The sequence below is a fragment of the Hordeum vulgare genome, chromosome 1H (genome assembly GCF_904849725.1).
Source record: "Hordeum vulgare subsp. vulgare chromosome 1H, MorexV3_pseudomolecules_assembly, whole genome shotgun sequence".
In the NCBI taxonomy this organism is placed as follows: Eukaryota; Viridiplantae; Streptophyta; class Magnoliopsida; order Poales; family Poaceae; genus Hordeum; species Hordeum vulgare.
In genome coordinates, this window is record NC_058518.1 from 67,975,294 (window position 1) to 68,047,382 (window position 72,089).

Here is a 72,089-nt window from a genome sequence, read left to right on the forward strand (position 1 = left end):
GATGCTAAAGGTCTGTTAGAATTATGTTAGTTGTTGATGCATTATTTATGAAATATTGCACGTAGGATGTCAAAACATTGTTTCCTCGACGGTTTCCTTGAGCAAACATTGTATGTGATACAACCAGAAGGTTTTGTCGATCCTAAAGATACTAGCAAGTATGCAAGCTCCAGTGATCCTTCAATGGACTGGTGCAAGCATCTCGGAGTTGGAATATACACTTTGATGAGATGATCAAAGATTTTGGGTTTGTACAAGGTTTATGAGAAACTTGTATTTCCAAAGAAGTGAGTGGGAGCACTATAGAATTTCTGATAGGTATATGTGGTTGACATATTGTGGATCAGAAGTAATGTAGAATTTCTGTAAAGCATACAAGGTTGTTTGAAAGAAGTTTTCAAAGGAGTACCTGGATTATGCTACTTGAACGTTGAGCATCAAAGATCTATGGAGATAGATCGAAAGCGCTTAATAGAAGTTTCAACAAGATGCATGCCTTGACAAGTTTTTGAAAAAGTTCAAAATAGATCAGCAAAGCAGGAGTTCTTGGTTGCGTTGTGAGGTGTGAATTTGAGTAAGACTCAAAACCCGACCACGGCAGAATAAAGAGAATAGACGAAGGTCGTCTTCTATGCCTTAGCCGTAGAATCTATAGTATGCCATGCTGTGTACCGCACCTGAAGTGTGCCTTGACTCAAAGTATGTTGAGAGGTACAGAGAGTGATCCATGATTGAATCACTAGCAGCGGTCGAAATTTATCCTTAGTAACTAATGGACTAAGGAATTTTTCTTGATTATGGAGGTGGTTAAAGAGTTTGTCGTAAAGGGTTACCTCAATGCAAGCTTTGACACTAATCCGGATAACTATGAGTAGTGAAACGGATTCGTATAGTAGAGTAGATATTTGGAGCATTTCCGAATAGCACGTAGTAGCAGCATCTATAAGATGACATAAAGATTTGTAAAGAACGCACGAATCTGAAAGTTTCAGAACCGTTGACTAAAACCTCTCTCACGAGCAAGACGTGATCAGACCCCATAACTATATGGGTGTTGGATTCGTTGGAATCACATGGTGATGTGAACTAGATTATTGACTCTAGTGCAAGTGGGAGACTGTTGGAAATATGCCCTAGAGGCAATAATAAATTAGTTATTATTATATTTCTTTGTTCATGATAATAGTTTATTATCCATGCTATAATTGTATTGATTGGAAACACAATACTTGTGTGGATACATAGACAAAACACTGTCCCTAGTAAGCCTCTAGTTGACTAGCTCGTTGATCAAAGATGGTCAAGGTTTCCAGGCCATAGGCAAGTGTTGTCACTTGATAACGGGATCACATCATTAGGAGAATCATGTGATGGACTAGACCCAAACTAATAGACGTAGCATGTTGATCGTGTCATTTTGTTGCTACTGTTTTCTGCGTGTCAAGTATTTGTTCCTATGACCATGAGATCATATAACTCACGGACACCGGAGGAATGCTTTGTGTGTATCAAACGTCGCAACGTAACTGGGTGACTATAAAGATGCTCTACAGGTATCTCCGAAGGTGTTCGTTGAGTTAGTATGGATCGAGACTGGGATTTGTCACTCCGTATGACGGAGAGGTATCTCGGGGCCCACTCGGTAATACAACATCACACACAAGCCTTGCAAGCAATGTGACTTAGTGTAAGTTACGAGATCTTGTATTACGGAACGAGTAAAGAGACTTGCCGGTAAACGAGATTGAAATAGGTATACGGATACTGACGATCGAATCTCGGGCAAGTAACATACCGAAGGACAAAGGGAATGACATACGGGATTATATGAATCCTTGGCACTGAGGTTCAAACGATAAGATCTTCGTAGAATATGTGGGATCCAATATGGGCATCCAGGTCCCGCTATTGGATATTGACCGAGGAGTCACTCGGGTCATGTCTACATAGTTCTCGAACCCGCAGGGTCTGCACACTTAAGGTTCGACGTTGTTTTATGCGTATTTGAGTTATATGGTTGGTTACCGAATGTTGTTCGGAGTCCCGGATGAGATCCAGGACGTCACGAGGAGCTCCAGAATGGTCCGGAGGTAAAGATTGATATATAGGAAGTCCTGTTTTGGTCACCGGAAAAGTTTCGGGCTCATCGGTAGTGTACCGGGAGTGCCGGGAGGGGTGCCGGGGACCATCGGGAGGGGTGTCACGCCCCAAGGGGTCTCATGGGCTATGGGAAGAGATAAACCAGCCCCTAGTGGTCTGGAATAAGTTCCCACTAAGGCCCATAAGGTTTGAGAAGGAAAAAACACAAGGTGGAAAGAGTTTCCAAGTGGGAAGGTGGAATCCTACTCCAAGTAGGATTGGAGTAGGACTCCTCCACCTCCAATTTCGGCCAAACCTTTAGGTTTTGAGGCTGCCTCCTCCCCTCCCTCCCACCTATATATATGGAGGTTTTAGGGCTTATTTGAGACAACTTTTCCACGGCAGCCCGACCACATACCTCCACGGTTTTTCCTCTAGATCGCGTTTCTGCGGAGCTCGGGCGGAGCCCTGCTGAGACAAGGTCATCACCAACCTCCGGAGCGCCGTCACGCTGCCGGAGAACTCTTCTACCTCTCCGTCTCTCTTGCTGGATCAAGAAGGCCGAGATCATCGTCGAGTTGTACGTTTGCTGAACGCGGAGGTGCCGTCCGTTCGGTACTAGATCGTGGGACTGATCGCGGGATTGTTCGCGGGGCGGATCGAGGGACGTGAGGACGTTCCACTACATCAACCGCGTTCACTAACGCTTCTGTTGTATGGTCTAGAAGGGTACATAGATCACTCATCCCCTCTCGTAGATGGACATCACCATGATAGGTCTTCGTGCGCGTAGGAAAATTTTTGTTTCCCATGCGACGTTCCCCAACAAGAACAATAATGACTCTATATGAAATGCCTCCGGCAGTGTACCGAGATGTGCAATGATCTAGCTTAGCGTATGACATTGAAACATCTCGCTAGCTATCTTACGATCATGCAATGGCAATATGAAAATGACGGCACATGTCATGAGATGGAACGGTGGAAGTTGCATGGCAATATATCTCGGAATGGCTATGAAAATTCCATAATAGGCAGGTATGGTGGCTGTTTTGAGGAAGGTATATGGTGGGTTTGTGCACCAGCGAAAGTTGCGCGACACTAGAGAGACTAGCAATGGTGGAAGGTGAGAGTGCATCTATACCATGGACTCACATTAGTCATGAAGAACTCATATACTTATTGCGAAAGTTTTATTAGTAATGGAAACAAAGTGCTAAATGCATACTCCTAGGGTAAGGGTTGGTAGGTGTTAACCATCTTGCGATCCCGACCGCCACACAAAGGATGACAATCAATAAATCAATTATGCTCCGACTTCCTAACATAGCGGTTCACCATACGTGCATGCTACGGGAATCATTAACCTCAACACAAGTATTTGTAGATTCACAACACCCTACTAACATAACTCTAATATTACCATATCCATATCTCAAAACTAATTGTGAGGAATCAAACTTCTCTTACTAATCAATGCACTTGAATATGAAAGTTTTTATTATATCCACTTTGGATGCCTATCATATTTTGGACTAATTTCATAGCACACGCCAATTACCAAGTTACTTAGAGAGAGCACTCTCAAAATGATATAAATGAAGATCGAGAGTTTTTATTTCTACAAAATATGACACCGCCGTGCTATAAAAAGATTTAAGTGAAGCACTAGAGAAAAATTATCTATCTCAAAAGATATAAGTGAAGCTCATGGGAGCTAAATTGCCTAGCTCAAAAGATATAAGTGAAGCTCATTGAGTATTCTAACAAATTCACGATGAGTGCATGTCCCTCTCAAAAAGGTGTGCAGCAAAGATGATTGTGAAAAAACAAAAAGCAAAGACTCCTATAATACACGACGCTCCAAGCAAAACACATTCCATGTGGTGAATAAAAATATAGCTCCAAGTAACGTTACCAATGGATTGAAGACGAAAGAGGGGAGGCCTTCCCGGGGCATCCCCAAGCTTAGGCTTTTTGGTGTCCTTGAATTTGGCTTGGGATGACATGGGAATCCCCAAGCTTAAGCTCTTTCCACTCTTTGTTCCATTGTCCATAAAACATCACCCAAAACTTGAAAACTTCACAACACAAAACTTAAACAGAAACTCGTGATATCATTAGCATAAGAAAACAAACTACCAACTTTTTAGGTACTATAGTAAACTTGATTTCCATTTAGATTGATGTTATATTACTGTATTATCATTTTTCCATGGCTCGTACCCGCCGATACTAACCATAGTTTCATCAAAATAAGCAATCAACACAACAAAAACATAATCTGTCAAAAACAGAACAATCTGTAGTAATCTGTATATTCCTTATACCTCTGGTATCCAAACAATTCTAAAAAATTATGACAATTAGAGCAATTTGCATATCAATCAGCAGAAAAAAGAATCAACTCAAAATCTCTTTCTGGATAGGACCTAAAAATAATTTCGTGAGCACAAAGTTTCTGTCTTTCTCAGCATGATTAAACAGCTATCACCAAAACTAATCATAAAAGGTTATACTCGGCACAAACACTAATTAAGACATAAAAACACAATCATAACAGAATTATGACGGCGTGGACTAAAAAAACAGAAAGTGAAAAGCAAAAATAAATTTATTCATTGGGTTGCCTCCCAACAAGCGCTATTGTTTAACGCCCTTAGCTAGGCATAAGGCAATAGAATCAAGTATCGTCATCTTTAGTGCTCAAACCATAAGTAGCTCTCATCATGGATTCATAAGGAATCTTATTTTCTTTCTAGTAAAGTGTTCCATGCCCTTCTTTGATGGAAATTGAAATCTAATATTTCCTTCCTTCATATCAATAACAACACCAATAGTCCTAAGGAAAGGTCTACCAAGAATAATGGGACATGTAGGATTGCAATCAATATCAAGCACAATGAAATCTACGGGCACATAGTTCCTATTTGTAATAATAAGAACATCATTGATCCTTCCCATATGTTTCCTAATAGTAGAATCCGCAAGATGCAAATTAAGAGAGCACTCATCAATCTCATTGAAGCCTAGAACATCACATAAAGATTTTGGAATTGCGGAAACACTAGCACCCAAATCACACAAAGCATGGCATTCATAATTTTTAATCTTGATTTTTATAGTAGGTTCCCACTCATCATGAAGTTTTCTAGGAATAGATATTTCCAACTCAAGTTTCTCTTCAAGAGACTTCATCATAGCATCAATGATATGATTGGTAAAAGCCTTATTTTGGCTATAAGCATATGGAGAGTTTAGCATGGATTGCATCATGGAAATACATTCAATCAAAGAGCAACTATCATAATTAAATTCCTTGAAATCCAAAGTAGTAATTTCATCACTACTCAAAGTTTTGATATCCTCTACTACACTTATAGTATTTTTAGCATCAAGATAAATAGACTCCGAATCATTGAGGCATTTCTCAACCAAAGTGGATTCACATCCAGCCCAATCATCATTAGGATTGATATTAGAAAACAAGTATTCAATAGGAGTCACACCAAGCACTTTAATATCTTCGTGATTCTCGTCACGAGAACACGCCCTTTTAAGTCATTCATGTCTAGCACGAATTTGGGCGGTTTTTTCTTTACTCTCATTCATGGAAACACACATAGCTTTCAAAGTTTCATACATATTAATCTTGGGAGGAACACATCTCAATTTCAAAGCATCAATAACAAGAGACATTCTATCAACAGTCCTAGCCAAGTCATCAATTTTAAGCAGTTTTTCTTCTATGGAAGCATTGAAAGTCTTCTGCGAAGTAATAAACTCCTTAATATTACTCTAAAGATCAGAGGGTAATTTATCATAATTTCCACGAGCATTGTTGTAGGAATTGCCAAAATTATTAGAGGGATTACTAGGAAAAGGCCTAGGATTAAAGTTACCTCTATAAGCATTGTTGTTACCAAAATTATTCCTACCAACAAAATTAACATCCAAACTTTCATTGCAATTCTCAATCAAGGAAGACAAAGGCTTATCATTTGGATCTAAAGGAGCACTTTTACTAGCAAACAACTTCATTAACTCATCCATCTTAGCACTCAAAGAGTTAATTTCTTCTATAGCATGAACTTTTTTACTAGTAGGTGACCTTTCAGTGTGCCACTGAGAATAGTTTGTCATCATATTATCTAGGAGTTTTGTAGCTTCTCCTAGTGTGATTTCCATAAAAGTTCCACCAGAGGCGGAATCCAAGATAATTCTAGAAGCAAAATTCAAACCAACATAAAAATTTTCTATAATCATCCAAAGACTCAGGCCATGAGCGGGACAATGTCAAATCATCAATTTCATTCTCTCCCAAGATTGTGCAACATGTTCATGATCTAGTTGCTTAAAATTCATGATATCATTACGGAGAGAGATAATCTTAGCCGGTGGAAAATACTTGGAAATAAAGACATCTTTACACTTGTTCCATGAATCAATACTATTTTTGGGTAAAGATGAAAACCAAGTTTTTGCTCGATCTTGCAATGAGAACGTAAATAGTTTCAATTTAATCATATCATTATCCACATCTTTCTTCTTTTGCATATCGCATAACTCAAAAAGGTATTAAGATGGGATGCGGCATCTTCACTGGGAAGGCCGTAAAATTGCTCTTTCATAACAAGATTCAACAAGGCAACATTAATTTCATATGATTCCGCACTAGTGGTGGGAGCAATTGGAGTACTAATAAAATCATTGTTATTAGTATTCGAGAAGTCACACAATTTGGTGTTTTCAGACATGGTGACTTAGCAAGCAGACAAGCACACAAGCCAACAGAAAGGAAGCAAAAGAAAAGGTGAATGAAAAAGGCAAATATTTTTGTAAATTTTGTTTTTCAGAAGTGGCGGAGAGGAAAACGAGAGGCAAAAGGAAAATAATGTAAATGCAAGACATGAGTTTGCGATAGATACTTGGTAGATATGCTTCACTTGAATACTCCCCGGCAACGGCGCCAGAAATTCTTCTTGCTACTTCTTGAGCTTGCGTTGGTTTTTCCCTTGAATAGGAAAGGGTGATGCACAAAGTAGAAATAAGTATTTCCCCCAGTTTGAGAACCAAGGTATCAATCCAGTAGGAGTATCAAGATGAGGCACCAATGAACCTCCGCAAAAACAAACAAACTTGCACCCAACACGATAAAGGGGTTGTCAATCCCTTCACGATTATTTGCAAGGTGAGATCTGAAGGTGATGAAAGGTAAAAATAAAAGAAAGTGCAGCAAGGTATTTTTGTAGATCTGAATATATGATGTGTACAATAGACCCGGGGGACATAGTGTTCACTAGAGGCTTCTCTCATGATAGGAAGTATTACAGTGGGTGAACGAATTACTATCGAGCAATTGATAGAATTGCGCAAAGTCATGACGATATCTAAGGCAATGTTCATACATATAGGCATCACGTCCGAGACAAGTAGACCGATACTTTCTGCATCTACTACTATTACTCCACACATAGACCGCTATCCAGCATGCATCTAGTGTATTAAGTTCATAACAAACGGAGTAACGCCTTAAGCAAGATGACATGATGTAGAGGGATAAATTCATGCAATATGATATAAACCCCATCTTTTTACCCTTGATGGCAACAACACGATGCGTGCCTCGCTACCCCTTCTGTCACTAGGCGAGGACACCGCACGGTATGAACCCAAAACCAAGCACTTCTCCCATTGCAAGAATTATAGATCAAGTTGGCCAAACAAAACCCATAACTCGAAGAGAATTACAAGGATACGAAATCATGCATATAAGAAATCAGAGGAGACTCAAATAATATTCATAGATAATCTGATCATAAATCCGCAATTCGTCGGATCTCGACAAAAACACCGCAAAAGGAAGTTAATCGGATATATCTCCATGAAGATCATGGAGAACTTTGTATTGAAGATCCAAGAGAGAGAAGAAGCCATCTAGCTACTAGCTCTAGACCCGAAGGTCTGTGGTGAACTACTCACGCATCATCGGAGAGGCAATGGTTTTGATGAAGAAGCCTTCCGTGTCCGAATCCCCCTCCGACAGGGCACCAGAATGGTCCCTAGATTGGATCTTGCGAAGACAGAACCTTGCGGCGGCGAAAATTATATTCGTGGCTCTCTTCTTTGGTTTCGGGATTTTAGAGAATTTATAGGCGAAAGAGGTAGGGCAGAGGAGGTACAGGGGGCCCACGAGCCTGCTAGGCGCCCCCCCTAGGGGGCTCGTGACCTCCCCCGAGACCTCCTGCCTTGGTTCTCAAGTCCCGTGCGTATCTTATGTTATGGAAAAAATCACCCCGCAAGTTTTATTCCGTTGGGACTCCGTTTAATATTCTTTTCTGAAAAAGGTCAAAAACACGGAAAAAACAGAAACTGGCACTAGGCACTGAGTTAATAGGTTAGTCCCAAAAATGATATAAAATGGCATATAAATGCATATAAGACATCCCAAGTTGATAATATAATAGGATGGAACGATCAAAAATTATAGATACGTTGGACACATATCACGTAACTGGGTGACTATAAAGGTGCTCTATAGGTATCTCCGAAGGTATCCGTTGAGTTAGTATGGATCAAGACTGGGATTTGTCACGCCGTGTGACGGAGAGGTATCTCGGGACCCACTCGGTAATACAACATAACACACAAGCCTTGCAAGCAACGTGACTAAGTGTAAGTCATGTGATCTTGTATTACGAAACGAGTAAAGAGACTTGCCAGTAACGAGATTGAAATAGGTATGCGGATACAGACGATCAAATCTCGGGCAAGTAACATACTGAAGGACAAAGGGAATAACATACGGGACTATATGAATCCTTGACACTGAGGTTCAACCGATAAGATCTTTGGAGAATATGTTGGATTCAATATGGGCATCCAGGTCCCGCTATTGGATATTGACCGAGGAGTGCCTCGGGGCATGTCTACATAGTTCTTGAACCCGTATGGTCTGCACACTTAAGGTTTGATGATGTTTTAGTATAGTTGAGTTATATGTGTGCTTACCGAATGTTGTTCGGAGTCCCGTATGAGATCACAGATGTCACGAGGGTTTCCGGAATGGTCCAGAAATGAAGATTGATATATAGGATGGTTTCATTTGGTCACCGAAAAGTTTCGGGCAATTCCGGCAGTGTACCGAGAGTGACGAATGGGTTCTGGGAGTTCACCGAGAGGGGCACACCCACCCGGGATTGAGCCCAAGGCACTAGGGTGGCGCCACAAGTCCTTAGTGGGCTGGTGGAGTCAGCCCAAGGGGCCCATGGCGCCACATAAGAAAATACCAAAAGAAAATAAAAGAAAAAGGGAAAGAGGGAGGTGGGAAGGAAGAGGAGGACTCCTCCTTCCCAAACCGAATTGGAGGAGTTCTCCTCCTCCCCTTGGCCGGTGCACCCTTGAGGCCCTTGAGCCCCAAGGCTAGCCCCTCCCCTCCTCCTATATATATTGGTGATTTAGGGCTTTTTGAGACACAACTTTTGCCACATTCAACCCAACCCTAGACCACATAGTTCTACCTCTAGATCGGATTTCTATGGAGCTCGGGCGGAGCCCTGTAGGAGTAGATCATCACCACCACCGGAGTGCTATCACGCTGCCTGAGAACTCATCTACTTCTCTGTCTTGCTTGGTGGATCAAGAAGGCCGAGATCATCGTCGAGCTGTACGTGTGCTGAACGTGGAGGTGTCGTCCGTTCGACACTAGATCGGAACGGATCGTGGGACAGACCGCGGGACGGTTCGTGGGACGGATCGCGGGACGGTTCGTGGTATGATTCGAGGGACACGAAGATGTTCCACTACATCAACCGCGTTTGTTAATGCTTCCTGGTGTGAGATCTACAAGGGTACGTAGATCCAAATCTACACTCGTAGATGAACATCACCATGACAGGTCGTCGTGTGCGTAGGAAATTTTTTGTTTCCCATGCAATGTTCCCCAACAATGTTGTGTTACCGAGTGGGCCCCGAGATACCTCTCCGTTACACAGAGTGACAAATCCCAATCTTGATCCATGCTAACTCAGCGGACACCGTCGGAGATACGTGTAGAGCACCTTTATAGTCACCCAGTTACGTTTTTACGTTTAATACACACAAGGTATTTGCTACTGCGACAACAGACCTTCCCTGACAACGGCGCCAAGAATCCTGCTGCTACGGCTACGCCTATAGGGACTTCCTTAGCAAATATGCAAAGGATTTCCCCGCGGCCTTGGAGCCTTGCGATGGTGTTCCCTTGAAGAGGAAAGGGTGATGTAGCACAACGGCGGTAAGTATTTCCCTCAGTTTTGAGAACCAAGGTATCGATCCAGTGGGAGGATCGCGTCAAGTCACAAGCACCTGCACAAACACAAAGAGCTTGCACCCAACGCTATGAAGGGGTTGTCAATCCCTTATAGATTGTTTGCAAAGTGAGAACTGAAAGCAAAAAGTAAACAAAGCAAAGTAAAAGTGAAAGTGGAAACGATAGTTGTGAATAGACCCGGGGGCCGTAGTGTTCACTAGTGGCTTCTCTCATGAAAGCAAGTAGACGGTGGGTGAACGAATTACTGTCGAGCAATTGATAGAACCGCGCAAAGTCGTGACGTTATCGATGGCAATGATTATATCTATAGGCATCACGTCCAAAACAATTAGACCGATACTTTCTGCATCTACTACTATTACTCCACACGTCGACCGCTATCCAGCATGCATCTAGTGTATTAAGTCCAAAAGAACAGAGTAACGCCTTAAGCAAGATGACATGATGTAGATGAACAATCTCAAATTTATGATGAAAGCCCATCTTGTTACCCTTGATGGCAACAACACGATGCATGCCTTGCTGCTCCTTCTATCACTAGGAAAGGTCACCACACGGTATGAACCCAAAACCAAGCACTTCTCCCATTGCAAGAATCATAGATCTAGTTGGCCAAACAAACCCCAAGACTCGGAGAGACTTACAAGGATATCAAATCATGCATATAAGAAATCAGCAAAGACTCAAATATAAATCATAGATAATCTGATCACAAGTCCACAATTCATCGAATCTCAACAAACACACCGCCAAAGAAGATTACATCGGATAGATCTCCATAAAGATCATGGAGAACTTTGTATTGAAGATCCAAGAGAGAGAAGAAGCCATCTAGCTACTAACTACGGACCCGTAGGTCTGAGGTGAACTACTCACGAGTCATTGGAGGGGCGATGATGATGATGAAGAAGCCCTCCAGCTCCAAAGTCCCCTCCGGCAGGGTGCCGGGAAGGGTCTCGAGATGAGATCTCGCGGAAACGGAAGCTTGCAGCGGCGGAAAAGTGTTTTCGTGGATGCCCTGATTTTTTGCGGAATATTTGGGAATTTATAGGACAAAGATCTAGGTCAGGGGGCTGCCAGGGAGGCCACAAGCCTGGTTGCCGCGAGCCCCCTCGCCGCGGCAACAGGGCTTGTGGGCTCCCTGTGGCCCCCCTGCCTTGGCCCTCAAGCCTCCCGATCTTCTTCTGTTCTGGAAAAATTTATTTCGGGGATTTTATTCCGTTTGGACTCCGTTCCAAAATCAGATCGGAAAAGAGTCAAAAACATAGAAAAACAGGAACTGGCAATTGGCACTGAATTAATAAGTTAGTCCCAAAAAAGATATAAAAGGTAAACAAAACATCCAAAGTTGAAAAGATAACAGCGTGAAACCATCAATAATTATAGATACGTTTGAGACGTATCAGTATTCCTCCGGTGTCAGTGAGTTACATGATCTCATGGTCATAGGAATGAATACTTGAAACGTAGAAACCAATAGCAATAAATTGACACGATCACATGGTACATTCATAGTTTGGGTCTAGTCCATCACATGATTCTCCTAATGATGTGATCCAGTTGTCAAGTGACAACACTTGCATATGGTCAGAAAACCTTAACCATGCTTGATCAACTGGCTAGCCAACTAGAGGCTTGCTAGGGACATTGTTTTGTCTATGTATCCACACATGTATCTATTTTTTCATTCAATACAATTATAGCATGGATAATAAACGATTATCCTGAAACATGAAATATAATAATAACTATTTTATCGTTGCCTCTAGGGCATATTTCCAACATCTCGGGGCCCACTCGGCAATAGAACATCACAATAAGCCTTGCAAGCAATGTGACTAAGGAGTTAGCCACGAGATCTTGTATTACGGAATGAGTAAAGAGACCTGCCGATAACGAGATTGAACTAGCTATAGAGATACCGACGATCAAATCTCGGTAAACTAACATACCGAAGGACAAAGGGAACAACATACAAGATTAATTGAATCCTTGACATAGTGGTTCAACTGATAAAGATCTTCATAGAATATGTAGGAGCCAACATGGGCATACAGGTCCCGCTATTGGTTATTGACCGTAGAGGTGTCTCGGTCATGTCTGCAGAGTTCTCGAAGCCGCAGGGTCTGCACACTTAAGGTTCGGTGACGTTTCGGTATAGTTGAGTTATAGGTGTTGGTAACCGAAAGTTGTTCGGATTCCCTGATGAGACCCGGGACATCACGAGGATCTCCAGAATGGTCCGGAGGTAAAGATTTATATATAGGAAGTCCTGTTTTGGTCACCGGAAAAGTATCGGGCTCATCGGTCACTGGGAGGATACAAACCAGCCCCTAGTGGGCTAACATAAGCTCCCACTAAGGCCCATGAGGTTTGAGAGACAAAAAACCCAAAGGTGGAAAAGGTGGAAAGGGTTGCTGTTTAGAGTAAAAGGAGAGAAAGAGCAAATGATGAAATCGCTGTCTCATTGATTTAATATATGGGTATATATACCCCAATACAAAGGCGGTTACAAGGAACAATTGCTAAACTAAAGCAACCGACATAGCAGGGATTATCCCTTAATTAATGTATTTAATTAATTCCTAACACTCCCCCTAATCAATGCTTGTCTTTATAATATATATCATGTTGATAAAGACTCCTCCTTGTATGTGATTGCCTTAGAGAATGTTCATTATCTTCATTTTGAGAAATCGTTGTATAATCTTTAAAGTCTCCTCCAAAAACCCTGTGGGAAACATATGAGGAAAATAATGTAGATATGTTGCTAAAACTCCTTTAAACCCAGTGGGAAAAATAAGGAGAAAATGATACAACATATAATGATTATTGTCTCGTGATAACTCATGTGAGAAAACCTTTGTAGAAGGAGAAAACTCATCTTTGAGTTAAGAGAACAATAAATATGTCTTGAGTGCTTCCTTTAAAAAACCCGATAGGGAAAATAGAAAGTATAACATATGATCTTTGAGAAGATATTGCCTCATTAAAAACCATCATGAGAAGCTTTGAGAGAAAACTCATAAAGGAAAAGAGAGCATCTCACATGCCATTGAAAAACTCCTTTGAAACCCAGTGGGAAAAATATAAGGAGAAAATGATATGGCATATATAGACACTTGTGTTTATATTTTCTCATTAAAAACCTTTTATGAGAAACCATTAGGGAAAACTCATCAAGGTAAAACGAGTACAATATATGAAATATGATGATTGTTAATAGGTTATAGTTTGGGAGATTACCCCCTCTGAACTTTGCAAATATGGAGGATGTCTCATACCAATTCCTTTGATATGAACATGAGATTGTGTATAATCTGTCAGATTATCACAGTATTTTGTTTGCAAATTATTTTCTCACTTTTCTATAATCCGTGAGGATAAGTAATTTCTGAGCAATGTGCTTTATGATACTCCTCTTCATATAACCTATACATATCATGTAAAACAAGTGCTAGAACCTTGATAAAATCAAGTTATGTGATTCTGATGAATCTCAACCACATGATTTTGAGTGTGGTTAATCATTCTGCCAAATCATGCATATTTTGTAATGCTTTTAGATAAAGCTAAAAGCAATTATGTGAGAATGATAAGTGGAAATAACCATTAAAGTCCATTTAGATGACTTCCATATGAAGGCTATTCTAGCAAATTCAGTCATTGATATGGCGTCATTGGGATGAAATAAAGAGGCAATATCATTGCATCATATCATGGTCATATCTTCTATTTCCTGATGGAAATATTCAAGATTTACTACAATCTTCAGATATAAGATGATAGTACTTATATCAACCATATACCTGTTGTCTGGGGTTGCACTCCGAATAAAGATAGAAAATATAGTGTGAGGCCTGACGTAGTTTGCAAGTATATGAGTGCTTTGACATTAGTGAGATATAGAACTTCAGGTCCTGATATCACTTCATTATCATCCCTAGGTATGGATGGATTTGTACCCTATTAGGGCTGTATGCCCATAGATATCATTTATTGATATGATATATCCAAATAGAACTTCTCGTATATGTTTTGGATATATGTAAACTGATATGTATTCTTGAGAGAATGCTCAAGTTGTAAACTTAAGCTAATTTTGGTTGAAACCAAATTTTCCGTATTGAGATGATTTTGTGTATGTTTAGGTCTTGTAGAGACATTGATGATGAAATCATCGATATACACTGAGCTGATGTAAGGAAATAAAATTTTGGGATTCCTTTGTTAACACATAAACAAGAAAATCATTTAGTCGATAGTCCATATGATTTCTGACTATTTCGAGTCATGGAGTGACTTCTGAAATTTTACACAAATATGTTGCGATTTATTTTGGATTCAGAAATGTAAGCCCTTCAGGGACTTTAATATAGATTTCCGAAATGAGTGACTCATATGAGTATGTAGTGACTACATCCATTAACTGCATGGATAATATTTATTTGTACTGCCAATGGTATTTATTATCGAAACATAGTTCCACTCATACCAAGAATGTATGTTACATCGTAATCGATGTCGGGTCTCTACGTGAACCCTTTTGCTACAAGCCTCGCTTTTTCACCACCACATTGACTTTGTCTATGAATGAGAAGTTTTTTGTACTCCATATGGAAGATACTTATGATGAGTAGATATTACTGTGGTAAATACCACTCTTTGATGAGCAAGTGCTATTCTTCATTAATTGCTTCCTTTTATGTGAACCAATATGAGTACAAGAGGCACTCTACCATGGATTTTGGTTCAGGGCCCAAAAGGTTTTAGCAATTTTCAGAAGTAATATATGTCGACAAATGTAGTCTTTATTTTTAATGATTCTCGTGGAATTGATGAAATTTGTGGAAATGTATTTATTCCTTTTAACTCCTTGTGATTTCCTACAACAATGGAGTCAAGGCGTTTCGATGTCCCGACACCAAGACATTTGTGCACATTTATGTCGGGATTTGGATGATGAGCATCCAGTGAGATGTCTTTCAACTTGATGTCAAATTACATTTAGTTGTTGTGGATCTGATTTCCTCTGTTTCCGCAGAAGCATATGTGGGATTATGTCTCATGTGGTCAGATTTCTCCCCCTATTGCTCTCATTTAGGAACAAGAGTGGTTTATCAGGTACCTTCACTCTTTCTCACACTTTAGTGCAGGAATATAAAATTGAGTGACACCTTTGTCATCAGTAAACGTATGTGGCAGATTTGCAATGAGTTGCAAATATGTGATTCCAAACTTCTAGTTGAAATTCTTTGAGTACGTGGATATAAGAACTTAATGTCAATAACATTTCTAATTTATTTGTCGGCATTTTTTTGTGGTACTAATCTCCCCCTAATGCCAGAAATGTCCTTATTGCTGATGCAATCACCATACGGGCTATGAATAACTTTTGTTGTCGGATAAATTGTTATTCCTCACATGATCCCTATTTTTCTGTGAGAGCCCATTGATGTATGCTGGAGTGGTGATATTGGAATGTAACCAGATTATTGCAGATAGGAAATATTTTGTTGATTTCCACGTAATTACTACAAGGGGAAAGTAGTATGCTATGCAGTTGGTATGATTTATATCATACTTACGGTGTGTAATGCCGTATTTATCTAGCAAAAGGATAGTAAATTACAATTCTATAAGTTTGGTCATATTATTAATTTCACAATCTTTGATAAGATATTGAAATAAACCATTCTGGGTATGTACATCAAGTATTATATATAATTAGATATTTCTTTTGAAATGAGCTCAACGAAGTTGTCCATTCGAATGAATTTATCCCTTGTTTAGGATAATTTGCTCTTACTTTGAGAAGTTGAGAAATTGATTTATTAAGATCATTCATGGTTGTGTGTGACAAGAGAGACACTTGAAATAATTTTATAAATGTTTCGGTGAGTACCATGAAGTATCTAAATAATCCCACATAATGGTTAATTAAGTAATCCACATATATCTTCTGAATGTGTTCAAGAAAGAATGAGTGGCTTATTTATATTAGAATCTTAAGGTGAGAGGGCCTTAAAACTTATTTCCCCTATGGCACATGTGGTGCAAATAAAATCTGATGATTTGGGAAATATTATAACTTAAAAAGTTGTGACCAATAGAATTGCCAATAATTTTTCTAATCAACCTCAAACCAGGATTGCAAGGCTTTAAACCAAATATTTTCTAATATTTAGAAAAATTATTGTGTATGCAACAAACTGAGTATGAATTGATTCATACATTCAAAATTTATCAAATATAATGTCCAAGCAATAGGATATTGAACATCGCACTACATGTAGTAGCACAAGTATAGGCTAATGTTATTTTCAGAATAATTAGGATATTACATGAGGTTACCCATATTATTAAAAAATTAATTCTGCAAACATATCATAGGCATAAAGGAATTGATCATTCTTTTATTACACTATATTTTGGGTTCTCCTTCTCATGAAGATTTGAGAATAATAATTTACGAGGATATTTCTTGGTTGTATGTTTGCAAATTTTCAACTATGCCAATGAACTTATTTGCCTTCTTAATAAATTCATGGTGTGGTTTGACTATATTTGAGGGTTTGGTAACCATATGTATGATATTTATGTAACCACACATTTGACAAACTTGAGAGTTGTCTTTGTGATCATTTGAAAATGATCAATTACCAATTAAAAGGTAATTATGTCATAGGTTGTCTTTAGCCTCCACTTTACTTTGAATTCCTCATGGTTCTGTTTGTGAGCACTGACTTGCATAGTATTCTCAATGCTAGCAAATATTTGAAGCAATGTTATAGCACTTGTTGGGTGAATATGATGATTTTACGAATTGATATGTTTCTTTACCATGAAAATGGCAGCACCATCATAAGAGGACGCAAAGTGTATTATGGGCTTTTCAATTGGATTCAAATATAAAAATGTCACATCCCTGGATCCCTAACTAGGGTTTAGTATTTGTGCTCATGTCTTCTTCCATTGCATTCAAGAAGTTGAAACAAAATCAAAGGAAGTGGTGAAACTCAAACCAAAAACCCTAGCCACTTCTTATGCAAAGGAAATTCAAATCTTGCCAAAATCAATGAACCCAAAATGGCCTTCTTAAAAGTTCAATATTTCTGATAAATATTGAAAACAAATTATCAGGGGAGAAAACTATTTTCAAAACACCCTTGGCATTTATTTTAATTCAGAAAGCTCCTGAATTCAAACTTAAATTTGAATTCAAAAACTTTCAAGTTTTCAAAAATGTTGCAAACTTTAGGAGTAGTTGGGAATATTCCAACTAACACTCAGGGCTATTCAAACTAATTTTTGAATTGCTTTTTCAAGCCAAAATAAATAGCTAATAATATCAGCAAATAAAATAGAAAACAGAAATAGAAGAAAAAGGAAAAAACTATCCTACGCTTACCTACGAGGCCTAGCCCACAAGGGCAGGGTCGTCTTCTTCCTCTGCCTTCTGGCAGAGGAGAGATCGACCACGCGACCCCCTCCACCTCCTGCTTCGCCGTGGTGCTCCCCGATGCCCCGAGGACAGTGCAACAACGGGAATGACTCCCCCGAGCGCGTCCCTATCCTCCCCTGCTCTCCATTCTTCCCCCTCCTCTCGGTTTTCTTTCCCTCTCCTCCTGCCGCCATTAGCAGAAGCTTGAGCTCGAGGAGCATGAGCTCTCTGGCCACAGGGAACCCTCTTCGAGTGCTCCATCCTCTCCGCCTCATCGATCTCGACGCACACGCCAACGAAATCGTCCTACCCGAGCTCTGCAACGCCCTATTGCCATCGTTTTCAACCTCCGGCCGCCCGCAAATCGACGTTGGATCGCCGGCTACAGCCCCTCCCCGAGCAGTCTGAGCCCAACTTCGTCTCCACCGTGAGCTCGCGAGCATTTCCCCCTGTTTCCCCTTGTTCTCCTGCTCTCTAGCCCCGAGACCGACGAGCTCGACCTCCGGCAGCCGCCTCGACTCGTTGCCGGCATGCTCCGGCCACCCTCAACCCCCTCCTCATGTCGTAGTGGATGAGGCCGAGCCTGGGGATCATCCGAGTGCTTTCGGCACTCGATTCCGAGCCCCACAGCAAGCCTGGTGCATCTCCGCCGAAGATCCGCCACGGATATGGTCACCGCTGGTCAGTCTCCGGCAGGGGACGACATGGCCGGCCTAATCCCTGTTAGTTTAGCCTAATTAGTCACTCACAGTGGGCCCTAGCAGTGGGTCAAACCCACTTAGGGGCTGGTGAGCGCGGGATTACCTCCTGTGTCGCTGACCAGTGGCCCCCACCTGTCAGGTTTGACCTGACCTGGTCGGTTGACCTTCTCATGTAGTGCTAACGTGGTTATGATGCAATAAAGAGATTTTCTAATTTAAATTTTTTCCAGAAAATGCCCAAACCTTCTAAAAATCATAGAAAATAATCTGTAACTCCAATGAAAATAATTTATATATGAAAAAGGATCAGAAAAATCAAAGGAATCTGATTTAGATATTTTCAAACATGTTTGAAAATGTTAACATCACCAAACAGATAAAATGATGAATATGATAACCTTATTAAATAATTTGGAGTTGGAATTTGAAATCCATTCGAATTCCACTTCAAATATGATGACCAAACCATGATCAAGCACAACCAGCAGCCCAACATACCATGATCGTGCATGCTAAAACAAGATTACCTGAGCATCAGGTCAAATCAATTAAAAGGTTATTTGAAAATACCTTGTTTCAAGTGATATTGAATCTTGATTCAAATCAACTTCAACTTAAGAAATGGTAGCCACATTAGCCTACCACCTTTCATTTTCATGCCATGCTCATGCATCATCTTGTTGCATATGATTGTTATTGATTGATATTGTTTTTACCGGTAGGCCCCGCTCTGATGGATTCCACCGAATATCCGACTGACGGATATTGTCCCTCTGCTGAGCAACAAGGCAAGCAACCATTTTGATCATCCCGATAAATCCCATGTTCTCGCTCCTGCTCTTACTTATTGCATTAGGATCAAATGCTTCAAATGCTTTTGCCACGTTAGTTGAACCCACTTCCTTTGCATTACTTGTCCTTGTCACAGTAAATAGCTGAACCTTGCAACCTAGCATACCTGGTAGATGCTTGAGCCATGATGTGCCTTATCGTGCTATGCATGCTATGCTTATAGTTGTGTATGGTCTGTCATCTGGGTGATGAACAAAATTGTGAGAATGTGTTCAGAAAGTAAAGGTGGTGTGGTTGAACCTGATTTGGTAAAGGTACCAGTGAAAGGCTATGTAGGAGTACATGGCGGGTTGTTTCATTGGAACCGTCCTTAGGAACTGAGTTTCGTGTATGTAATCCAAGACTAGATACTACCACACGTTGGGATACTTAATTGACCCTCTCGACTTATTAACCGCTTAGTACTCGGTCCAGGAGTTGCAAGTAGTTTCTAGTGTTTATAGTCATGCTGGAGGCCGTGCGTAGCGCTGACCTTAGAGGTGGTAGGCAGTGGCACGGTGTACCAAGCGACACCCGGATGGTGGGGTTGGGAACCCTCCGCACATCGTTTGGGGCCGTGGCGGAAACCTCGGCCGGACATCCGTGCGGGTTACCCTCAGATAGGCGATAGACCTGGACTAAGTATTAGCGTGATTACGGGCCGTGGCAGACTCCCTCGCTGGGCTTCCGCTTGAAGGTTGCCGAGGTGCATGACGTGCACATGGCGATAAGTGGCGAGAGCGTGTGTGAAGAAGTACACCCCTGCAGGATTATGATCTATTCGAATAGCTGCGTCCGCGGATATGGACTACTTGGAAACATATGTTGTTCATAGATAACTATAATGGCTACTCATCAAATTGTCAAGATAAGTGTGAGTGTCATGGACGACATTTCCGTATGGAGATGGAATGATTCCAGGATGGAGTATTGTTGTGGTGTTAGTGGACTCGTGTGCGAGAAATCGAAGCTGTCAAAACTATTTAAAAATGCAAGTTGTCTAGCCATGAGTCAAATGCTGGCTTTCCGCATGAAACCCCAAAATTCCTTATTGTTACATTGCATGAGTAGATAGTTTATCCTAAATTCTTGGTGAGTACTTTTGTACTCACGTTTTCTTAATAATTATTGCAGAGGTTGTTAATGACCCTAATGGAGGGTTCTACCTAGGCATCGACGACGACGAGTAGTTGGTATCCCAGCTACGATGTGGCCCTAGAATGGGTCTGTAGATAGTCAGGCCACGTGCCTTTATCTTTCCCTCTGTCTGTACTCAGACAGTTTTAAATCTTCCGCTGGCTTGTAAGAATTGTGTGTATGACTTGTGATGATGGGTCGTGAGACCCCTACCTTGTAATGTTATGTGTGTGGCTCTTCCGAGCCTTCTAAATAAAGTTGTATGTTTATGGTTATGTTGTGATGCCATCGATGTATCTATACATATCGGTATGCCATGCGTACGTGTGTTGTACTTGATATGTATGGGGTTTGAATACCTAGCCGTAGGCTTTAGTAGCACTCCTTACAGGGAAATGCCCCTTTGTGATTCCAACGAGCCATGGTAGTTCGCTACTACTCCGGACACATTGGTTGACCGACATGTGTCCTTCTTAGCTGTTGTGTCTGTCCCCTTTGGGGAAATGTCACGCGATGTAATGGAGTCCTTGTAGCTTGCTACGACTCATCTACATTCGCTGGTGATCGACACCTGCTTTGCTGGGTCATGTATGCGTGTCCCTGTGCGGAACTGCCGCTTTGGTTTATGACTAGACATGTCGATCCAGGTTCTTTGTCATTGGATTGCTAGCGACACAATTGCATACGTGAGTCAAAAGGCGCAAACGGTCCCGGCTAAGGTAAGGCTGCAGCCGTGGGGATAACCGTGCGTGAGACCGCAAAGAGATGCGATGTGTTACAGGCTGGATTCCTATGGCTTAGGATCGGGGTCCCGACAAAAAATATCTGACCACAAAATATCAACTTAAAGTTGATTTTATAACTACCAAAATTGTAAGTTGCGATCGAGTTGAGGCCTTGCGAAAAAATATTGAGTGATCATTCCAAATGTGCTCATGACATCATGTTTCTCTTAAGGGAAATATTCAAGGTGAATAAATATTCATCCATTATGTACTTAGTTTGAGAACTAAGTGAAGTTGGTGACACATGAAATACATATGAACATACTTAGCTATTAAGAGAATAACCATGACACACATTTCGAAGGTGGAGTTATAGTGGCCACAGATGCTGCATGTGGATATAATGACTGATGTCATGAATCATCTTATGATAAATACTCCCACCTAACATGAATTTAAAGCATTTGGAAATGTTAGCCATGTGTTACATGAAAATGCTATTGGATTCATTTTAATTTACTTCTAGGAGTAAGTGGCATCTATGAATAAATGATTTGTTTGAGAACAATCATGGACAAGGTGATCCTTGGTGAACCTGGGTGTATCCTTCAGTACAACACATGTGATGAATTATTGCTAATGTTTTGGACTTCATTGTTGAGGAAGTGTGTGACTTTAGAGTCACTACCAAAATGCATAGACTTGCATGCTTATCATTGGTTAGTCACTATGAAAGTACAACCACGATGTGATGTGGACCTTGCAAAAGTATTGAGACACTCAATAATTTCCATAAATTATGGGATCCATCTTGACGGATGGACGACATTGTAATTAGAAATAGTGACATAGGCTCCATTGCCATGTATTTTACCAATGTAATAGAAGGTAATCATACGTATACGCAAATATCTCTGTAGTTTCCTATTACATATTCAAGCAAAGTGTGCAAGAACAATATTTACTATGAGAGTAAAATATTTTAAAGAACAACAACAACAAATGCTTCGGAGGAGCAAATTCTAGTATGGCTGATGGCTTATAGCCATATGTGTAGACCTCAATTTATATAGGATAACACTTTGAAGATAATCACCAATATGGTGTAGATCTCATAGTAATAGAAAACATAGTTTGACTTTGTCAGTAGATGTTCATATTTCTATTACCTTATGTTATGCTATATTTAAGAAAATTACTTTGAAGGTAGTCATCCGTCGGAATGACATGATGTAGACCTTGTAGTAATAGTGGATAGTCTGCAAAATTATACAGTAGATGCGAGTATTACCTTAATTATGATATCTTGAGGTAGTCACATCTAATATTAATATTTGGAAGATCACATTGAAGGTAGTCATCTTATCAAAGTGACAAGACGTAGACCTCACAATATTGGTGGATAATCTGCAAATTATGCAGTAGATGCCATCAGTACCTTGCGATTGACAAATAAATACGGATGGTCATATTGAGTATGACACTTCATAATCCATGTTTGAATTACCTTAAGATTTGCAAGGAAAAAAATCAATTGCAAAAATATAGTTGTTGTATTAAAATGGCATGGTATAGAGAATGTTGATGCAAATATATAAAGTTTGCAATAAATTTCAGTGTAACTCTGTCTAAAATGTAAGCAAAACATTCATTTTGGCATAATACTTCTGCGGAAATACATGCAAATGAAAATACACATTCTATTGCAATATGTGAAGCCGTTGGGTTTCCCTGCATAATTAAGTAAGCCTGGGGCTTGGGCACGTGATTAGGGAGTACTTTGCATATTGTAAAAAACTTGAGCATCAAATCACAAAAAAACCGAAAGGATAAGGTTCTCAATTGCCTCTTTCCTATGCGTTCATGGAGAGGAATGGATTGATTCTCCCCGTGAGTTCCATTATGCACTGATACGGCCGCCGTTCAGGAGGATGATTCCGACGCCGTTGTGGAGCATCTCCAAGCCGTGGGACAGATGTTGGCCTTCGCCACCAGCGTGCTGCAACGAGAGAAGCCGTGTCGGAGCCGAAGGCTGCCGCGCTCGAGGAAGAAGCGACGGGGCCGAGGGCGACCGCACGCTCTGTGATGGGGCCCGCCGTCCCTGGGTTGGATACACCTACGTATTGGGGCCGAAGGCCGTGGCGACACCATGAGCGTTGCATGTGTCAGCGGCCCGTGGGCCGCGTTGGAGGGAGGTTTGCGCGCCGAGGGAGGAGCGCTGCGTCGGATGCGGCATCCGAGAGGTGGAGGACGTCATCATCGCCAAACGCCGAGGTACTCTCGTTGGGGCTTCTTCCATTCTTTGTCTCTGGATGTTCTATCGATGGTAGTTACGAAGAACAAGTTTGTTTGAGTTTGTTCCTCATCTCTAGTCTTATTCTTGATGCCGATTCTTATTTTCTTGATTGAGAAATTTCTCTCTCTTTGTGTTTGAGTAGTGATCAATCCATCTCACCACGAACATAGGCCGAATGAAGTGATTTACACAAACAGAACAATTATTAGATCTTTGATTGATTGCAAGAAGACAAAAAATGAAGAATCTTCTAATTCAGTTTTCCTCTTTTTACAAAGGCATCTCCATTGATCCCTGCCATGGAAGAGAGACTAATCGAGTCGGCAGCGCCGCAGCGGGAGATATGCTCCTTTTCTCGTGTGTTTTTTTCTCAACGGGGAGCAAAAATGCTGATAACTTGTTTAGAGTAAAAGGAGAGAAAGAGCAAATGATGAAATCGCTGTCTCATTGATTGAAGATGTGGATATATATACCCCAATACAAAGGCGGTTACAAGGAGCAGTTGGTAAACTTAAGCAACCGACATAGCAGGGATTATCCCTTAATGAATGTATTTAATTAATTCCAACCGTTTCCAAGTGGAAAGGATGAATCCTACTCCTAGTAGGATTGGAGTAGGACTCCTCCACCTTCAATTTCGGCCAAACCTTGAGGGTTTGAGGCTGCCTCCTCCCCTCCCTCCCTCCTATATATACTAGAGGTATTGAGGGTTTCTGAGACACAGAAAAATAGCCACGTGCTGCCCTCTCTCTCTAAATCTGTTTCTCCTCTAGTCTAGTTTCAGCGGTGCTTAGGTGAAGCCCTGCTGGATTAGCTCCACCACCACCACCACCATGCCGCCGTGCTAGAGAACTCATCTACCTCTTCGTCCCTCTTGCTGGATCAAGAAGGCGGATATCGTCATCGAGCTGTACGTTTGCTGACTGTGGAGGTGCCGTCCGTTCGACACTAGATCGGGATGGATCGTGATGGGATCGCAGGACGGATCGTGATGAGATCGCGGGACGGGCTACGATTTGGAGTGCGAAGATGTTCCACTACATCAACCGCGTTATATACATTTCCGCTTAGCGATCTACAAGGGTATGTAGATTCACTCTCCCCTCTCATAGATGATCATCACCATGGATAGGTATTGCGTGTGCGTAGGATTTTTTTTGTTTCCCATGGTACGTTTCCCAATAATTAGGCATCAAGATCTATAGAGATAGATTGAGACGCCTCATAGGTCTTTCACAAAGTACATACCTTGACAAGATATTGAAGAAGTTCAATATGGATAAGTCAAAGAAGGGGTTCTTGCGTGTATTGCAAGGTATGAGATTGAGTAAGACTCAATGCCCGACTACGACAGAAGATAGATAGAAGATGAGTACCACCCCCTACGCTTCAGCCGTAGGATCTATTATGTATGCCATGCTGTGTACCAGACTTGATGTGAACCTTGCCATAAGTTTGATAGGAAGGTACCAAAGTGATCCCGGTATGGAACACTGGACAGCGGTCTAGGATATCCTTAAGTACCTGAAAAGGACTAAGGAAATGTTTCTCGTTTATCGAGGTGACGAAGAGATCATCGTAAAGGGTTACACTGATGCTAGCTTCAACACAGATCCGGATGACTCAAAGTCACAAAGCGGATACATGTATGTTTTGAATGGTGGGACAACCAGCTGGTGTAGATGCAAGCAAGGCGTCGTGACGACATCTACATGTGAAGCGGAGTACATAGCTGCTTTGGAAGTAGCATAGGAAGGCATCTCGATGAAGGAGTTCATCACCGACCTAGGAGTGATTCCCACTGTGTTGGGCCCGATGACACTTTTCTGTGACAACACTGGAGCTATTGCCATAGCCAAGGAGCCCAGGTTTCACAGGAAGACCAAGCACATCAAGCACCACTTCAACTCCATCCGAGATTACATACATGAAGGAGATATTGATATTTGTAAAGTACATACGGATCTGAATGTAGCAGACCCGCTTGACTAAACCTCTTCCACGAGCAAAACATGATCAACACCAGAATGCTATGAGTGTTTGCTTCATCACAATGTAACTAGATTGTTGACTCTAGTGCAAGTGGGAGACTGTTGGAAATATGCCCTAGAGGCAATAATAAAGTGGTTATTATTATATTTCCTTGTTCATGATAATTGTCTATTATTCATGCTATAATTGTATTAACCGGAAACAGTAATACATGTGTGAATATATAGATCACAGTGTGTCCCTAGTGAGCCTCTAGTTGGCTAGCTCGTTGATCAATAGATGATCATGGTTTCCTGATCATGGACATAGGATGCCATTGATAACAGGATCACACCATTAGGAGAATGATGTGATGGACAAGACCCAATCCTGAGCATAGCACTAGATCGTGTTGTTCGTCTGCTAAGGCTTTTCTAATGTCAAGTATCTTTTCCATAGACTGTGTGATTGTGCAACTCCCGGATACCGTAGGAATGCTTTAGGTGCATCAAATGTCACAATGTAACTGGGTGGCTAAAAAGGTGTACTATGGGTATCTCCGAAAGTGTCTGTTGGGTTGGTATTAACCGAGACCGGGATTTGTCACTCCGTGTGACAGAGAGGTATCTCTGGGCCCACTCGGTAGAACATCATCATAATGAGCTCAATGTGACTAAGGAGTTAGTCACGGGATGATGTGCTACGAAACGAGTACAAGAGACTTGCCGATAACGAGATTGAACAAGGTATGGGGATACCGACGATCGAATCTCGGGCAAGTTATATACCGGTGGACAAAGGGAATTGTATACTGGATTGATTGAATCCTTGACATCGTAGTTCATCCGATGAGATCATCGAGGAACATGTGGGAGCCAACTTGGATATCCAGACCCCGCTATTGGTTATTGATCGGAGAGGTGTCTCGGTCATGTCTGCATGCTTCCCGAACCCGTAGGGTCTACACACTTAAGGTTCGATGACGCTAGGGTTATAGGGAAATATAGTACGTGGTTAACGAATGTTGTTCGTAGTCCCGGATGAGATCCCAGACGTAACGAGGAGCTCCGGAATGGTTCGGAGGTAAAGATTGATATATAGGAAGTCCTGTTTTGGTCACCGGGAAGTTTTCGGGCTCATCGGTAATGTACCGGGAGTGCCGAAAGGGTGCTGGAGGACCTCCAGGAGGGGGTGACGACCAAAGAGGTCCATGCGCTGTTAGAGAAGGTGGATCAGACCTTTTTGGGCTGGTCAAGGCCTTCCCTAAAGGCCCATGCGGCTGGGATAAAAGGGAGAAGGCAAAAGGGATTTAAAGGAAAGGGTTCCACCTCCCTTGTGGGAGGTGGACTCCTCTTTTAACTTAGACGCCGACCCTCTTTGCCCTATCTAGGGCGCCCGCCACCCCTAGGGAGGGAACCCTAGGGTGGTCGGCCCCCTCTCCCTCCCTCCTATATATATTGGGGCGACGGGAAGGGCTCCAACACACAAGTTCTTCCTCTCTCGGCGCAGCCCTACGCCTCTCCCTCCTCGTTCTCTGCATAATTTAGCGAACCGATCCGATCTCCCCTCTCGTAGATGATCATTACCACGGATAGGTCTTGCGTGTGCGTAGTAATTTTTTTCTTTCCCATGCACCCCAACACGATTAACCTCACATGATATTGGTTCTGAAGGGGAACGAGGCAACATAAAAATATGTCGCAAATTTTTGTCCCGCGATTGATGCGCATCCCAGTGTCATTGCATCGTGATGCGAGATGGAGCAAAAGACAATAACGGCAAAAATTGCACGAATTGAAGACACACACTACTAGGCAGTGCTGTACTCAGGGCCGGGCCTACAGTGGTGCCAGATGTGCGGCCCGCAGAGGGCCCAAAATTCTGGGGGTCGCCAAAATTTTTAGGTGGATCTTATCGAGTTCTATTTTTTCCATTATTAGAAACATAAAAAATATGCGTTATTTGGGAATCGAATCCCCAACAGCTTGTTACGAGCAATCTGCTCCAACCATCACAACATAACCTCCTAATTGTATAAGTACTTGTTTTATTATTTTTATATAGTTTGTACTTCAGTTCTTCTTACTATTTATCTTTTTTCCTTTTTCTCATTATTTTTTGTTTTCTTTAATGTGTGATTTATTTAAAATTCGTGAACCGTTTTTAAAGGCATGAACATTTTTAATTGGATCAATGTTTTTTCAAAATTGATGAACTTTTTTCAATTTTAATGTTTTTTTTCAAATTTGGTTATTTTGTTTCTTCTGAAATTAATGATTTTTTTAAATATTTTTGGTGAACTTTAAAAAAAAATCAATGCACTTTTTTAAATTGAAGCTATTGAAGTCCTATATGCATACTACTATGAGACAACAAAGTCTCAATGATTTTGCCACAATAGCATTTGAGAGTGAAATGTTGGAGAAGATTGATTATGAGGATATCATTGAAGATTTTACTTAAAAAAATACTAAAAGAACGAGGTGTTCAAATAAATAACAACCGGGAGTTGGATATGTATGTTTTTTATATGTCCAATTGTTACCTAGCATATTATATTATATACATTATAATTTTTCTTTGATATATATGTACATTATAATTGCTCCTTAGTTTTTTTTTGTGAGAGAGGGTCCTATTTTTTAGTTTCGCATAGGGCCCAGATTTTATTGGCCGGGCCCTGGCTGTACTGAGAGCACCTTCATCACTACTGAGCATGAGAGCTGCAGTGGAAGTATCCTTATGCAATTCCCAAGGAGATTGGAGCACCGTTCCCCTCCATTGTTAGTGTGAAAGTTGATTGAAGCACGGTCACTTTCTTTAAATTCTTCTTGACTCAAAAAAATCCAGTGCACTGACATATGCATAACATGAATTATTTCCTGCAATATATCGGAAATGGGAATGCAACCCAGAATATTTGTTCGATCCAGATAAATATGAAAATATTCACTTTGCTGCAGTACATAGCATGGATGAGACTGCAAGTCCCTGTAGTCGAACTGCATCTATTTAACATTGGTTGTTGCCTGGTCGTGTGGATGCTTGAAACAGAAAAATAACTCATATATCTCAATAGTATTACGCTTAAACATGTAAACAACAGCAACACAAACTTCATGCAGTTTTAGATATGCTCGAGCAGAGCCTCCTTCAAGGTAACACGTTGGCTGGACACATGGAATTCCTTCATTCATGTAACTTGGTAGCTTCAGGCGAACAATTTTTGCCACTGAACTTGGACACTGATGGTGTATCTTGAGTACAGAATTTATAAGAGGACCGCACAGAAAAGAAAACTGGACACCCGTGTACTTGCTCATAATTGGGTAGTTCCAACCCTACTGTAGTCGCTGATTCGAGCGAGCGAGCGAGAGAGAGTTTGCGAGAGAGACGAACGTAGGAGAAGAGTCGTTTTTGGTGCTGCCGCAAGCCCGCAACTGCGCAGCGTTTTTTGCTTTATTCTTGATCTTTTATTTGCTACAAACAAGGAACCTATCAACTACCCCGGCCAGCTTGCTGTGATCCAGATTTGTCGCGCCATCGCACGACCTCCAAATGCACAAGCGCGCCATGCTGACCGGGTTAAGAGTAACAGAAAGAAAACAGAAGAGAGATCGTGCATGCAACACGTCTCCAGCTACTACATGCATGCTGCATGGGAGTGTCACATCTGCAGCCATGCAATGTTTATTGTAAGCAGAAAACTAATCTAATGACCTGAGCTTAGCATGTCTAACATTTCTCCTCCTAAGCTCAGCGTCCTTTGCTGACATCCTTCACTCCAAGCATCTGTCGTAGCTCGACAAACTTCACCCGACCCAGTGCCTTCGTCAACACATCAACAACCTGATCATTTGTGCCAACATGATCGATCTCCACCTCCTTCTTTTCAACACAATCTCGGATAAAGTGGAACTTGACATCAATATGTTTGCTGCGGTCGTGATGAACGGGATTCTTCACTAATGCAATAGCAGACTTGTTGTCCATCAAATGCTTGAAAGTGTTGGCTTCTTTCCCTTTCCTTTCCGCGAGAAGACGACTCAGCCAAAGACCTTGGCATGTTGCCGCCACCGCTGCTACGTACTCTGCCTCACAAGAACTGATAGCCATAATCTTTTGCTTATGAGAGGTCCATGACACAGGGTTCTCACCAAGAAAGAAGATCTGACCTGAGGTGCTCTTACGATCTCCGACGTCTCCGACGTGATCACTCTCACTGAATCCGACAAGTTGAGCCTTGCCTGATCCCCGCCGGTAACAACAACCATAGCTCAATGTACTTCTTACATACAAAGAATTTGCTTCACGGCTGCACAGTGAGTGGCAGTGGGCTTCTTCATAAACCTGCTCACTATCCCAACCGCATGTGTGATGTCCGGCCTTAAGTGCACCAAGTACCTCAAGCTACCAATTATCTTGCGGTACAGAGAAGGATCAACATGTTTTGCATCATCATCCTTCTTCAGTTTGAGCCGGCACTCCATGGGTGTCTGACATCCATGGCACCCTTCCATTCCAACAGCTTCAGGAATTTTCTCTGCATAGCTCCTCTGACACAAGGTTATAGAATCATTGGATTGAATTACCTCGATGTCCAGATAGTAGCTCAAGAGACCGAGATCGCTCATTTTGAATAGCTCTTGCATTTGGTTCTTGAACTCGTCGATGGAGGTTTTGCTGGTGCCGGTGATGATGAGGTCATCGACATACACACCCACTAGCAGAAATGAGTGTGTATCACCGCGACGATACACGACATGCTCCAGTGGGCTGCGCGTGAACCCAAGCTTGCCCATGGTCTCGTCCAGCTTCGCGTACCAGGCCCTCGGAGGTTGCCGCAGCCCGTAGAGTGCCTTTCTAAGACGAAGAACCTGCTGCTCCTTGCGGGAGGTGACGTAACCCGGTGGCTGTGCCACGTACACTTCCTCAGCGAGTTCACCGTTGAGAAAGGCAGACTTTACATCCATATGGTGCACCTCCCAGCCGGAGTGCGCGGCAAGCGCGAGGAGTAGCCGCAGGGTCTCCATCCGTGCCACTCGTGCAAAGACCTCCTCGAAGTCCATGCCTTCACGCTGCACATACCCTTTTGCCACGAGACACGCCTTGTACTTGACGATGTTGCCGTCGGGGTCGCGCTTGACGCGATACACGCTTGACGCGATACACCCAGTTCAGACCGATGGCTTTGTGGCCGGTCGACAAGTGAGCATGTTCCAAGGTGTTGTTCTCACCAATGGATGCCCTCTCAGTGTCCATTGCCGCCTTCCATGCTCCGTCATTGAGAGCCTCCGTGATGTCACGCGGCTCCTCCGCCGTGAGCAGGCAGAGCTCGAGTTCTTCTCGGACGGCCTCATCTTCAGTCTCGTCGAAGACGCACGACAGGCGCCGGTACCATATAGGTCCGGAGTCTACATCGCGCCCATCGTCATGTGTGGGCGGCGTGGCCCAGCGTATCTCCCTCGCTGCGACCGACGTGTGTGGCTTGGTCTATAGCGTGCCACGCATCGACGCGATCGGCGTGTCGACCGAGCTCAGCAGCGACCCCGTTGGTGGTGTAGAGGGTGGTGGCGCCGTGCTCCTCTGCGTAGACGTGGACAAACCACCAGTGTCCAGTTCTTGCACACCCTGGACATCAACATAGACCACAGAGAACGTCGACGGCGTGGGCGCGGTGACCGGGCCCTGGGTGCTCCAGCTCCATAGCCTGATTTCCTCAAACACAACATCACGTGTGACTTGTACCTTTTGCGTAGCCCGATTGTACACGCGGTAGCCCTTGGTTCCTTCCTCATAGCCGACGAAGATCATTGGGATTGATCGATCCAAGAGCTTCGTCACTCCAGGGCCAAGCTTCTTTACGTGTGCCACACACCCAAACACACGTAGGTGCAACACGCTTGGCTTGTGTTCGTGCGAAGCCTCATACGGCAACACCCCATCCAAGCTGCGCGTGGGAGCTCTATTGAGCAGGTACACCGCAGTCTTCACTCCTTCAGCCCAGAAATACGACGACACGACCATGCTTTTGAGCAAGCAACGCGCCATCTCGACGAAGTCTGATTCCGGCGTTCAACCACTCCGTTCTGTTGAGGGGAGTACGGGGTGGTCGTGTAGTGCTTGATGCCGAGCTACTTGCAGTATTCTCTGAATTCAATGGAGTTGAACTCACCGCCCCGGTCAGACTAGAATGCGCGAAGCCTGCACTTTCCCTCGTTCTCAGCCATTGCATGTACTTTCCTTAACTTCTGATGAGTTTCATCCTTGGATTTCAGCAGCTCCAACCACATGTATCGACTGTAATCGTCAACTATCAACAAGAAGTACTTGCCCCCCCCCCCCCGTGTGGTTGGTGTGATCGGCCCACACAAGTCTGTATGAACAAGCTCAAAGCCTTTCTCTGCTGTGTATCCGACCACTTGAGGAAAAGGCGCACGATGTTGTTTACCAAATGCACAACCATCATAATACTCCTCGACGCGGTCAATGACCGGCCTCCCGCGTACCATTTCCTTCAAAGACATGGCTCCCAGTGCTCTGAAGTGTAGGTGTCATCTTCAGTCTTGGTGAGGAGATAGGCCGGGGCATCAATGGTTAGTACGCCCGTGTATAGTCTGCTCGCCGTCCGTTTCACTCGAGCCAGGGTGTGCCAACCCAGATCTTGGATGGTCATGATCCCATCTTCAATCCCTACCCTGCATCCACCCTCATCCAACTACCCTACTGATATGATTGCTTCGTCAGCTTGGGATGAAATGGACTTCAGAGAGAGCACGTTGATCACCATTCTGGCAGCGAAACACAACTGCGCCCCTGTCCTTGACAGCCACTAGGGAGCCATCCCCGAATTTCACCGTGCCATGCACACCTTCATCAAGTGTGGAAAACATGTTCCTCTCCCCAGTCATATGGCTGGATGCCCCTGTATCATAGTACCAGAGGCGGTTGGGTGAACGGACGGGAATCACCTTTTCCTTGTTCAGAAACACAGCTTGGGGCGCCACCAGCTCAGGTGTGGAGACGTTGGTAACCACGACCATGAGCAGACCCTGATCATATTCGTCGCGATCTTCGCGGACGAGGTTAGCATGTTCCTTCTTCCCTTGTTCCTTCTGCTTCTCCAACCATGACTAGCAGTCCTTCTTCTAGTGTCCGACCTTACCGCAATAATGGCATTTGCCCTTCTTCTTGCCACCGGAGCCGCCGGATCCACCGGCGCTGCTGTTGCCGGACGGCATCTTCCCGCCTCTGCCGCCGCCCTTGGCCGGCGTTTTGCCCGTTGATTTTTCCTTTCCGTTGCTGCCGTCGGATGACGATCCGCCACCGTACATGTGGTCACGAGCGGCCCACTCTTCGGCGGTGAGTATGAGCTGCCCCCGGAGTGCGCGACATCGTCGAGGCTGTAGTGGTCCTCACACGCCGATAGCCGTCCAGTCAATTCCTCGACCGTCATCATCTTGAGATCAATCAGCGATTCGATCGCCATGGCCATCTGCCTATACTTGCGCGGCACGACTCTGAGGAATTTTTGAACCGCCTTGTGCTCCATCACCGGATCGCCGTACAACTCCAGACCGGCGACGACGCTGGTGAGCCGTAGGGCAAAATCCTTGACGGTCTCGCCGACCTTGAAGCGGAGGTCCTCGAACTCCCGTCGGCGTACCTGCGACTTGGCCTCCCGCACGCGCTCGCTCCCCATGCGGAGCGTCTTGATGGTTTCCCAGGCCGTCTTGGCCGCGAGAACATGAAGCATCTCCGGTGGCACGCCCGTAAGGATGACGGAGAGGGCGCGCATGTCGTCGCGCTCGTCGTCAGTGCCATCGGGGACCACTGTCCAGAGACTCGCGGCCCGCAGCTTAACCTGCACCACCAGGGTGTTGGCTTTTGAACCGTAGATCAAATATCCCTTACACGTATATGCAAGCTAGCTATATAGCAAGCAAGCACCCAAGCTGCTTGCTGGATTTTCCCTTGCATAAAACTAGTCTAGCTAGCTATATGTCTTTGCTCAATCTCGCCGGAACACTAACATGAGAACACGTTGAGTTATGGCAAACAGGGCCGTGTCGGTCCTGTGCTTTGTATTGCTTTTCGTTTTTCTGGTGGTACAATCAACACCCCTAGGGTGCCTTTTATACACATCCACAGGGGACTATGTAAATAGACTAGGACTAGGTATCCTAATACTACTAGGACTAGGTTTGACTTTTTTTCCTAATCCTACAGGAACAACATGATTAACTTCTACATTCACCTCCTTAATCTTGTTGCTTGACTTCACTTCTTGCACTCCGATTTTCTTCCTCATCTCGATGAACTTCTGTCGACCGAGGGACTTGGTGAAAATATCAGCAAGTTGGTATTTTATGTTCACATGTTGAACCTCGATCAACCCTTCTTTAATGCGCTCCCGGATATGGTGGAACCGGGTATCTATGTGCTTGCTCCTTTCGTGATGAACCGGATTTTTGCACAATGAGATTTCAGCTTGGTTATCGATCTTCAGTGACACGTTCTGCACCTCCCGCTTTGCAAGAATAGCTAGGAGTCTTCTCAGCCACACTGCTTGACAAGCCGCCGTGCTTGCATCTATGTATTCTGCCTCGCATGAAGACATCGCCACCATCTTTTGCTTCTGAGAATTCCAGCTAATCGGATTCGGGCCAAGGTAGAAAACCATGCCCGTTGTGCTCTTTCGGTCATCAACATCACCTGCCATGTCACTATATGAATATCCACGAAGGATCAATCCTTCCTTTCCATTTCTGTACGTGCATCCAAGATTAATGGTGCCTTTCACATAGCGCAAGATTTGATTGACCGCGCTCATGTGCTCAGTTGTCGGATTCTCCATGAAATGACTGACGATCCCGACTGAATAAGCAAAGTCAGGTCGGGTTTGCACCAAATATCTTAGGCTGCCCACAATGCTTCGATACATTGTGGTGTCCACCGGCGGATTTGAGCTACGCTTGCTCAACTTGCGACGTTGGTCCATTGGAACTTGTGTCTCGTAGCAATCTGACATGCCACACTTGTCCAATAACTTGACCGCGTAGGCCGATTGACATAGGGAAATCTCTCCAGAGCTTTGCTTCACTTTGATGCCCAAGTAATAGCTGAGTAATCCCAGATCACTCATGCTAAACTTGTTCTTCATTTGCGCCTTGAAACGTTCAATTTCTTGTACGCTATCTCCGGTGATAATCAGATCGTCGACATAAACTCCAACTTGCAGGTTTGAGCCTTTGGAGTTCTTTGTATAGACCGCGTCCTCAAGGGGACATCTCTTGAATCCGAGCGAGACCAAACTTCGGTCTAACTTTGAGTTCCAAGCTCTTGGCGCTTGCTTCAACCCGTAAAGTGCCTTCTTGAGCTTGTAAACTTTCCCTTCTTCGCCTTTATTCTCGTAGCTGAGGGGTTGTTCCACGTACACTTCTTCTGTGAGATCACCTTTGAGGAAAACGGATTTAACATCCATATGATGAAGCTTCCAATCCTCTTGTGCTTCCTGCTACGGCGACATAAACCTTCTGTCGTCTCTTGAGATTGCGTTGGTTTTTCCCTTGAAGAGGAAAGGGCGATGCAGCACAAGAGCAGTAAGTATTTCCCTCAGTTTGAGAACCAAGGTATCAATCCAGAAGGAGAATCGCGTCAAGTCCAGAGTACCTGCACAAACACAAAAAAGCTTGCACCCAACGCTATAAAGGGGTTGTCAATCCCTTCAAGATTGATTGCAAAGTGAGATCTGAAGGCAGAAAGTGCAACGAAGTAAAAGAGCAAGGCTGAAAATATGGTGTGAAGTAGACCCGGGGGCCATAGTGTTCACTAGAGGCTTCTCTCAAAATAGCAAATATTACGGTGGGTGAACAAATTACTGTCGAGCAATTGATAGAACCACGCAAAGTCATGACGATATCTAAGGCAATGATCATACATACAGTAACCAAGTCCGAGACAAGTAGACCGATACTTTCTGCATCTACTACTATTACTCCACACATCAACCGCTATCCAGGATGCATCTAGTGTATTGAGTTCATGACGAACAGAGTAACACCTTTAGCATGATGACATGATGTAGAGGGATAAACTCAAACCAATGATGAAAACCCCATCTTTTTACCCTTCATGGAAACAACACGATGCGTGCCTCCCTACCGCTTCTATCACTGGGTGAGGTCACCGCACGGTATGAACCCAAAACCAAGCACTTCTCCCATTGCAAGAATCATAGATCAAGCTGGCCAAACAAAACCCACAACTCGAAGAGAATTACAAGGATATGAAATCATGCATAAGAGAGATCAGAAGAAACTCAAATAAGATTCATAGATAAACTGATCATAAATCCACAATTCATCGGATCTCGACAAACACACCGCAAAGAAGATTACATCGGATAGATCTCCATGAAGATCATGGAGAACTTCGTATTGAAGATCCAAGAGAGAGAAGAAGCCATCTAGCTACTAGCTATGGACCCGTAGGTCTATGGTGAACTACTCACGCATCATCAGAGAGGTCATGGTGTTGATGAAGAAGCCCTCAGTATCCGAATCCCCCCTCCGGCAGAACACCAGAATGTGCCCCAGATGGGATCTTGCAGAGACGGAAGCTTGCGGCGGCGGAAAAGTACTTTCGATGATCTCCTGATTTTTTCTGGGATTTTAGGGAATATAGGCGAAAGACCTATGGCAGAGGAGGCCCAGGGAGCCCACAAGCCTGGGAGGCGTGCCCCCTGGCCGTGGCTAGGGGGCTTGTGGGGTCCCTGGTGGCCCTCTGCCTTGGTTCTCAAGTCTCCCGATCGTCTTCTGTTTCGGAAAAAATCTTTTCAGAAGTTTTATTCCGTTTGGACTCCGTTCGAAATTCTCCTCTGAAAAGGGTCAAAAACACGGAAAAAACAGGAACTGGCACTTGACACTGAGTTAATAAGTTAGTCCCAAAAAAGATATAAAAGGCATACAAAACATCCAAAGTTTGACAAGATAATAGCATGAAACCATCAAAAATTAGAGATACGTTGGAGACGTATCACTCGCTGTGATCCAGATTTGTCAGGCCATCCCACGACCTCTAGATACACAAGCGTGTCACGCTGACCGGGTTAAGAGTAACAGAAAAGGGAAGAGAGATCGTGTATGCAGCACGTCTCCAGCTACTAGATGCATGATGCATGAGAGTGTCACATCTGCAGCCATGCAATGTTTATTGTAAGCAGAAAACTAGCCTAATGACCTGAGCTTCACATGTCTAACACCTACCTCGACCACTTGGCATTTGTATGGAAAGGATGGCCACGGTAGTGGTTGCAGCTCTGTGTTGCTGCCATTACCTTAAAAAATGAGAGTTCCTTCTCCAAGAACCCTATGTATCTTTACTATCCCATAAGAATTATCAGCGACAGTTATAACTGCTATATGAACCAAAGAAGATGTCTCCCAAAAAGGCCAATGGAGTAGCTCTCGAGCATACTGAGTAGGAGGCGGCCATTCTTGCAATTCCTGCTTCATCCTTGGTTGCTCGTCCTGTGGCTACAACACATATCCAGAGTCACCGGAGACGCAATCACAAGCTATGCCATGGCGCTGAACAATGTCTTTCACATCACATCTACCAAATTCCCATGAAAGAAGTGAATCAATAGTATATGCAGAGAGTACAGCCTGGACAACAACACTTGCAAACAAACTGGATATTGAACCCTGAAGCTTGTACCAGACTAGTTCATATGGCCCAAATTGCATGAACTGAAGAGTTTTTTTGCTTGAATGTATAGTACTTAGAGCAGCCATTTTCTGCATGCTCAAAAATAGGTATGCAACCATGATAGGTAGACTGGGATGGTGCACTTGAGGAGCCATAGTAAGAGAGCAAGCACACAGTTCCGAAAGCCAGTTTTTAATTTCATGAACTAATTGCTTACAAAAACGTGAATCATCCTTGTCCTCTGATGGCATACCGATTTGAAATGACAGCCATGGAGTTGGTCGAATCTCATCCCCCCCTGCAATTTGATCTTCCAGAAACGATGGCCACCGTGTTGGTCGTATCAATAGTCCTTGGTGCCTTGTGGGCAACGAGACGTCCTGGTCATGATTCATGAAAGATTGCATTGCCTTGACAACAGAGAGCATCCGGGGAGATGGGGTTTTCAGGAGCTCGTCCTTCATGGCCAGGGACGCCCGCAGGGTACGATCAGCGTTTGGAGCAAGGTGATTGGGGTCAGCGACGAGCACAAGTGTGGCTGTTGGGAGAAACGACACTATTGTGATTGGAGTTGTGAGCGATAGTGCGGCCATGCCTTGGTTCGGGCAATTCATCGAAGATCTCATGGACGCCACAATGATGCTCTGAGTGGATGTATCGTGGGAAGCATCGATGCCCTCCTGACACTCGACAACTGTCATTGAGGCCAGCACATGGGGCATGGCTAAGGAAGTCGTTACCGATGTAGTTGCAGGCTCATAGAAGGGTGCTCCACCTCCTTGTCGTTGAGGTCGACCAAGGACTCGAGGCAGACGGTGGTGGAGGCGTCATGGATCTTGTCGATGGTGTCGACCTGGGTCGAACATTCCACCGAACAGATGACGGGCACCATTGCGATGTACACCGGGGGTGCATCGTGGATGGCCTCGAGCACTTCCTGGGTCTTGGTGGTGGAGCCGGAGAAGTCGGGGATGGGCATCGACGAGGCGTGCATCATGGTTGAGCCTGCAGGAACGACAAGCGGGGTAACCACGGGAGGGTCACCCGTTCTTGCAACAGCAAACACTAAGATCATCTCCTCCGTGTAGCGCATAACCTCTTTAGATACCACAAGAACTGCTCATTCGCAGACATGGCTTCCCACTCTTCTGGTTTGACAGCGGGCATTCCATCGTTGTCGGTGGAATTGGGAGAAAAATTGGGGAAATTTGAGGATGAAGGGTGATGCCTGGCTGTGTATACCAGATGTAAGGTACTAGATATATCTCCTCTAGATTATGATTCTTACCCTCTCACGATCTGATACAGGAATCGAGTTACACATGAACTAGAGATATTACACAGAGGAGCATAGGTAGGAGAAGAGAGGAAGAAGGGGAAGGAGATAGCTGCCACCGCCGGTTCGTTGATCCACTGGATGGTCTCGACGTTGCCTCCCCAGGTTCTTATCACCTTGATGGTTCCCGAATGGGCCAGGCCCCCTTAGTTGGCCCAAGGGGTTGGCCCAAGCACGTGATGGTAGGAGGGTTCCTAACAGTCAAAGGGACAAAAATCCAAAGAATAGTACCTGAAAGTGCGTTAGATCGACTAGAGGGGGTTGAATAGGCGATTTTTATATTTTCATCTCTTAGGAAATTCCTCTTCAGTAAATTCCTCAAAAGCAAGCAGAGTGCAGCGGAATAAGTACTCAAATAGATGTGCAAACACGACTATATCCCAGTCCTCAAAGTGACGTGAAACGTTCAGGTTGCACAGGTCGCGTGAACAGGATAAGTAGGAGAAGGCTAACTCAAGTGAAGAATTTAAGGTGAGGAATTAGAGAAAGTCTTGAGTCAAATTATTTAAATTGTACATATCTAAGTCGTCAACATGCAATTGAGGAAATTAAAGAGTTGAGGAATTAGAACCCGTAGCTCGATGAAGAGAGTGCTTTGATGACGTAGTTCCAACTGCTATGATAGTTGTACATTTGGTTTGAAGCGGCTTTGTATTCAAAACAAAGGACACACAGTCCCGGGACACACAGTCCCGGGACACACAGTCCCTACCGTATGCTCCTTGAGATAAGGACACACAGTCCTCGCCCGACACTCGTCGTAAGTCTTCAGGGCAGACTTCCAAACCCTCACAAACTCGGTCACCGAGTGATCCACAATTGACTACTTGATGCTTTAGACCATTGACGCCTAACCGTTTGGAGGATGCACAGTGCTCAAAGGTAACAAGCATCAGTTCCACACAGGAACAATCTCTTCAGTGATGCTCAATCACTTTGGGTTTTGGTTTTGGTTTGGGTGTTTTGGGTTTTTCCTGACGTGATGATTTTTGCTCAAAGACCTCGAGGAATGGGTTGCTCTAAATGATAAGTGTCAGTTTCTTTTGGAGCAGCCAACACCTAGTGGTTGTGGGGGGCGGCTATTTATATCCTGGGAGCATCCCGACATGATTAGACATTAATGCCCTTAATGTCATGACCATTGGGTGGATACGATTGGGAACGGGTGGCATGCGGTGCGGCAACGGTCGGATCTTTCAACTGTGGAAGTCCTCATCTCTCTCATGTTCCTCACTGATAGGCAATTCGCACTAGCAAAATCCTAACTCCTTTGTTAGGGCAATTTCTTCAGTGACCAGAAGAACTTCGTCTCTCTCACTAAAGACTTTGACTAATCTTTGAGAGATTTTCAAAGCCTTCACTCTGAGGATTTGGTATTGTGGCTTTGAGTTGAGCATCACGAGGAAATGTTTACTTGGTATTACCTCGACCCCCTTTATCAGTACGGTGTTCCTTCGATTCAAGAAATAAGAAAATGAAACACAAAGAGTAAATCTTCAAGCTTCAAAGTCTTCAGAGTATTTTCTTCGGGATACACCGAGTTCCTCATTTTCAAAGTCTTCATGAGGAATAGAAATTTCTTCGCTATCAAAGTCTTCAAGGAATGACCAAAGTCTTCACTCGAAGACATACATTTTTAGGGGTCGATATTCTTTGAATAACTCAAACTCTTCAGCGTCTTATAGGGCTTGTGTACACTCATAAACACATTAGTCTCTTAACCTATAAGTCTTCAATCCACCAAAATCACTAACAGGCACTAGATTCACTTATAGTCTCCCCCTTTTTGGTGGTTGATGATAAAATAGTTAAGTTTTCAACGGGGATAAAAATATGAAGTGTAAGTACAGAGTTTGAGGAATTTGAAAATAAGATATAGAGAAACTCCCCCTGAAGATGTGCATATTTGAGGGATTTTCTTTGGACTGCAAATGCACATTGAGGATTTATACCATGGAGATCTCCCCCTATATCTTGTAATTCATACACGCATTTAACATATAACATGAGGAATTTGAAATGCATCATGAAAAATGGTGTCTGACGAATTTCAGCATGCATGCACTTATTCAACTTGAGGAATAAGCATGCAAGAAAAAACGTTCAAAAGTGTCACACCACCACCAGGCTGAAGTTACAACTCATTACAACAAAAACTTAAAAAGAACGAGAGTTTGTAACTTAATAAAGTTTATATTAGGCCATAAAGTAGACCAGCTTGAAGACTAACTCAGATTTCTCCTCCTTTGTCATCAAGTGACGAAACGGGGAAAAAACTAAGGACTAACGCCCTTGAACAATTTCAACTTGTTGATGGAGGAGGAGCGCCAGCATTCTTCGGATCTTCCATTCTGGTTGGACCAGCAAGAGTGTCATCAATGTCTTCATCTTCATCAGTAGAGCGATATGAAGAAAATGAACTATCCACCAAGTCAGGAAATGGGATCTTCTTGAATTTCTTCTTTGGTGGCCATGACCAGTTAAAGTATGGAATGAATTCCATTTCCTTTAGTTCCTTAGGAGTCTTGAGGTGTGTTAGTATGGCCCATGTGCGATCAAATACTTTGTGAAGATAGTAGGGGTTTTTCTTCATAACATTCTGAGTTGCATTGAGGGTTTTCACAATGGAGCCAAACTGATGCTTAACCCACTTATGGTTCCTATCAACTTCTGATGAAGACTGAAGAGATGTTCTCGGTTAGTCATCACCCGAGGAATAGTTGGAGTTGGAGGTTTTTGTCTGCTTACAGACTCTTGTGTGGAAGTGTCATCATTTGTAGAGTAAGATGCAGCCTTGCAAAATTGACAGTCCAGTGTTTGAGTTCCTTGATCAATCACATACTTGCCTTTGCCCTCAATCTGTTCAAAAGTTTTCTTGATGACTTTAAGCGGAGGCAGATAACTGGGTTGATTTTGAAAATCAGCCTGATACTGGATTAAGGATATGTTCCTGATGAATCTCATAAGCCATGGCGCATATATCTTGAGGTCAAATGGTGAAAAAGCATTGTTGTCCAATGTCCTCAAGAATAATTCGTGAAGATTTATTGGGATTCCATGGAAAAGATTGAACAACATATTCTTCATGATCCAGACAACATCTTCTTCAGAGTCATGTCCTTTGATAGGAGAGAAGGAATAAGAAAAGATTCTGTAGAGTGTCCTTGGCATATATTTCAATTGCGTCACTAGGAATTGAGTCCTTGGAGGCTTGCCAGGAGCTAAGGGCTTCATGAGGACTTCCATCAGATGATTTGGCAGCTCTTTTTCATAATATAAACATTTTGCTTTTTCTGAGGGAATTGAGACGAGTAAAGCTCGAAGCAGTTAGCTGACTAGAGCTATAAAGTGAGTGTTTTCGGTCATCCAGTCCAAGACCGAGTAGTTGATATTTTTGGGGTCACCACAGATGTGTAGAGTAGCATAGAGCCGAAGAATATTCTCGATATTCGAGTCACACATATTAGTGTAGGATTGAAGTAGTACAACATCTTGATGAATGATGACCCACAAGTATAGGGGATCAATCGTAGTCCTTTCGATAAGTAAGAGTGTCGAACCCAACGAGGAGCAGAAGGATCTGACAAGTGGTTTTCATGAAGGTAAAATCTGCAGCCACTGAAATTGTCGGTAACAAGTGATTGTGTGGTGAGATGATTCGTAGCAAGCAACAAGTAACAAAAGTAGCAACAGTGCAGCAAAGTGGCCCAATCCCTTTTGTAGCAAGGGACAAGCCTGGACAAAGTCTTATAGAAGGAAAAACGCTCCCGAGGACACACGGGAATTTCTGTCATGCTAGTTTTCATCATGTTCATATGATTCGCGTTCGTTACTTTGATAGTTTGATATGTGGGTGGACCGACACTTGGATACTGCACTTACGTGGACAAGCATCCCACTTATGATTAACCCCTCTCGCAAGCATCCGCAACTATGAAAGAAGAATTAAGACAATGTCTAACCATAGCATTAAACTAGTGGATCCAAATCAGCCCCTTACGAAGCAACGCATAAACTAGGGTTTAAGCTTCTGTCACTCTAGCAACCCATCATCTACTTACTACTTCCCAATGCCTTCCTCTAGGCCCAAATAATGGTGAAGTGTTATGTAGTCGACGTTCACATAACACCACTATAGGAAAAACAACATACAACACATCAAAATATCGAACGAATACCAAATTCACATGACTACTATTAGCATGACTTATCACATGTCCTCAGGAACAAAAGTAACTACTCACAAAGCATAATCATATTCATGACCAGAGAGGTAATGAGTAGAATCAAGGATCTGAACATAAACTCTTCCACCAAGTAATCCAACTAGCATCAACTACAAAGAGTAATCAACACTACTAGCAACCTTAGAAGTACCAATCGGAGTCGCGAGACGGAGATTGGTTACAAGTGATGAACTAGGGTTTGGAGATGAGATGGTGCTGATGAAGATGTTGATGGTGACGAGTCCCCTCCGATGAGAAGAGTGTTGGTGATGACGATGGCGACGATTTCCCCCTCCGGGAGGGAAGTTTCCCCGGTAGGATCGTCCTGCCGGAGCTCTAGATTGGTTCTGCTCAAGTTCCGCCTCGTGGCGGCGGTGAATCTACGAAAAAGCTCCTCCTTGATTTTTTCTATAAGAAACCCTTCATATAGCAGAAGAGGGGGGCGAGTGGGCCAGAAGGCTGCCCACAAGCCCTCATGGCGCGGCCAAGGGGGTGGCCGCGTCGTGCATGCTTGTTGCCACCTGCTGGCGCCGCCTCCGACGCTTCTTTGGCCTAGTATTTTTTATAAATCAGGAAAAAAATCCTCGTTGATTTTTACGGCGTTTGGAGTTGCGCATAATAGGTATCTCAACTTTCTCCTTTTTCAGGCCAGAATTCCAGCTGCCGACATTCTCCCTCTTCATGTAAACCTTGCAAAATAAGAGAGAAAAGGCATAAGTATTGTACCGTGAAGTGAAATAAAAGCCCAAGAAGCGATAAATAACAACATGAAAACATGATGCAAAATGGACGTATCAACTCCCCCAAGCTTATATCTCGCTTGTCCTCAAGCGAAAGCCTAGCTCAATAAATATGTCCACATGTTTAGGGAGAGAGGTGTCGACAAAACAAGATACGAACATGCAAGCATCATGATCATGATCACAGCAGCCATACCAACATATAATCTCTCATGCTAAAGTGATAATTCCTTCACAAAGTAAAGCATGGATTAAAAACCTTACCGAGAATTAACAACCGATAGCCTTTAGTCATTGAAGCAATTGCAATTTATCACAACATCAGAAAGAGTCAAATAAGAGCTTGTAAAGCAAATCCACATACTCAATCATTCTTTCGTTCTCTACAATTGCTACAACTCACGTGGTACTCATGAGATCAAAGTTTCAGCTAGACACGGAGAAAGATAGGGGCTTACAGTTTTGCCTCCCAACTACTTACCACAAGGGTAATGTGAACAATAATAATTCATGAATACTTACTTCCAAGTTGACATATGAATATAGATTTTTCCCAAGCATATGATGTTAGCCAAGATAAAGGCGAAATAAGGAATTGGTGAATATCACCATGACTCTTTCAAGGGCAAAAAGTAAAGGTACAAGATAGGCCCTTCGCAGAGGGAAGCACAGGTTGTCCTGCGCTTTTGAGGTTTGGATGCGTGTCCTCTTAGTGCGGAGGAACGTCACTTTACATTGCCTCCTATGATAAAGAACTTTATTATGCAGTCTGTAGCCTTTATGTCTTACTCATCACAGGTTTGTACAAAGCTTATTTTCCACACACTAATAGATCATACATATTAGAGAGCAATTTTTATTGCTTGCACCGATGAAAACTTACTTGAGGGATCTTATTCAATCCATTGGTAGGTATGGTGGACTCACATGGCAAAACTGGGTTGATGGTTTATGGATGCACAAGTAGTATCTCTACTTAGTGCGGGAGGTTTGGCTAATGTGAGGTGGAAGCAATCGTCACATGCTAAGGGATCTCTAATCATATAACATTGTTCGGAGCCAAGCAAACACAATTCATTATGTTGTCTTCCTTGTCCAACATCTACTTTTAGGCATGCAATAGTTTAGTGAGTGTTCACAATCATAGATGCTGTCAGAGATGATATATTGATATGTGAACCTCTCCTTCTTTATCACTTCCTATTAATTGCAACAATGACCAAGGTCTATGTTTGTCTACCCTCAACAAGTTTCAATCATCATTCTTTTTATATGTGAAGCCATCACTTCCCATAAGATCATTACATGATCTTTCATGCTTTTGTTCTATTCTCACTCTTTTGATCATGGCAAGAGGCAAAGCCCTTCAAATAAGACACTCTTTATTATACGGCTCACGAGCTCGAATACATCGGGAGTGACACAAAGCAAAACTCAAGACTAAAACACTAAGACTATTAATTTACTAGAGAAAAGAGAAAACTGAAAAGGAAAACTAAAACAAAGGTAAAGGCAAAAGATGTTATGGTGATACGATACCGGGGCAACTCCCCCAAGCTTGGCACAAGACAAGGGGATTGCCAATACCAATGCTCAGTTGTCTTCCTTTGGTAGTGATAGTGGTGAAGTTTTTGCAACATGGGTTTGATCCTCCGTCTTCCAAGGCATAGGTGCTTCATCATGTAAAGATGAACGAGTCTCCGGGATCCTCAAATCTGCAGCCAACCGTATTGATTTAAATCTATACTCATACTCACAGTTTTGGTTCTGCAGGTCATAGATCTGGGCCTGGAGTTGATCAATCCTGTCATAGAGCCTGGAGAGGTGCTTCCCGATATCATTGGCATCAATCATGTGCTTGTTGGTGAACTCTGTGATCATCATGTGGTTGGCGTCGAGTCCACGCTCCACCATCCCTTGGCACTTGAAGACTTGTTGCTCCATTGCTTCGAGCCTCGTCTCCACGCTTCCGGTCTTCTTGGGCCCCTCAACATCACGGATGTGCAACATCCCCTCACGCATCTCGATAGATTGAGGGTGTTGCAGCACTCCCGTGAGGTAGGGATTGATGACCTTCTCGAAGATCTTGTCCTTCGGAGATTTTGGGTAAGTCATAGCGATCTAGATCTGCAACAGAAACAGGCTCGAAACGAAAAACAGAGGAAATATGCATGATGCAGTGGTCAGACCAAATGGGAGTATATATAATGATTTTTTCCAGACTAGAAGGAGTACCCTGCACGAAAAGGGAGTCCGGGAGGCGCACGAGGTGGCCACAAGCCCTCCCGACGCGAACAGGGGGTGGGCCCGCGCCGTGCAGCCTTGTCGCCTCCTCGAGCAATTTCCGGACTACTTCCAATTTTTTTATTTTTTCAAATATTCCAAAACGGAGAAAATTTCCTACTGGAAAAGTTTTGGACTCTGTTTCTTACCGAATTACATACCTCTTCGTTTTGGAGTCTGAAACAGGCTGATAAATATCCCTTAAGTATTCTTCCGGAGTTATGGTATTGATGATATTGCTTTCAACATTTATGGGAGTACCTGAGATATAATGCTTGATTATGTGCCCATTTACAACTCTCGGACAATTTCCTTCCGTGTTTATGATCTTGATAGCACCGGAACGATATACTTTCTCAACAACATAGGGACCTTCCCATTTAGAGAGAAGCTTGCCTACAAAGAATCTTAAATGAGAGTTATATAGCAAGACATAATCACCTACATTGAACTCACACTTTTGTATCATGCCACCTCTTAACCTTCTCTTTGAACAACTTGGCATTCTCATATGCCTGAGTTCTCCATTCATCAAGCGAGCTAATATCAATTAACCTCTTCTCACCAGCAAGTTTGAAATCAAAGTTGAGCTCTTTGATTGCCCAATAAGCTTTATGCTCTAGCTCAAGAGATAAATGACATGCTTCACTGTACACCATTTTGTACGGAGACATGCCCATGGAATTCTTATAGGCAGTTCTATAAGCCCACAGTGCATCATCGAGCTTCTTAGACCAATTCTTTCTAGACCTATTGACAGTCTTTTGCAGAATTAATTTAATCTCTCTATTGCATAGCTCTACTAGACCACTAGACTGAGGGTGGTAGGGAGACACAATTCTATAGTTGACATCGTACTTAGCAAGCGCTTTATGGAAAGCACCATGAATGAAGTGTGAACCACCGTCGGTCATTAGATATCTAGGGACTCCAAATCTGGGGAAGATAACTTCTTTCAGCATCCTGATAGAGGTGTTGTGATCAGCACTACTAGTGGGGATAGCTTCTACCCATTTAGTGACGTAATCAACAACAACTAAGATGTGAGTATACCCGTTGGATTTTGGAAAAGGTCCCATATAATCAAAGCCCCAGACATCAAATGGTTCAATGACAAGTGAATAGTTCATAGGCATTTCCTGACGTTCGCTAATATTACCTATTCTTTGACATTCGTCACAAGACAAGACAAACTTACAGGCATCCTTGAAGAGAGTGGGCCAATAGAAACCTGATTGCAATACCTTGTGTGCAGTTCTATCTCCCGCATGGTGTCCTCTGTAGGCCTCGGAGTGACACTTCTGTAGGATCTGTCCCTGTTCCTGTTTAGGTACAAAACGTCTAATAACACCATCTACTCCTTCCTTATAAAGGTGAGGATCATCCCAAAAGTAGTGTCTCAAGTCAAAGAAGAATTTCTTCTTTTGCTGGTATGTGAAACTAGGTGGTATATATTTGGCAACAATATAGTTTGCATAATCAGCATACCACGGTGCACTACGTGAAGCATTGATGACATTCAATTGCTCATCAGGAAAGCTATCATTAATAGGTTGTGGGTCATCAAGAACGTTCTCCAACCTAGACAAGTTATCTGCTACAGGGTTATCAGCACCCTTCCTGTCGACAACGTGCAAATCAAATTCTTGTAGCAAGAGAACCCATCTAATAAGTCTAGGTTTAGTGTCCATCTTCTCCATGAGGTACTTAATAGCAACATGATCAGTGTGAATAGTGACTTTGGAATCAACTATGTAAGACCTCGACTTTTCACATGCAAACACGACTCCTAAAAATTCCTTCTCTGTAGTAGCATAGTTTCTCTGGGCACTGTCTAGAGTTTTACTAGAATAGTGAATAACAGTCAACTTCTTATCAACTCTTTGCCCTAGGACAACACCAACAGCATAATCGCTAGCATCACACATGATCTCAAAAGGTAGGTTCCAATCAGTTGGTTGAACAATAGGTGCAGTTATCAAAGCCTTCTTAAGTATTTCGAACGCTTCCTCACAATCATCGTCAAAAACAAAAGGAATATCCTTTTGCAAGAGATTGGTAAGAGGCCTAGAAATCTTAGAGAAGTCTTTAATGAACCTTCTATAGAAACCAGCATGACCAAGGAAACTTCTTATACCTTTGATATCTGTGGGGTATGGCATTTTCTCGATTGCATCAACCTTAGCCTCATCGACTTCAATACCTCTTTCAGAAATTTTTTGTCCTAAGATGATGCCTTCATTAACCATAAAGTGGCACTTCTCCCAATTCAAGACAAGATTGCTGTCTTTACATCTCCGCAAGACTCGATCAAGGTTGCTGAGGCAATCATCAAAGGAAGACCCATAAACGGAGAAGTCATCCATGAAAACCTCAACAATCTTTTCACAAAAGTCAGAGAATATAGCTATCATACATCTTCGAAAGGTGGCAGGTGCATTACATAAGCCAAAAGGCATACGTCTATAAGCAAAGGTACCAAAAGGGCAGGTGAAAGCGATTTTCTCCTGATCAGATTGTGCAACTGTATTTGGGAGAAACCAGAATAACCGTCTAGAAAGCAGAAGTGTGTGTGTTTAGACAACCTTTCTAGCATTTGGTCGATAAAAGGCAAAGGGTAATGATCTTTCCTAGTGGCTTTATTCAATTTCCTAAAATCGATCACCATCCTATAGCCAGTAATAATCCTATGTGGGATCAATTCATCCTTATCATTAGGGACAACAGTAATGCCTCCCTTCTTAGGGACGCAATGCACCGGACTCACCCAATCGCTATGAGCAACATGATAGATAATACTCGCTTCCAGGAGCTTTAGTATTTCTTTTATTACTACCTCTTTCATCTTAGGATTTAATCTCCTTTGATGATCAGCAACTGGCTTGAAGTCAGGATCAGTTTTAATCTTATGCTGGCATAGAGTGGGACTAATGCCCTTAAGATGATCAAGAGTATATCCTATAGCAGCACAATGCTTCCTCATAGTTTTTAGTAACTTCTTTTCTTCATGCTCTGAGAGGCTAGCACTAATAATAACAGGATATATCTCTTTTTCATCAAGACAAGCATACTTAAGAGTATCAGGAAATTGTTTAAGTTCGAACACAGGATCACCCTTTGGTGGGGGTGGATCCCCAAGCAGTTCAACACACAAGTTATTCTTAAGGATAGGATATTGTTCTAAGAAAACTCTATCTATCTCATCCCTTTCATCCATATGCATATCATTTTCATGCTCAAGCAAGTATTTGTCTAAGGGATCAGTAGGAGGCACGGCAATAGAAGCTAAGGCAATAGTTTCATCCTTACTAGGCGACTCCTTTTCATGAGGTTGTCTACCAAACATGGAGAAATTGAACTCATGTGACACACCTTCAAAGCCAACAGTGACAGTTTGCTTCTCACAGTCAATATGAGCATTGACGGTATTGAGAAAAGGTCTACCAAATATGATGGGACAAAAGCTATCTTGTGCGGTAGCAAGAACGAGGAAATCACCAGGATACTTCGTTTTACCACACAATACTTCAACATCCCTAACAATTCCCACAGGGCAGATAGTCTCTCTATTGGCAAGCTGAATAGTGACATCAATAGGCTCTATCTCAACATGTGCAATCTCGTCTTTGATTTCATCGTATAAGGATTGAGGTATTGCACTAACACTAGCACCCACATCACATAAACCATGATAACAATGGTCTCCTATCTTGAGAGAAACCACATGCATGCCAACAACAATCCTATGTTTGTCTCTAGCGTGAGGTTTAGCAATTCTAGCAGCATCTTCACAAAAGTGAATATCATGTCCCTCAACATCGTCGGACAGAAGATCTTTGATAATAGCAATGCTAGGTTCAACTCTAGTTTGCTCAAGGGGTGTAGGTGTTCTAATGTAGCCTCTACGTATCATAGTTGAAGCTTTAGAATGATCCTTTATCCTAACAGGGAAAGGTGGTTTCTCAATGTAAGCACTGGGAACCACAGGATCATTATAGGCAATGACTTTCTCTTCAACTGGAGTGGGTTTAACTACATTGACTTCTAAAGGAGGATGATATTTAAACCACTTCTCTTTGGGGAGATCAATATGAGCAGCAAATGATTCACACAATGAAGCTACTATCTCAGAGTCAAGTCCATACTTAGCGCTAAAGTCACAAAAAGTATTTGTCTCAACAAAGGATTTAACGCAATCAAACGTGAAATTCATAACTGACTCCTTAACTTGTTCAAGCTCCCAATCTTTAGAGTTGCTTTTAATTCTATCCAATAAATTCCATTTGAAGTCAATATCTCTCTTCATAAAAGAACTGGTACAAGAAGTGTCAAGCATGGTGCGATCATCATGAGAAAGCCGAGCATAAAAGTTCTGAATGATAATTTTTCTCGAGAGCTCATGATTGGGGCATGAATATAGCATTGATTTAAGCCTCCCCCAAGATTGAGCGATGCTTTCTCTGTCATGAGGCCAAAAATTATAAATATAATTCCGATCATGATGTACTAAATGCATAGGATAAAACGTTTGATGAAATTCTAATTTCAACCGATTGTAGTCCCATGATCCAGTATCATCACATAGCCTATACCATGTCAATGCCTTATCCTTCAAATATAAAGGAAAGACCTTCTTCTTGACCTGATCCTCGGGCAAACCTGCAAGCTTAAATAAACCACAAACTTCATCTACACAGATTAGATGAAAGTATGGATGTGATGTTCCATCTCCTGTAAAAGGATTAGCCAGCAGTTTCTCAAGCATACCCGAAGGAAATTCAAACAAATATTTCCAGTAGGTGCAGCAGGTTGAGGAGCAACTCTTTGTGCTTCCGTTCGAGGTGAAGATACCCTGAACAAGCCCCTCAAAGGATTAGTATCCACAGTGACAAGTGACAATAAATTTCAGCACACTATATGAATCTTTCCTTACCAAGTTACACTTACCAAAGGCGCTTCACTCCCCGACAACGGCGCCAGAAAAGAGTCTTGATGACCCACAAGTATAGGGGATCAATCGTAGTCCTTTCGATAAATAAGAGTGTCGAACCCAACGAGGAGCAAAAGGATCTGACAAGTGGTTTTCTGCAAGGTAAAATCTGCAAGCACTGAAATTGTCGGTAACAAGTGATTGTGTGGTGAGATGATTCGTAGCAAGCAAAAAGTAACAAAAGTAGCAACGGTGCAGCAAAGTGGACCAATCCATTTTGTAGCAAGGGACAAGCCTGGACAAAGTCTTATAGAAGGGAAAACGCTCCCGAGGACACACAGGAATTTCTGTCATGCTAGTTTTCATCATGTTCATATGATTCACGTTCGTTATTTTGATAGTTTGATATGTGGGTGGACCGGCGCTTGGGTACTGACCTTACTTGGACAAGCATCCCACTTATGATTAACCCCTCTCGCAAGCATCCGCAACTACGAATGAAGAATTAAGACAAAGTCTAACCATAGCATTAAACTAGTGGATCCAAATCAGCCCCTTACGAAGCAACGCATAAACTAGGGTTTAAGCTTCTGTCACTCCAGCAACCCATCATCTACTTAATACTTCCCAATGCCTTCCTCTAGGCCCAAATAATGGTGAAGTGTTATGTAGTCGACGTTCACATAACACCACTAGAGGAAAAACAACATACAACACATCAAAATATCGAACGAATACCAAATTCACATGACTACTATTAGCATGACTTATCCCATGTCCTTAGGAACAAAAATAACTACTCACAAAGCATAATCATATTCATGACTAGAGAGGTAATGAGTAGCATCACGGATCTGAACATAAACTCTTCCACAAAGTAATCCAACTAGCATCAACTACAAAGAGTAATCAACACTACTTGCAACCTTACAAGTACCAATCGGAGTCGCGAGACGGAGATTGGTTACAAGTGATGAACTAGGGTTTGGAGATGAAGATGTTGATGGTGACGAGTCCCCTCCGATGAGAGGAGTGTTGGTGATGACGATGGCAACGATTTCCCCCTCCGGGAGAGAAGTTTCCCCGGCAGGATCGTCCTGCCAGAGCTTTAGATTGGTTCTGCTCAAGTTCCGCCTCATGGCGGCGGCGAATCCACGAAAAAGCTCTTCCTTGATTTTTTTTGGACAAAACCCTTCATATAGCAGAAGAGGGGGGCCAGTGGGCCAGCAGGCTGCCCACAAGCCCTCATGGCGCGGCCAGGGGGGTGGCCGCGCCGCGCAGGCTTGTGGCCACCTGCTGGCGCCCCTCTGGCGCTTCTTCAGGCCAGTGTTTTTTATAAATCTGGAAAGAAATCCTCGTTGATTTTTACGGCGTTTGGAGTTGCGCAGAATAGGTATCTCAACTTTGCTCCTTTTTCATGCCAAAATTCCAGCTGCCGGCATTCTCCCTCTTCATGTAAACCTTGCAAAATAAGAGAGAAAAGACATAAGTATTGTACCATGAAGTGAAATAACAGCCCAAGAAGCGATAAATAACAACATGAAAACATGATGCAAAATGGACGTATCAATGAATACTCAATACTGGAGTGAAGCAAGGAATTTCTTCCATATCACCATGAGGAATATGAGTGTGATGGAAGATTTTCTTCTTGTCTACAAGCACAACTGTATAATAGTTGAGTTGTGACGAAACCTGGGCTTATCTCGGGGCAAACCGGCTTCGGGCCGGGCTTTACAAAGTCCGAACTAGAAATCTCAAGCTCGAGCCCAGCCCGTCCCGGTCAAAAAAATGTAAAATCAGGCCCGAGCCTAGCCCGAATGGGCCTAAAAGGTGAATTCTGGGCCGGGACGACTGGGCCCTCGTGTAAATCACTATTTTTTGCAAGCCCGAGCCCAGCCCGAACTGCTTTCCGGGTTCGATTTTCAAGCCCGAGCCCGACCCGGCTTGGCCCAGGTTTTTTGGGCTGGGCTGGGGCCGGCTCGTCGGGCTGGGCTGCCCATGCCCAGATGTAGTTGTAACCTTGTCTAGAACTTCCTTTGCTTGATGCGAAGTTTTTCATAAGGATTGGCACCAATGAAGAAGTGATGTTCATCATAGAATAATTCCTTGTGAAACTTCGGCCTCTTGGAGTAGGGCTGACGGGGCTTTGGTTGAAGATTTCAATGAAGATTTTCATTATTCTGAGGAATTTGAGCCACTACAACTACCGAGTGAGGATTTGCAATGGGCGGTTCATCGGTTGTTTCTTCATTTTGTGCCGGGGCAGTTTCTTTCGGCACTTGTGAGGAATTTGCTGAGCCATTGTTGCAGTGCGGGTACAACAGTTTCCTCAACATTTTCTTTTCATCAGCTAATGCACCTGATTCTTGGTCTGGTGCTGAGTTCACAAGAGAGCTCTTTTCTTCAGAGCTAGTCAGAATTTCAGTAGCTGTTGGGGGCTCAAGTACTTGAGGAATTGGAGGGACCATTGGCGAATTTGGATGAGTCTTTTTGCAGAAATCATCATGAATCACTGGTGTGTTACAACAAATGTCCACATCTTCCTCCTTTGCTTCAGCAGCGAAGTAAGTACTCAAACGGATGTACAAGATACAATGAGTTAAGTTTAAGGAATATGAAAACAAGATATAGAGAAACTCACCCTGAAGATGTGCATATTTGAGGAATTTGCTTTGGACTACAAATGCACATCGAGGATTTACAACATGAAGATCTCCCCCTATATCTTGTAATTCATACACACATTTAACATATAACAAGAGGAATTTTAAATGCATGATGAGAAATGGTGTCTGACGAATTTCACCATGCATGCATTTAATCAACTTGAGGAATAAGCATGCGAGGAAAAATGTTCAAAAGTGTCACACCACCACCGGGCTTAAGGTACAACTCATTATAACAAAAACTTCAAAAGAACGAGAGTTTGTAACTTAATAAAGTTTATATTAGCCCATAAAGTAGACCCGCTTGAAGACTAACTTATATTTCTCATCCTTTGTCATCAAGTGATGAAACAGGAAAAAAAACTAAGGACTAACGCCACTGAACAATTTCAACTTGTTGATGGAGGAGGAGCGCCAACATTCTTCGGATCTTCCATTCTAGTTGGACCAGCAACAATGTCATCAATGTATTCATCTTCATCAGTAGAGCGATATGAAGAAAATGAACTGTCCACCAATTCAAGAAGTGGGATCTTCTTGAATTTCTTCTTTGGTGGCCATGACCAGTCGAAGTCTGGAATGAATTCCATTTCCTTTAGTTCCTCAGGAGTCATGAGGTGTGTTAATATGGCCCATGTGCGATCAAATACTTTGTGAAGATAGTAGGGGTTTTTCTTCATAGCATTCTGAGTTGCATTGAGGGTTTTCATAATGGAGCCAAACTGACGCTTAACCCACTTATGGTTCCTATCAACTTTCTGATGAAGACTGAGGAGAAGCTCTCGGTTAGTAATCACCCGAGGAATAGTTGGACTTGGAGATTTTTCTCTCCTTACAGACTCTTGTGTGGTAGTGTCATCATTTGTAGAGTAAGATGCAGCCTTGCAAAATTGACCGTCCAGTGGTCGAGTTCCTTCATCAATCACAGACTTTCCTGTGCCCTCAATCGGTTCAAAAGTTTTCTTGATGAATTTAAGATGAGGCAGGTAACTGAGGTGATTTCGAAAATCAGCCTGATATTGGATTAAGGATATGTTCCTGATGAATCTCATAAGCCATGGCACATATATCTTAAGGTCAAATGGCGACAAAGCATTGTTGGACAATGTCCTTAAGAAGAAATCGTGAAGATTTATTGCGATTCCATGGACAATGTTGAACATCATATTCTTCATGATCCGGAAACCATATTCTTCAGAGTCATATCCTTTCATAGGAGCGAAGGAATAAAACAAGATTCTGTAGAGTGTCCTTGGCACATATTTCAATTCCTTCACTAGGAATTGAGTCCTTGGAGGCTTGCCAGGAGCTAAGGGCTTCATGAGGAGTTCCATCAGATGATTTGGCAGCTCTTTTTCAACATATAAACATTTTGCTTTTTCTGATGGAATTGGGAGTGGTAAAGCTCAAAGCAATTCGGTGGCTAGAGCTGTAAGGTGAGTGTTTTCGGTCATCCAATCCAAGACCCAGGAGTTGATGTTTTTGGGGTCGTCACAGATGTGTAGAGTAGCATAGAACTGAAGAATAATCTCGGTATTCGAGTCACATATATTAGTGTAGGATTGAAGTAGTCCAGCATCTTGAAGAAGACTCCAAGCTGGGGCGAAGCAAGGAATTTCTTACTTATCACCATGAAGAGTATGAGTGTGATGGAAGATTTTCTTCTTGCCTACAAGCACAACTGCATAGTAGTTGAGTTGTGACTAAACTAGGCATATCTCGGGCCGGGCCGGGCTTTACAAAGCCCGAACTGGAAATCTCAAGCCCGAGCCCGGCCTGGTCCGGTCAAAAAAACGTAAAATCAGGCCCGAACCCAGCCCGAATGGGCATAAAAGGTGAATTCCGGGACGGTCCAGGTCGGGCCTGCGTGTAAATCACCGTTTTTTACAAGCCCGAGCCTGGCCCAAACTGCTTTCCAGGCTGATTTTCAATCCCGAGCCTGTCCCGAATACGGAGCCTGATCCATCCCGGCCCGGGATTTTCGGACCGGGCTCGGGCCGGGTTGCTCAGTCGGGATGCCCATGCCTAGATGTAGTTGTGACCTTGTCTATAACTTCTTGTGGTTGATGCAAAGTTTTTCATAAGGATTCACACCAATGAACAAGTGATGTTCATCACAGAATAATTCCTTCTGAAACTCCGTCCTCTTGGAGTAGGGCTGACGGGGCTTTGGTTGAAGATTTGAATGAATATTTTTATCATTATGAGGAATAAGAGCCACTACAACTGCCGAGTGAGGATTTGCAATAGGTGGTTCATTAGTTGTTTCTTCATTTTGTGCCGGGGCAATTTCTTCACGCACTTGTTCTTGAGTCTGAGGAATTTGTTAAGCCATTGTTGTAGTTGCGAGACAACAATTTCTTCAACATTTGCATTTTCATCAGCTGATGCAGCTGATTCTTGGTTTGGTGCTGATTTCATAGAAGAGTTCTTTTCTTCAGAGCTAATCAAAATTTTAGAAGCTGTTGGGGACTCAAGTATTTGAGGAATTGGAGGGACCAATGGCGAATTTGGATGACTCTTTTCCCAAAAATCATCATGAATCACTGGTGTGGTACATCCAATGTCCACATCCTCCTCCTTTGCTTCAGCAGTCATCTAATGGTTCTGAGGAGGTGTAGTTGAAGCTTGAGGAATTTGATCAGCAACAATGTCCTCATCTATGGGTGTGGAAGTGCTACGCGACAGAAATCCTTCTGTCGTCTCTTGAGTTTGTGTTGGTTTTTCCCTTAAAGAGGAAAGGGTGATGCACCACAGGAGTCAAAAGTATTTCCCTCAGTTTGAGAACAAAGGTATCAATCCAGTAGGAGAATCGCGCCAAGTCGAGAGTACCTGCGCAAACACAAAAGAGCTTGCACTACTGGAATCCAGTAATTTGCCATCAGCCAGTTCTTTGCCGTCTGCTGGCTGATGGCAAAGAAGATCTTTGTCGTCAGCTGACCTAAAGCGGACGGTAAAGGGCTCACTGATGGTAAACAGAATGTTTGCCATCGGCTAGGGCTTTGTCGTCTGCCTGCGGACGACAAAGAGACCTAGGGCAGACGGCAAAGAGGGCAGATGGGTCCCACTAGACCTTGGGCATGGCCAGCTCCAATGGACGGGCTCTTTGCCGTCCGCCTGGCCTTTGCCATCCGCCGTGGGGCCCTTTGCCGTCCGGGGGCAGATGGCAAAGCTGACGTCCCTATAACGGCCGTCTCCCCCTAGCCCCTCGCTCCACTACCCCACTCCCCACTCTGTCTCTCTCTCCACCGTCGTGCGCGCCTCCCTCCTCCACCACCGGCGGCCGGCCACCCCTGCGCCGCCTCCTACGCCGACCCCTACGCCACCCCCTGTGCCGCCCCTCCCCTCACCTGCCCCAGCGCCGCCCACTCCCCTCACCGGCTCCCTGCGCCACCCCCTGCACCGCCCCCTCCCCTCACCTGCCCCGGCACCGCCCCCTCCCCTCACCGGCTCCCTGCGCAGGCCCCTCCCCTCACTGGTTCCCGGCGACGCCCCTCCCCTCACCGGCCGTCCCCAACTTCGGTGAGTGCCTCCGGTACCCTATTTTTTCAGTTTTTTTCTTTTAAATTAGATAGTTAATTTAGATAGTTAGTTTATTAGGTTACTACTAGTTTAGGTTAATTCGGTTAGTGCAAGATGAGAAGAAAATGAAGAAGAAGAAGAGGAGGAGAAGAAGAAAAGAAGAAGAAGAAGAAGAAGATGAATAAAAGGAACAAGAAGAAGAAGAAGAAGAGAAAGAAGAAGAAGAAGAAAAAGAGAAGAGTAGAAGAAGAGTAGTAGAGGAGAGGAGAAGAAGAAGAACAAGAAGAGGAGGAGGAGGAGGAGGAGAAGAAAGAAGAGGAGAAAGGAAAAGAAGGAGCTATATTTTAGTTACATAGTGATATAGATTCTGTTTTTGTTATTTTTTTGCTGTTTAGTGCTATATAGGTTTAGCGATAGATTTAGTTAGCTTGGTTAGTTAGGTTAGTTAGTTAGTTAGCTTAATAGAAATAAGAGGAAGAAGAAGAAGAGGAGGAGGAGGAACAGAGGAGAAGAGGAGGAGGAGGAGGAGGAGGAGGAGGAGAAGAAGAAGAAGAAGAAGAAGAAGAAGAGAAGACAATAATAAGGAGAACAAGAAAAGAAGAAGATAAGAAGAGAAGAAGAAGAGAAGAAGAAGAAGAGACGAAGAGAAGAAGACATAATTAGCCCATTTAGCTCCAAAATGCCATAATAAGCTCAAAATGGCATAAGAACCTTGGTTAGCTCATGAATATTATATTCTTAGCTTGTTTTCCTCTAAAATGGCATAATTAGCCCATATAGCTCCAAAAATACATAATTAGATCATTTAGCTCCAACAAGAGGAGAAGAGGAGAAGAGATAGGAAAAATGAAAAAGAAGAAGAAGAAGAGAAGAAAAATACCTTCTCCTCCTCCTCCTTCTTCTCCTCCTCCTCCTTCTCCTCCTTCTCCTCCTTCTTCTTGATTTCTTCTTCTTCTCCTCCTCCTCCTCTTTCTTCTCCTCTTTCATATTATCCTTGCTTTAATTTCCCCAACAATGACATAATTAGCCCATTTAGCTCCAAAATGCCATAATAACCTCAAAATGGCATAAGAAACTTGGTTAGCTCATGAATATTATATACTTAGCTTGTTTTCCTCTAAAATGAAATAATTGGAATATTTGTGTTGATCGGGTGGATTTACATGTGATAGTTGTCTCGTCGCTGTGAGGTCTGCTATGCAAAGGAGGCTACAGGGACTCCGTTCCAAGAGCCTGTTGTTGACGGGCATTCGTCCCATGAGACTCCGGTCCAGGAGCAGCCTCGGGTCGAGGTGCATTCTGCCCAGGAGCAGCCGGAGGAGACTACAGTTCCGGAGGCTTCACCCAACGTGGAGAGGCCCGGATGGGAGACTTGGCCGGATCATACCGAGTTGCCGGATTGGACCTAGGGTCCGGGTGGCTCAGGGGGCGGGGATGGCGGGGATGAGCTTACGGATAGTGAGGGCGATGTGCAGGTGGACGGGGCCACCGTGTACAAGCGTGGTAGTACACGTCTCCCGGTCGCGCCAGCTACCCGCGAGCAGAGGCCGGTGATTAAACCTGAAGGAGATAGGTAAGTACATTTACTCTTTTTTTAGCTTTTTCCTTCAAGTTTGTTCAAATATCTAATGCGTTGACCTTATCATACTGCAGGGGATGGGTACACCCTCTTGGAGTCCGTAGGCCGAACTCCGTCCTTGGTGTGCTTTGCCGGACAAATTTCTCGGGGTTTGTCACGTTGCCTGGTGAGGGTCAGGTTCCTACACTAGGATTTTCCTCGGAGCACTACCAGGCTACGCAGGCCCCGGCGGAGGAGATTATAGATGGTGTCTTGTGCCACATGAGGGCCGAGATGGTGATCAAGAGCTTTTGGGTAAATTATCCTTTTACAGAATCTAAAATTAACAATATAGCCAATTATTGTACTAATCGGTGTTTTCACGTTTGATTGCAGACCTTCTATAGGTGTGAGGATGGATATGAGGAGGAGGCGGCCAGGGTTCTCGAGGCCGAGTGTAGGCGGTTACTACAGAACTTGCGCCACGAGGCTCGGCTGCAGGCTATTCGACATTACTACGCCACGCGTGGTATTAAGAAGCAGAAGAAGGATTGCTGCGGAAAGTTTCTGAAGAAGGAGCAATACATGAAGGTAATTACCTATTCTTAAGTCCTTCTACGTAGTTTTCTTGATTTCATTCATAGGTGTAGCGCTGAAAATTCTTTCTAATAACTTACAGGTGCCCCCGAGATGGTGTGCGGATAAGATGGATTATTGGGAGGCGTTGGTTGATGAGTGGTGCACAGGCAGCTGGTGAGCCGTCCACGAGAATGCGAAGGATCGGCTTAGCAAAATGGTTGGTGTGCCACACCATCAAGGCAGCGCCAACTTACTTCAGTTTGGACGAAACTGGGTATGTGATTTGCTTCATGATTCATGCAGTTCATTCTTGATGCTAATATTTTGTTCCTCTCTTTTAGGCGCATCACAATAAGACGGAGATGCCACACTTGTACGACCTTTATGGCATGGACCATACTGCCTCGTACAAGAAGGCGAAGGCATTCTCTGAGTTTGACCTGGATGATCCAAATAACTTCACCAACATATCATCCCACCAGAAGCTCGTGGCATACAGGGACGCGGGGAAGGCTACAAAGGGGATGACTTTAACCCTAGCCAGGAACCTTTGGATCCAGAGCTGGTGATGATATCTGGTGGCGGGATGCCCCATGGCTCGATAGCCATTGGAGATGGGATAATACGTTGTCCACTCACTCTTCGGGAGATCAAGGCGCGCCAGTCGAGCAGCGGTCCTGAGATAATGCGTCATCCACGGCAAGTCGAACTTGCCATCGAGGTTAGTTGTACGGACTAAGAACACTTTCATCCATTTCATTATGTGTGTCACCATAGATCATTACTGTGGTAACGAGGAATGGTGTTTCAGGCTGCTCTTTAGAAAGAGAGATTGGCAAACCAGGCTGCTCTTGAGAAAGAGAGATTGGCAAGCCAGGCTGCTCTTGAGAAAGAGAGATTGGCAAGTCACGCTGCTCTTGATGAGAGGGACCAGACCACGGCACGATTGATTGAGGAGGAGAGGTCCCGGAATGAGGCGGGTCAACGGGCCCTGTACGAGATTTTTGTGGTATGTTTTTTTTTCACATTAGCCAAATCATGTGTGTAATGTCTGTTTAATTACTAACTAATACGACCCACTCTTCAGGGTCTGTGCGAGAAGAGCGGTCAAGTCCCTCCGCCGATGCCCGTCTTCTCTTCAATTGGCACGGTGAGTTTCATTATAAACTAGTATTAATAATTGAGTGTCATCATGCTAACTGAGACATTGCAAAATATCTATTCTGTGGAATAACTCCTGAGCGGCATCGCACGACCCTTCTCCAGGTGTTTCTCCTCCTTGATGACCACTACGGTAAGTTTCTCTTCTCCTCTGTCATATTCTCCTTGCCTTAATTTCCCCAACAATGACATAGTTAGCCCATTTAGCTCCAAAAAGACATAATTAGCCGATTTAGCTCCAAAAAGACATAATTAGCCCATTTAGCTCCAAAATGCATAATAACCTCAAAATGGCATAAGAACCTTGGTTTGCTCATTAATATTATATACTTAGCTTGTTTTCCTCTAAAATGAGATAATTAGCCCATTTAGCTCCAAAAAGACATAGTTAGCTAATTTAGCTCCAAGAAGACGAGAAGAGGAGAAGAAATAGGAAACATGAAAAGAAAGAAGAAGAAGAAGAAGAGAAGAAGGAGAAGGAGGACGAGGAGGAGGAGGAGAAGGAGGAGAAGGCCAAGGACCTTCTAGTCCTTCTACTCCTCCTCCTTCTCCTCCTTCTCCTCCTTCTTCTCGATTTCTTCTTCTTCTCCTCCTCCTCCTCTTTCTTCTCCTGTTTCATATTATCCTTGCTTTAATTTCCCCAAAAAGACATAATTAGCCCATTTAGCTCCAAAATGCCATAATAACCTCAAAATGGCATAAGAACCTTGGTTAGCTCATGAATATTATATACTTAGCTTGTTTTCCTCTAAAATGAGATAATTACCCCATTTAGCTCCAAAAAGACATAGTTAGCTAATTTAGCTCCAAGAAGAGGAGAAGAAATAGGAAAAATGATAAGAAAGAAGAAGAAGAAGAAGAAGAGAAGGAGAAGGAGGAGGAGGAGGAGGAGAAGGAGAAGGCCAAGGACCTTTTAGTCCTTCTTCTCCTCCTCCTTCTCCTCCTTCTCCTCCTTCTTCTTGATTTCTTCTTCTTCTTCTCCTCCTCCTCCTCTTTCTTCTCCTCTTTCATATTATCCTTTATTTAATTTCCCCAACAATGACATAATTTGCCCATTTTGCTCCAAAATGCCATAATAACCTCAAAATGGCATAAGAACCTTGGTTAGCTCATGAATATTATATACTTAGCTTGTTTTCCTCTAAAAAGGGATAATTAACCCATTTAGATCAAAAAAGACATAATTAGGTAATTTAGCTCCAAAAAGGAGAAGAAATTGGAAAAATGAAAAGAAAGAAAGAAGAAGAAGAAGAGAAGAAGGAGAAGGAGGAGGAGGAGGAGGAGGAGGAGGAGAAGGAGGAGAAGGCCAAGGACCTTCTAGTCCTTCTCCTCCTCCTCCTTCTCCTCCTTCTTCTTGATTTCTTCTTATTCTCCTCCTCCTCCTCTTTCTTCTCCTCTTTCATATTATCCTTGCTTTAATTTCCCCAACAATGACATAATTATCCCATTTAGCTCCAAGATGCCATAATAACCTCAAAATGGCATAAGAACCTTGGTTAGCTCATGAATATTATATACTTAGCTTGTGTTCCTCTAAAAAGGGATAATTAGCCCATTTAGCTCCAAAAAGATATAATTAGGTAATTTAGCTCAAACAAAAGGATAAGAAATAGGAAAAATGAAAAGAAAGAAGAAAAAGAAGAAGAAGAAGAAGAAGAGAAGAAGGAGAAGGAGGAGGAGGAGGAGGAGGAGAAGGAGGAGAAGGCCAAGGACCTTCTAGTGCTTCTCCTCCTCCCCCTTCTCCTCCTTCTCCTCCTTCTTCTTGATTTCTTCTTCTTATACTCCTCCTACACTTTATTCTCCTCTTTCATATTATCCTTACTTGAATTTCCCCAACAATGACATAATTATCCCATTTAGCTCGAAGATACCATAATAACCTCAAAATGGCATACGAACCTTGCTTAGCTCATGAATATTATATACTTAGCTTGTTTTCCTCTAAAATGTGATAATTAGCCCATTTAGCTCCAAAAAGACATAATTAGGTAATTTAGCTCCAACAAAAGGAGAAGAAATAGGAAAAATGAAAAGAAAGAAGAAGAAGAAGAGAAGAAAGAGAAGGAGGAGGAGGACGAGGAGGAGGAGAAGGAGGAGAAGGCCAATGACCTTCTAGTCCTTCTCCTCCTCCTCCTTCTCCTCCTCCTCCTCCTTCTTCTTGATTTATTCTTATTCTCCTCCTCCTCCTCTTTCTTCTCCTCTTTCATATTATCCTTGCTTTAATTTCCCCAACAATGACATAATTAGCCCATTTAGCTCCAAAATGCCATAATAACCTCAAAATGGCATAAGAACCTTGGTTAGCTCATGAATATTATATACTTAGTTTGTTTTACTCTAAAATGGGATAATTAGCCCATTTAGCTCCAAAAAGACATACTTAGGTAATTTAGCTACAACAAAAGGAGAAGAAATAGGAAAAATGAAAATAAAGAAGAAGAAGAAGAAGAAGAGAAGAAGGAGAAGGAGGAGGAGGAGGAGGAGAAGGCCAAGGACCTTCTAGTCCTTCTCCTCCTCCTCCTTCTCCTCCTTCTCCTCCTTATTCTTGATTTCTTCTTATTCTCCTCCTCCTCCTCCTCTATCTTCTCCTATTTCATATTATCCTTGCTTTAACTTCCCCAACAATGATATAATTAGCCCATTTAGCTCCAAAATGCCATAATAACCTCAAAATGGCATAAGAACCTTGGTTAGCTCATGAATATTATATACTTAGTTTGTTTTCCTCTAAAATGGGATAATTAGCCCATTTAGCTCCAAAAATACATAATTAGGTAATTTAGCTCCAACAAAAGGAGAAGAAATAGGAAAAATGAAAAGAAAGAAGAAGAAGAAGAAGAGAAGAAGGAGAAGGAGGAGGAGGAGGAGGAGGAGGAGAAGGAGGAGAAGGCCAAGGACCTTCTAGTCCTTCTCCTCCTCCTCCTTCTCCTCCTTTTTCTTGATGTCTCCTTATTCTCCTCCTCCTCCTATTTATTCTCCCCTTTCATATTATCCTTGCTTTAATTTCCCCAACAATGACATAATTAGACCATTTAGTTCCAAGATGCCATAATAACCTTAAAATTGCATAAGAACCTTGGTTAGCTCATGAATATTATATACTTAGCTTGTTTTCCTCTAAAATGGGATAATTAGCCCATTTAGCTCCAAAAGACATAATTAGGTAATTTAGCTCGAACAGAAGGAGAAGAAATAGGAAAAATGGAAAGAAAGAAGAAGAAGAAGAAGAGAAGAAGGAGAAGGAGGAGGAGGAGAAGGAGGAGAAGGCCAAGGACCTTCTAGTCCTTCTCCTCCTTATCCTCCTTCTTCTTGATTCCTTCTTTTTGTCCTCCTCCACTTTCTTCTCCGCTTTCATATTATCCTTGCTTTAATTTCCCCAAAAATGACATAATTAGCCCATTTAGCTCCAAAATGCCATAATAACCTCAAAATGGCATAAGAACCTTGGTTAGCTCATGAATATTATATACTTAGCTTGTTTTCCTATAAAATGGGATAATTAGCCCATTTAGCTCCAAAAAGACATAATTAGGTAATTTAGCTCCAACAAAAGGAGAAGAGGAGAAGAAATAGGAAAAATGAAAAGAAAGAAGAAGAAGAACAAGAAGAGAAGAAGGAGAAGGAGGAGGAGGAGGAGAAGGCCAAGGACCTTCTAGTCCTTCTCCTCCTCCTCCTTCTCCTCATTCTTCTTGATTTCTTCTTATTATCCTCCTCCTCCTCTTTCTTCTACTCTTTCATATTATCCTTGCTTTAATTTCCCCAACAATGACTTAATTAGCCCATTTAGCTCCAAAATGCCATAATAACCTCAAAATGGCATAAGAACCTTGGTTAGCTCATGAATATTATATTCTTAGCTTGTTTTCCTCTAAAATGGGATAATTAGACCATATAGCTCCAAAAATACGTAATTAGGTAATTTAGCTCCAAAAACAGGAGAAGAGTAGAATAAATAGGAAAAATGAAAAGAAAGAAGAAGAAGAAGAAGAAGAAGAGAAGAAGGAGAAGGAGGAGGAGGAGGAGAAGGCCAATGACCTTCTAGTCCTTCTCCTCCTCCTCCTCCTTCTCCTCCTTCTTCTTGATTTCTTCTTCTTCTCCTCCTCCTCCTCTTTCTTCTCCTCTTTCATATTATCCTTGCTTTAATTCCCCAACAATGACATAATTAACCCATTTAGCTCCAAAATACCATAATAAGCTAAAAATGACATAAGAACCTTGGTTAGCTCATGAATATTATATTCTTAGCTTGTTTTCTGCTAAAAATGACATAATTAGCTCAAAAACATCATATTTTGTTCTTCTTCTAACTTTCTTATTCACATTTTTGCAGATTGGATATACTACATGCATGGAAGCTGGCATTGATGGACTTGAACAATGTCGATGGATGAACTTTCTATGTATATCATCTAGTTTTCATTTGAGTTGATGAAAAATGTCGAACTATATGTATATGTATATATGGATAAACAGTGCAATACTTTGTATGTTGGTTCTTTCGATATATGGGGATGTACATTGATTTATATGTATATCATATATGTGTGGTGAATTATATATATATGTTGGCAAGTATATGTGTGGTGAACTATATATCATATACGTGTGGTGAATTATATAAATGTGCTGTCAAATATATATATGTGTGTGTGTGTGTGTGTGCTGTGAAATAATATAAAACAAAAAAAAACAGGTATTATATGGGCTCTTTGCCGTCTCCCAGCTGATGGCAAAGACCTGTGCCATCAGCTGGCAGATGGCAAAGGTGCCACATGGCACCCAGCTGTGCATCCTGGGGTGTCTATATAGGCTCTTTGCCGTCTGCCTCCAGGGTGGGCAGACGACAAAGAAGAGGGCACAGAGGAGGGGGGAGGAGGAGGAAGACGACAAAGAGTGGAGGGGGGAGGAGGATGAGGCAGACGGCAAAGAATAAGGGGGAGGGAGACGGCAAAAAATAATGGGGAGGCTGACGGCAAAGAATAAGGGGGAGGCAGACGACAAAGCCTCCGTTAACCCCTAACGGAGGCAACGCCTGTCGGCTGCTGTCTCGAGCACTTTGCCGACTGCTCCTGTGGAAAGCTGATGGCAAAGAGCTTTGCCGTCCGCTTTGTGGGGACAGACGGCAAAGAAGGTACGATGCCGTCATAGGCTGACGCGGAAATTTTGCCGGCCGTGAGATTCTTTGCCGTCTGTGGTATTCTCTTTGCCGTCCGGGATTTAGTCTTTGCCGTGTGTGATGGCAGACGGCAAAGAATCTGATTCCTGTAGTGTTGCACCCAATGCTATAAAGGGGTTGTCAATCCCTTCAAGATTGATTGCAAAGTGAGATCTGAAGGCGGAAAGTGCAACGAAGTAAAATTGTAAGGCTGAAATATGGTGTGAAGTAGACCCGAGGGCCATAGTGTTCACTAGAGGCTTCTCTCAAAATAGCGAATAATACGGCGGGTGAATAAATTACTGTCGAGCAATTTATAGAACCGCGCAAAGTCATGACGATATCTAAGGCAATGACCATACATATATGCGTCACGTCTGAGACAAGTAGATCGATACTTTCTGCATCTACTACTATTACTCCATGCATCGACCGCTATCCAGCATGCATCTAGTGTATTGAGTTCATGACGAACAGAGTAACGCCTTAAGCAAGATGACATGATGTAGAGGGATAAACTCAAACCAATGATGAAAACCCCATCTTTTTACCCTTGATGGCAACAACACAATATGTGCCTCGCTACCCCCTTCTGTCACTGGGTGAGGTCACCGCACGGTATGAACCCAAAACCAAGCACTTCTCCCATTGCAAGAATCATAGATCAAGTTGGCCAAACAAAACCCACAACTCGAAGAGAATTACAAGGATATGAAATCATGCATATAAGAGATCAGAAGAAACTCAAATAAGATTCATAGATAATCTGATCATAAATCCACAATTCATCGGATCTCAACAAACACACTGTAAAAAACATTACATCGGATAGATCTCCATAAAGATCATGGAGAACTTTGCATTGAAGATCCAAGAGAGAGAAGAAGCCATCTAGCTACTAGCTATGGACCCGAAGGTCTATGGTGAACTACTCACGCATCATCGGAGAGGTCATGATGTTGATGAAGAAGCCATCCGTATCCAAATCCCCCCTCCAGCAGGGCACCAGAACATGCCCAGATGGGATCTTGCGGAGACAGAAGCTTGCGGCGGCGGAAAAGTGTTTTCGTGAATCTCTCTCGCAGTTTTGGATTTTTTCTGAATATATAGGTGGAAGAGGTAGGGCAGACGATCCATAGGGGGCCCACAAGCCTGCTAGGCGCGGCCCCCCTGGCCGCACCTAGGGGCTTGTGGGGTCCCCTGCCGGCTCCTGCCTTGGTTCTCAAGTCTGGTGCATATCTTCTATTAAGGAAAAAATCTTTTCGGAAGTTTTATTCCGTTTGGACATCGTTTAAAATCCTCCTCTGAAAAGGGTCAAAAACACGGAAAAAACAGGAATTGGCACTTGGCACTGAGTTAATAAGTTAGTCCCAAAAAATATATAAAATGCATACAAAACATCCAAAGTTTGAAAAGATAATAGCATGGAACCATAAAAAATTACAGATACGTTGGAGACGTATCAAGCATCCCCAAGCTTAACTCCTGCTCATCCTCGAGTAGGGAAGTGATAAAGACTGAATTTTTTATATGGAAAGCTACCTAGCATAGTTGTACTTTGTAACTTTTTTCATGTGACATGAATGTTCAGATCCAAAAGATTCAAAACAATAGTTTGCTATTGACACGAAAACAATAATACTTCAAGCAAACTAGCAAGGTAATCATGAACTTTCAAAATAACAAGGCCAAAGAAAGTTATCCCTACAAAATCATATAGTCTGGCTATGCTCCATCATCCCGACACAACTAATTTAAATCATGCGCAACCCTGGTATTGGCCAAGTAATTGTTTTCGCACTCTTACTTTCTCAAACCTTTTTCCACTCACACGCAATACATGAGCGTGAGCCATGGATATAGCACTATAGGTGGAATAGAGTGTGGTGGTGGTTGTGACACAAAAAGGAGGAGATGGTCACATTGACTCGATATTATTAAAGGGCTATGGAGATGCCCATTAATAGATATCAATGTGAATGAGTAGGTATTGCCATACAAAGGATGCACTAGAGCTATATGTATGTGAAAGCTCAAAAGGAGAACTAGTGGGTGTGCATCCAACTTGCTTGCTCACGAAGACCTAGGGCAATTTGAGGAAGCCCATCCTTGGAATATACAAGACAAGTTATATAATGAAAATTCCCACTAGCATATGGTGGTGACAAAACGAGAGGCTCTCAATCATGAAGAACGTGGTGCCATTACGAAGCACAAGTGTGGAAAAAGATAGTAGCATTGTCCCTTCTCTCTTTTTCTCTTTTTTTTTATTTGGGCTCTTTGGCCTTTTTTCGTGGGCAACTTTGGCCTCTTTTTTTTATTTCCTCACATGGGACAATGCTCTAATAATGACGATCATCACACTTTTATTTACTCACAGCTCAAAGCTTAGAACGATGATGACTCTATAGGAAATGCCTCCGGCAGTGTATCGGGATGTGCAATGATCTAGCTTGGCGTATGACGTTGAAACATCTCGCTAGCTATCTTACGATCATGCAATGGAAATATAAGAGTGACGGCACAAGTCATGAGACGGAACGGTGGGAGTTGCATGGCAATATATCTCGGAAAGGCTATGAAAATGACATAGTAGGTAGGTATGGTGGCTGTTTTGAGGAAGGTATATGGTGGGTTTGTGCACCAGCAAAAATTGTGCGGTACTAGAGAGGCTAGCAATGGTGGAAGGTGAAAGTGCATCTATACCATGGACTCACATTAGTCATGAAGAACTAACATATTTGTTGTGAAAGTTTTTTATTAGTAATCGAAAGAAAGTGCTAAACGCATACTCCTAGGGGAAGGGTTGGTAGGTGTTAACCATCACGCGATCCCGACCGCAACACAAAGGATGACAATCAATAGATTAATTATGCTCCAACTTCCTAACATAGCGGTTCACCATACGTGCATGTTACGGGAATCACTAACTTCAACACAAGTATTTCTAGATTCACAACACCCTACTAACGTAACTCTTAATATTACCAAATCCACGTCTAGATTCACAACACCCTAATAACATAACTTCAAAAAATCTTTTCGGAAGTTTTATTCCGTTTGGATGCCGTTTAAAATCCTCCTCTGAAAAGGGTCAAAAACACGGAAATAACAGGAACTAGCACTTGGCACTGAGTTAATAAGTTAGTCCCAAAAAAGATATAAAAGGCATACAAAACATCCAAAGTTTGACAAGATAATAGCATGGAACCATAAAAAATTACAGATACGTTGGAGACGTATCAGGAAGCAGCGAAGCGATTTTCTTCTGTTTCTTCATGCCTATCTTGGATGACATCTTCCCCACCATAGGGTACAATCATGTAGGAAGGTGCGACACTTAGGGGTGTTGCATCAATTGGAGTAGATGAAGAGGTTGTCAAAGTCTTCATGCATTTTCCCTCTGAGGACTCATAAGCTGTTGATGCCTTTCTCTTCTTGGCTTCTTTCTCAACTACTTCTGTTTTCTTCACTTCTAATGCAGAAGGATGTGTGACTTTCTTCACCGATGAATACTTTGGTGAAGGAGCATTTTCTATAGGCATTGCACACTCAGTTGCAGGCCTGGCAGATTCTTCAGCAGTTTCATCATGAGCAGATTCATCAGCAGCAAGTTCGTCATTTTCCTTAACCAGGTGTATAGTGTAGCTGGTTTGAGGAATATCTGGTTGCATTGGGGCTGCAACCCTGTTGTTGTACACTGCAATTGTGTCAGAAGAAACCTTGAAGAATCTCCTTTTGGCTCCCTTCCTGTCAGCTTAATAGCTTGTGAATTTCTCGCTGAGGGTTTTGATCTCAGCTTGAGTGGAGATAAGTTGCTCCGGTGTCAAAGTTAGAAGATTTTGTTGAAGGTACTTCTCCTTTTGAACCTTCGCCTTTTGAGCTGTCCTGTCTTGTTGTTCCTTCCATTTTTCTTCATTGATGAATGAGACAACCATGTGACATGGTCCAAGTGGAAGCTTCAAATCATCAATGGGTGTGTTGGGATATTTGTACCAAAGATTGATGCAGTTGAGTATCACCTTTGGATCTAGTGCTAGGGGAATGGTGGTACCTTTTGCTTGTGCAACCCTTTCTTGTTTGTTCCTGATGATGGCTTGAAGAGTTTCATCATCATATTCATCACATCCCTTTGATGCAGAGGGAACATTGAGGATAACTTTGTTTGGACTGGGCCTTGTTCCTCTCCCAGCAGTCATATTTTTCTTCAGTATGCCACTTGATGATTTTTGTGGCAAGCCAGAGGCAGATGGCGTTGAGGAAATTGGGGTCCGTGTTGGATGCTGACTGAGCTGGGGTTGTAGAGGAAGTGAAGACTGTGCCACACTTGAAGACTTTGTTGCAACAGTTGGAGCTGTCTCAGAAATTTGCTGTTTGGATAGGGCTGTTGTGGACTTTGGTTTGACACCAGATTTCTTCAGCAATGCCTTGTTGGTAGGTTGTTCAGTGACAGAAGCCTCAGTAGCAAAGGAGGAGGCAACAACAGAATCCTCATTGAACTTTGTTACAACCGCTTTGGCATTTTCCTCAGTTTGGCCAAATACTTGGCTTTTTCTTCAGGATTGTCTTCAACAGTGACCATGCTTAAGGGATGGGCACTTTGTTGATCTCCCGGAGGCGGTCTATTGCAAGGAGGCTTGAGGGCAAACTTCTTCGCATACTTGGGAGTGACATACTTGTATTTCTTCCATTCCTGAGCCAATCTGCTTTCAATCCTTTGAAGCTCGATCTTCAGCTTCGCAGAGGTTTCTTTCCCATGAATCTCTTCATCAGGTGTGCAATGCTCAGCATAGATGTCTTCGAGAATCTCAAAGGCAGTGTTTTAGTCTAACTTCTTGCCACCCTTTTGTTTCTTGTCATCCTCCATTTTCTTCATTTGAGGTTTTTGCTGAGGAATTTGAATCCAGGAGGAATCTGATGACACACGCAAGTTTTCTTCAAGAAACGTTGCAAATGAGTTAAGTTGATGAGAACCTGGTGATTCATGAGCTGGCATTTTGTACGTGTGAACACAGTGTAGGTGCGAAGAAATTACAGAGGTCATATGCATTCTCAGATTTGAGGATTTTTGAAAAGACTCAAGTTGAGGAATTTGACCAATACTGTGTTGAGGAATTTTGCTGAGTACTCTGATCTTGGGTTCCATAGTTGTGCATATTCAAAAATTTACACAATTGAGGAATCTCGTGAAGAATTTAGTAACTTGTGAAATCCATCAAGTATTCTAGACATGGATATGTTCATTTGGGGAATTATCCGAGGAATAACACTTTTCACAGATCTAATGAAAATATATGGATCAACACGGGCAGTAAAATTAGATTTTAATTACCCTGTATGAAGAACTCAATGAACTCGATGAACTATGGAAGTGAAAGCAGAAGCTCGTTGGTTCAGATCTCGAGTGCCCTAACTCGACGACTGAAGAAAGCTACGGCGGCAGTGGAGGAAGATGATCCGTGATAGACGGGAGTCCGGCAATGGCGAGGTCGAGGCAGTGAAGTTGTTCCTCACCGGCGATGAATATTTCTAGCGGCAACACTAGGTTGGAGCTCGAGCGGGAGAGGATGAGAGCGAAAGGAAGAGTTTTTCACTGAAGGGGTAGGGGGGCTATTAATAGCTGAGGTGAAAACGGTCTAGAGCAAAACTTTAGGACCAAACTGCCCCTAGCCCTTCCTCTCCGCTTGACACATGTTACCCACTTAGAAAGCGGTGGAGATAGTGGAGATCATGGTTATCCTATCGTGGGTAGTGGGTGTAGTTCGAGCGGTAACAACTAAAACCAACTTGAAGACATAGCAATTTTGAGGATTTTGTAGCAAAGTCTTCAGCTGACAAGGATTCAGTGAACACTCCGAACAAGTGTCAAATAGAACAAGAATTGAGAATAGACTGGGTTGATCTTAGCATAGAGGGGACACGGGTCCGATCACTTTCACTTAGAAGAAATACCAACTTGAAGACATAGCAATAGGTGAATGTTGTTGAGAACATTGAAAGCTCATTACTTAATATATAGTCAATGAAGATCATCACATATTTTTTTGAAGAATTTGAAATTTTTGAGGAATTTACACTTTTGAGGATTTTGCAGAAAGTATCAGTTATGAAGAATTTCAACTTGGGTGGTGGCGTGACCCACCATATAAGAATGATGATTTCAAGCACTGCGTACAATTGTCACAGGGCCCCGAGAATCAAATTCTTCATTAATTTCTTCACACTTAGAGTGCTATTCTTCATTGGTTAAAAAAAACGTTTCTTCGTGTGTTGCACATCTAAGTCATTAATTTTGCATAAGTGTTAGGATGTGTGCCTTTTTCACAGAACATTCGAAGATTCTAAGATATTTAGCTCACACCGCAACTTGCAAAATCTCTTCTCATCCAAGGGCTTAGTGAAGATATCCACTAGCTGGCCTTCAGCCTTCACGTGTTCGATGACGATGTTTCCCTTGAGTACATGATCACAAAGAAAATGATGAAAAATCTGGATGTGCTTGGTCTTCGAGTGTTGTACTGGGTTGTATGCAATCTTGATTGCACAACAAGAGCCAGCAACAATGTACTCATCATCGGAAGTGGAAAGTGATACACAGTTCTGGTTCTTTGAGGACCAACATACTAAGGATCATCTAAGGAAATGGAAGGTGCTAGAAGTTGACTTGCGATCCACACGGTCACCAACATAATCATAATCAGAATATCCAATGAGGTGAAGAAT